The 72,089-nt window shown below is 37.4% G+C and overlaps 3 protein-coding genes across 3 annotated transcripts; 2 read left to right on the forward strand and 1 right to left on the reverse strand.

The window, feature by feature from the left end:
* Nucleotides 1-20,166: 20,166 nt before the first annotated feature.
* Nucleotides 20,167-26,589, forward strand: LOC139144651 (VWFA and cache domain-containing protein 1-like). Its single transcript, XM_070715366.1, has 5 exons — nucleotides 20,167-20,172; nucleotides 20,637-20,699; nucleotides 21,236-21,391; nucleotides 21,688-21,896; nucleotides 26,435-26,589. Exons 1-5 carry the CDS (start codon nucleotides 20,167-20,169, stop codon nucleotides 26,571-26,573), a joined length of 573 nt encoding a protein of 190 aa, XP_070571467.1. The 3' UTR covers nucleotides 26,574-26,589.
* Nucleotides 26,590-33,039: 6,450 nt separating this feature from the next.
* LOC139136587 (VWFA and cache domain-containing protein 1-like) lies at nucleotides 33,040-48,532 on the forward strand. The gene is made up of 17 exons (XM_070704349.1): nucleotides 33,040-33,129; nucleotides 35,407-35,546; nucleotides 36,052-36,213; nucleotides 36,559-36,685; nucleotides 37,401-37,512; nucleotides 37,717-37,798; nucleotides 38,168-38,248; nucleotides 39,567-39,709; nucleotides 40,023-40,204; nucleotides 40,487-40,594; nucleotides 41,474-41,632; nucleotides 41,908-42,103; nucleotides 42,440-42,607; nucleotides 43,076-43,170; nucleotides 43,765-43,887; nucleotides 44,109-44,185; nucleotides 44,557-48,532. The coding sequence occupies exons 2-17, from the start codon at nucleotides 35,435-35,437 to the stop codon at nucleotides 44,826-44,828; spliced, it is 2,199 nt and encodes a 732-aa protein (XP_070560450.1). The 5' UTR covers nucleotides 33,040-33,129; nucleotides 35,407-35,434; the 3' UTR covers nucleotides 44,829-48,532.
* Nucleotides 48,533-51,142: 2,610 nt separating this feature from the next.
* Nucleotides 51,143-55,510, reverse strand: LOC139136596 (uncharacterized). The gene is made up of 2 exons (XM_070704358.1): nucleotides 54,464-55,510; nucleotides 51,143-53,817 (listed from the first exon to the last, which is right to left on the reverse strand). Exons 1-2 carry the CDS (start codon nucleotides 54,961-54,963, stop codon nucleotides 52,554-52,556), a joined length of 1,764 nt encoding a protein of 587 aa, XP_070560459.1. The 5' UTR covers nucleotides 54,964-55,510; the 3' UTR covers nucleotides 51,143-52,553.
* Between the last annotated feature and the right edge of the window lie 16,579 nt (nucleotides 55,511-72,089).

The following is a 72,089-nucleotide window of genomic DNA, read 5'->3' on the forward strand; positions in this document are numbered from 1 at the left end:
GTAGTAGATGGTTATGGTAGAACGTACCTCGGGGACAGACATTCGGACTCTCAAACTTTTACAATTCTCTTCTGATATACGACATGTGGGGTTCTAAAACTTTTCACCGGCTTAGTTTTTCGAAATTCGAAAATTTTTATTTTCTCAATAGAGTTAACACAGGGATGGCGGCCATTTGAATTCTAATATCGGTAAATCTTGGTTAATTGTTTCTCTAGTACCAAAATTTGCGTTGTGACCTCCTATTTTTATTCTTGATTTTGAAAGAGAATTATTGAAAGGTTCCTTGAGGAAAGTTAGAGCAAAAGTTAAGTCTTTCACTTTCGAGGTGCATACTACCTTAAGAGACAGACAACCGTAGTCCTTTGAACAAACTATTGTTGAATGGGTCAATAAAGGACACTTTGTATTTCTGGACAAAATACTTTTTCTATTTCAAAAGTGAAAGGGTTTGTTCAACTTGAGGAACAAACATCTGAGATTAAGCTGAATCATAACACTTAAAAAGGCGAAAGTTTGAAACGGTGTTAGTTACAAGGCAGAACGAGGAACCGATCAAAATAAAAATTACATTACATTTCCAATGGAATATTGTCATTATAGTGTGTAGACTCTAGTAATAACATGATTAGGACTTATTTGGAAGAATCGGATCGGATATTGTACAAATTATGGTTTAATCAGAAGATGTTTTCTCATCTATTTTTTTCAATACACTTGTTTTTGTGGGTAATTTGTAATATTGCAACTTTCGGCTATGGGACCTAACACTTGATAGATTTTAACAATTAAAAAGATTCCATTCTCCCAAATTAGGTCTAATCGCGTGTTTAATGAAGATAATTGACATTTAATTAGGCATTTAGCGATCATTATAGGAACGGTCTTTGAGAAAAACTCACTGGTTATCATAATTGGGCAATTATCGGTGAAAAATTATTTTCCCTTCACGTGTATTGATTTCCGTAATGTCTATTATCAAATATAAAACATAATATATACGACTATTACTAAAATTTGCGGGTTTTAACGGTTTTGGTTCAACCGTACCGACAATTCAGCCACTCTGCTCAAAAAACGAAAATCGACGATTTCTATAAACAGAGCCATTTTGTATCAGCATCTGTTAAATGACCCACACTCTTCTTTTGCTGCTTCAGAAAACTTGGATTGTTGCCGTGCCTATAGTGTTTTCTTTTCCTTAACATTTGTCTCCCCAAATATGAAGCTTTACTATTTCTAATAACACGACCACGTTGAAATAATTTGCCATGATCATATCGGACCATAGTCCCTCCACCCACCGGACCAATGTGTGGAGGGACTGTGATCAAACTAACATATGATTAAATTTTTTGGGCGTTGTATGCCCTTTTCGTGTTTTATGGATAAAGTCAGTTGCATTTACGTTAACGTTTTTCTTTTCCTCTATGAAAACTCAACTTTTGCGAACCATAAACAAGTTGTTTAAGGTTAGCAGGAGTTGTTAGATATTATCACGGAAACGGTCGTTTTTCGGTGTTCAGAAAATTATGAATTTCGATTTTATAGACCTCGTGTTTACGTAGAAATGACAAGTGAAGCTAAAGAGCATTCTGCAGGATACATGTAATTCAACCATCGGGAGATTGAGCGTATGAGCTGTCTTTGAACCGTCAATGCAGCGCACAGCTGATATCTTAAAAGACTGACGTGTAAGGTGGGGATTAATATTTTAGATATGTGCTTGTAAATGGCTTTTTTCGGTGGAAAATATCTCATTGCAGGATAGTGGAACCTTTTACTTACAATCGTACATTAAATATAAAAACCATCATCCCAAGCCATCATGTGATCGTTAATTCATGCTGGCTCTTTTTCGATGAAAAAATAACTCCAAAACTTCCTCGATAGATCAGACAAGCAGATCAGAACAATCAAACTACGTTGACCTTATTGTAGCTATGCACCAGTATATTTGTAAAATTTGATAAATATTTTAAGATTTATGAAATCAAAGGGTGTTTCATATAGATTTTCTTTATCAAAATGTCATTCTGAAAACCCACCACTTCAACGCCAACAATATGAACTTTTATCACTAATGTGGCGCTGAGTAAGAAATACATACAATATTAATCGACTATAAAAATCAAAGGGTCACAAAGGGTGAGGTCCCATTTCATTATAAGGATTAAACAAAATACTTTTGAAAAGTGAATAATTATGTGAATTGACTTCCTACCTGTTAGCCAAGAACACAATGTAAAATCTGTGCTGTATTCTTCAATTCAAATCATCTGTACTCCACCAGGACAACACTGAGCGATGCATCTGGCAAATAATGTAAATGATACAATATATGTAAATGATGATTGGATTCTATTGAAAAAATGCGCGGTGCTCTACAAACGATGTGGCATTTGTAAATTGATTTTCATTCCATTAAAATCCATTGGTCAATATTGAAGGTACAAAATGTAAATATTTTACGGATAATCTTTGTAAATGACAAACAACTCAAAGATTTATAGGTTAGGTTGCACATTGAATCTTTGTATTATGTATGTATGTATGTATGTATGTATGTATGTATGTATGTATGTATGTATGTATGTATGTATGTATGTATGTATGTATGTATGTATGTATGTATGTATGTATGTATGTATGTATGTATGTATGTATGTATGTATGTATGTATGTATGTATGTATGTGTGTGTGTGTGTGTGTGTGTGTGTGTGTGGTAGGTGTGTGTGTGTGTATGTATGTATGTATGTATGTATGTATGTATGTATGTATGTATGTATGTATGTATGTATGTATGTATGTATGTATGTATGTATGTATGTATGTATGTATGTATGTATGTATGTATGTATGTATGTATGTATGTATGTATGTATGTATGTATGTATGTATGTATGTATGTATGTATGTATGTATGTATGTATGTATGTATGTATGTATGTATGTATGTATGCATGCATGCATGCATGCATGCATGTATGTATGTATGTATGTATGCATGCATGTATGTATGTATGTATGTGTCTGGGTGCACATATGTGCTAACACGTATTGCATACTTACGGATAGTAGCCAGTATGAGGCGTCTTCGTCAGTTTTTCTGTTTATATGTATTTACAGATACGTCTCCATAGAATTCGATAGTACATATTATTTTGAAGATATTTGGTCAAAATCTAATGGTTTTTGCAGTATCTAAAATTTGGCCTTTGACACAGTGAGAGAGAAAAAAACACTTCAATTGTAATGGTATGATTATGTAAAAATCTGAGCTCGTCATCCGGTTTGAGACGATCGTATTTCGGCAATTATTAAGTTGTTGTCCCTGAAAGGTATACACCTAGCGCAATGTTACCATTCATTAGTTGGTCTACGTTGATGATGTCATTTAGAAAGCTTATATACACGCAGAATGTCTTTTTTCAAATTACTGCCCGATAATGCGCACAAATGTCAAAATTAACATTTTTTGCGGAATATCCAATTAACTGAGGTGAGGTTTAGAATTCATTTTTGTCAGTGTTACTTTTCAAGCTTTAGCAGAAAGGCTTTTTTAACCTTTTTAGAGAAAACCTGTCTCTCTGCCCAGTCTGAGAATTGAATATCCGGTATTTTAGGGGATGTAGAAACAGCCTGCAAAGGAGCAATATCATTTTGTTGTTTTTAATCTTCTGTTGGATGTGATTTGATCTCCCTAAAATGCACTTTAGTAGGAGCGTTGTCAGTTTTGAACAGGAACTCCTGGTAAATGAATTACTTTTCCTTGGAGCCATTCAATGATAAAGCCAACGATTACTTCCAAAAGTGGTGGGATCCGGCATTAAAGAACAAGTTAAAATTAACGGAATCAGTCTAACTTTACTTAAACGTAGTCGATTATCATTACCAACTATTCTGTTGACGGTGAGCAGAGTGGTTGACCAACTATAAGTTTAGCTGATACAGATTACAAACTGCTCGACTAAATCTATACCTTGCTGGTGCGTTCGTTGTTGACTTTGACAAAGGTAATCCGATGATAATCTGGTGACAGCGTCCACAGATTATTAATTTACCCTTGCTTGCTTTAGTGCATTAGGCAATCAAACGCATAATATAATAGAGGCAGCACAGTGACAAAACATCGTGTAAGATTGTCAAAGGACAATACTCGACACAGCGACGGAGAAAAAGAAATCGTTACAAAACCAGTGCTGACATAAGACCATAGACCCTGGTGCGAGACCAAGGCACAAAAGTTTGAAAGGTTGGCAGTATCTTTATTGTAATACATATCATAGTCAAACGTATTAAATTAAAATAAACCATGCACAAAGAAACCCGTGCTGAGACCAAGACACTTCTCCCCGCCCCTCCCCCGGGGGACGAACATTTTTCTACGACCCCTATGGTATTAATTACATCACATAAACGGTTCACAGTGACGCAGAATTAAGCTAATGCGGGTCAATTTACAGAATTTTCTAATTCAGCGCAAACAGGAACAACTTAATAAAAGGTTAGAACTTGCCTCGAAAGCAAATTTTACTATGATGAATTACACACGCGACCCCACCTAGAAAATTGAACCGACTACAACATACCAACAACATATCACACCTCTGCCACCTTGGTGTCACCGAATCTGTATAACGGAGCCAGGGTTCCCCAGTCCGCAATCGCATAGATCAGAGCCACTTTGTCCAGTAAATTGCCAGTTGCGGAGGTTCTTCCATTAAAAAAAGCACACCGAAAAAATGAAATAGAACGCATTACCAGAGAAACAGAGCATAAAAACAGAAAAAGACAACTTGAACTAAAAAATGACACCACCAACAATACTGTAGTCTTCAGAACAACATCAAACTGGAATGAACTTGAAAAGACGAAACGCTAATAAATCTGTTCCAAAAACAACCATAATCGTTAAGGAACTGAAATATATGCCATACACTTATAAACAACAAAAGTCACAAAAGTTACAATAGCTCGAACTCAGATTCAAATAAACCTACACAAACTCACCAAGACCAAGCCGTAGACATTCTAGCTTCCCTACTTGAACAACAAACTTAAGTGGAACAATAAAGGCCTACTAACACATAAAATCAATCAACCACTAAACTCGTCTCACCAAAAAATGAATTTAAGCGACTGATGAAGAGATCTCTGTTTTCGAAACGTAGCGTCAAAGGATTGCAGTGTCTTATTAGTGTCTCCGCTCCAGTCAGTCCAGTGCGGGTTAACATCAAGACTACGGTTACGTCTCCCCATGGCTTATCAACACTTTACATATACACTTACATATACACTTACAATATACACAATATCGTACACAAAACTCAAACAACTCTGATATGGACGATGTGTGGAGTCGCCCTTTTTTTACTGACTAAAAACGGCCGAAACTGGCGGTTCGCTTCTGCACCGATTAAATTTATACACTGAAGGTGAAATCACTTGCGGACGGTAACATCGCCTACATTGTATCATATTGCCTTCACCACATCCATTGAAACGACAACTTTCGATGCGGTATTTTACAGTGACTGTCTCTGACTGCTAGGCAGATTTCTTCTGAGCATTTCATTTCCTCTTTCATTTACGCGTTTTCTTACTAGGATGCTTCACTTGAGTGTCGGAAGAGCCTGGACTAAGTTCAGCAGTTGTAAAATCGTTCTCAGATCGACCGTGTTCTCGGATGGCTAACACGTTTCATCAGTGACTGGATGGGTTGAAGTAACAAGGTTGAAGATGAAATTTGGGAATGTAGCTTGTTTTCTGTAACAGTCATTCATGCAAGCTTGAGGGCGGTTGTTGAAAGCATTACCAATGTAATGGCGAGCAGTTCTGATTTAATCGGCTGAAAGGTTCAGTAAAAGTCAGGTTATATCACCTACACCCCTTTTCTCGAAGGAGTATTCGCTTGTAATGGCATGCAGTTGTGATTTTATCGGCTGAAAGGTTTGGTAACAGTTCGGTCATATCAGCCACGCCCCTTTTCTCAAAGGAGTATTCTCTTTTTAGTTTATAACGCTTTGTTCTTGTTTGTAATTGACTGCCGTTGTATTGTTTGGGATTGTACATCTACTAGACTAATTTCCAAAGATTGTACAAACTCCAAACAGGCCTTGAAGGGTAATTCTTGGAGTGGACACATTTTTTCCTTCTCGAACAGTCATCGTCAATTTGAACTGGTTGCCCATTGATTTACGCATTCTTTACTTTACTGCTATTATATATGACTTTCAAAGCTTTGAATGACCTCGCATCAAGCTACATAAGTGAACTATTCCGACCTCTCTCAGAAATGGATCGTTTAAATACTCGTAGTTCTAGTAATGGTAACCTTTACCCACCAATGTTTAGGACAGGCATGGGTCAAGATCATTTGTGTATCGAGCTGTTTGGAATTCCATTCCCCCATCTATCCGTAACTGTGAAGCCTTATTGACGTTAAAATAAGAATTACATGCTTATCTTGTCATGAAATATTGTAATGCAGGCTCTGACTTAAACTAGACTGTTTTTCTCTTGTCTTCGACATCTTTTGTTCGCCCATTCCATTTCTTTTTATTTGACGATTTGTTTGTGTATTTTTACTCAGGAGGGCTCTGACGGAAATTACAATTACGGTATTGTTATCAGATTACCCTCTTTAAATAACGCGTATAACAATCATACAAGAGAAATAAGATATAGTCCACCGCTTTTCGCAAGTTGTGTCCACTACCTCTATGTGACAGGTTGTTTGATGGCAGTTTCTGGACTTCTTCATTCGTTAAGAGCAATAATCAACTAAATTAGATTAACTGAATCTATTAGAAAAATCTAAATAAAGCGAGAGCAGTGGAGGGTACTAACAAAAGCGAAATATAATCTAAACTGTTGACTGAACAAAAGCGCTCAAGGTCAACATCAGCTTATCCTCTTGACTGTTTTTAAAGCAATTGAGATGGGTTCTTGATAGTGTATTAACCAAAGCAAAGTATTTTTCCCTCTTAATATGATAACCTAACGTTAACGAAAAATTTGCCAGAACCATTCTCTTTCAAAACTAAGGGTATAAATTCTAAATTTGGGATTAAAGTTCAATTTTTGGAACCGTAGAGAAGTAAATTATCCTATATTTAAAAACTTAATGGCTGTCATCATTGTGTTATCTCTAGGGGGAATGAAATTCCTGATTTTCACCAAACCAAGCCTTTGAAAAGTTGATTTACTCCATAAGATTCAATGCTGCCACAAGTGTGTTAGGCCAAAAGAATATATAATAAAAGATTTTTAGAGTCTGAATGCCTGTCCCCCGAAGTGCGTTTAACCTAAGGGTAGTGGAATGTATCGACCTTCAAAGAGAAATGGTCCGCTGAATAAAAAATGCTCTCACTTCAAACTTATTTCTGTAAAAACAATCCAGATTTTTTTCACTTTTAGATGACGTTACGTTATGTTAACATTTGCGCATTTTGTGGCTGTACTCGTAAACACCTCCATGACATTTAATATTGTTCAGCCTTGTTTGCGCCAGCATAGATATATTGAGATTTCAGGGGAAAAGGAGAAGGAGGAGCCGAGACGTCTCGCTGTCGTAACTTTTGCGAGAATAAATGAATAACTGACGGTGATCAAACACTAAGGTCACGACACTAAGATGGCACATTCTATGAAAGCGACACCCAGAGTTGAGCGCTTACGTAGGGGGCCATTGTTATTACGCTCAATTCAATGTGTCGGTAGTCTCTATATTCTCGAATACCGTCGATCTGACGACTCGTCGTTGTTAAATCTCGAAGGCATCCTCGCATTGTTGGCGTTGAGCTCGACCCCATGTTTGCCTATTCATTCGCAATCACGTTACAATGGTGTCATGAAGACATTTGACCGATCGAGCTGTTCGAAGTTTTGCATGCATTGCTTAAGTATGAACACATCAATTGTGTGCTGAATGATTTCAATGTTCTTCCCACAACATATGAAAATTTCAAACAAAGAATTATCAGGGATAAGACATAGCACGGTAGTCTTCGTTACCCACAATGCAATGGGGGCTGTCATCTGGCAAACCAAGTCTTAGAAATGCAAGCAAGATGCACAAACGCTACCAAGAGTGTATACCTGGCTGAAAAGTTACTCATCATCGATGGAGATAAGTCAAACCTTCTCAATAACCTTTCGGAGCTAATCTCAAATGCAGACACGAAAATTAACACTGCAAATGCATTTGAAATCCAAATAAACGCTTGACAAACATCTTCTTGAAAACGATACATAAGAATAAAAAATTAGAGATAGAGACATTTAACTAACAATGGCTCTGACTTTCAAATTAAATGATTAATAAGGAGAAATCTGTGTGTTGTCGAGTGTACAACACTACCATAAATTTAGTCTACTCTCGGTCACGTTTTTAGGTTTGAAACCAGATCAATAATCACTTCAGTCATGATTACAATCAAGTATGTTTTTCTGGTTTAACAATAATTCATTCACGGTGGATTCATGTTCTTCATGCTGCTCTGATTGTCTAACACTGCACAGCTATGTCATGATGTACCCAGCTATTGTACTTCTTTCACATGTAAACATGGCCCTCAATCAGAAGTCTTTTGTTGGGAAAAAACTTGCTGCTTCCCTACATATGTACGGCTTGAGAGTGATAAAATTTAATTACTAGTGCTAAAATGTACAAGTTTACCGATTGACATGGCAATGTAACCGATTTAATTTCGTCACAGCTAAATAATCAGCTAATCGAATCGCATTAAAAAAATCAATTTTTTGCAGTCGGAAGGTCAGGGGTTGCAAGTCAAATGCCAATGTGTGAATTCATAGCTTTAAGTAAGTGTCTCAGAAGTATCTGATGTATGTAAAGCCTATCTAAAGCGGTTGAAGGAGCTTTTGGCCCTAATTTTTGATACATAATCCCCTGTTGTAGGTGTTTAAGTCTGACATTACATGTCGAAGGCATTTCGTAATCGATCGAAGATATTCGATCCAACTAATTTAATTTTATGGAATCGTCTTCTAAATGGCAAAACTCGTGTCATACTTCCCTTCAACAACTACAACCATCACAACGTTGTAAGCGTCTGCGACTCACAGGTGTGTCCATGACACCATTCCTGCCAGGTCTTCTATTATAATGCCGCCTCCAACTCTTCTCAAAGGTTTAACATGTATTTGTTCCACGCTGACTGAACCATAACAGTTTATCAGTGTGACCTCTCCACAAAAAGTTTATCTTTTGTGTTGCAAAACGCAGTGGCTGAAAAGGTGTCCTGAGTTATAATGCCTTAGCTGTGCTTCGAAAGCAGCCGCCAATGGGAAAAAGTTTAGAAATACGGTTTTTTAATTTGTAATTGCCCAACAGCAACAAAGTAATTTCAATGATCAGAAGCAAAGTATTAATTGAGAATAGGTGAAGAAAATTGATAATCAAGGGATTTTCACCTTGTCTATATTAGATTGGTTTTTCCCATTGTTTCCTATTTTCGCCTGCATTGTTTATAAAATATGCCACCAGGAAGCACGATAGGAATCTTGTAAGTCACGTGATTGGTATATTACCAAATACTTACTTCGACACATACACTCATGTCCATCAGCTACTAGGCTTGTGTACAAGGTGGGTTTCTACGTTCCAAATCAAGTTTCTACGAATACGCTTACGTATTGATTTTCAATCGATTCGGTGTATATGTATGAAGAACCTGTATTCTAATCTGAATCGTCTTTTACATGCTGGCTTATGCAAACGCCAAGCTTTTGATCTGACAAGGAAGCGCGCATACCTTAGAAGTTTATGCAGGTGAGGCATAACAATATACTGTGCTGTCTTCCTCTGTCACTTTATGTAGACTCTCTGGCAGCTGTTGGTCCCAGTTGAGGCTCATATATGCGATTTGACTATGGCCAATAATGTGATTCTTGTCATCCGACTATGGCCAAAAATCGGCCACAGACCCTCGATAATTTCTATTCATACACATGTATTTGCCATTTCGTTTCCTCCACAGTGTTAATCTAATAACGGCTCAGTGTTACACGTGCACACTCGCAATATTTTAATAAAGTAGCCATTTGAAGAACATTTTACTGAAAGCTAGTAGTTCCACTAACAGCGATTATAAGGCGACGGTGACAAATTGTCGCCGTCATCCAGACAGCCATGGGGGCTTTCGGCCCCACACAGTCCTGGGAAATCCCATTTAGAGTTGGAGCAATACCTACAAGATCGATGCATCTTTTGAGCCACTGGTCAATGATGTCGTTGGCAGGGTTCGAAATTAACTTTTTTCCCTGGTAGTCCACTTGGGCTACCATTTTCTGAAGTTGGTAGCCAGTAACAATGGCTAGTAGCCCATGCATATTCAGTTCAGGGATATCTTTTTTCATTTTCCAGACAAAAAAACGCTATTTTTCTCGATTTTGCCCATAAAGTAAATTTTCTAACCATTTGGTGTGAACATTGCACAAGGAAACATGTATAATGGACGATAGTGACACTCAAAAGTTTGGTGACCTATTGACAACCCGTTTTACTCTCAGAGTTGTATGCAAATTTTGATGGTCGTCATGACAACAACACGACCTTCTCAGCACTGAGACATACTGTGGCAGGGCTTAAAATGGACCATTGGTTTTCCCAAGGTCCCTGTGGCTTTCTTTAGGGAGGAGGCATAATTTCCGTGTCATTGTGATTGATACATTACGATCAAAATGCAACGAAAATGCGTTTTCATTGGCCATCATTTCCTGTGCCTGTCATTCAAGTACATCAGTTCAGATATTGAAACTTTGTTGTGAAGTTCCACCGCACGACCGGTTGTCTTAGTAATTTGCATAACAAAGTCATAGTCTGGCCTTTCTGTGTCCAGCTGGGTTTGACTGCATTTTAATAGCTCGTCCCAAAGTGATGGACCGGGCATGGCATGCAAAGTACTGACTGAATTTCAGGTCTCAGGCTTTGGTAGTCCGTGTGGGCTACCATTTCACGGATTTCCGTAGCCCCAGATATGGTAGTCTGTGGACGCGGGAATACCACTAATTTCAAGCTCTGATATTATGGATCGAGACAAAGTCACGGAAAATACAGCCGAAGTCCATCCTGTAATGAGTGAGAACTTTTACTTCTATGTCGTGAATCAGTGGCGTAGTCAAATACGATGTAACTAACACAAGACATGTGTTACGTGTGCCCATATTTTGGACAGCTTAGCCGGCATAAACAAAATCCGGCAATATCATAAGAGAACTTCTGACTACGATGCCCGGATATAATATTTTTTTACGATTACAAGTTTTATACACGGGATCGGCGCAGCCCCTGTGGTGCGACCTTGTGTTAGCTCGAGTGTACCTAGTATAACATTCATACATATGAAACCTCGCTGCCCCACTCTCTGTCTGTCTATCTGTCTGTCTGTCTGTCTGTCTGTCTGTCTGTCTGTTTGTCTGTCTGTCTTCCTGCTCTCCCTCCCCCCTCTCTCCCCTGTATCTCTCTCTCCAGTTATTATACAAAGCCTACGCCCGCGGTTTACGCGATTGGTGTTAAAAACAAGGGCTGTAGAATGGCTGAACAGGCAGCCGCGTAAAATTGGTATAATAGGACGATTATCTGTATAACAGTGAAATCTGATAACTGTCTTAAGCATTTTGCATGTCATAATTTACATATATGGTATTTTTTAGGTATCCGAATACTCCCTCTATTTTACATTTCGTTACACTTGACAGGGTATCGATGAATAAGACTAGTTCTGCCTTTAAGCCCACTTGGGAGAATTTATAGGTCAACTTTGACCTCTCCGTGTATTCAACGGGATGTTTCTTCTATGACACAAAAGCTTGTATATAAGGAAAGAAACCTCATACTTCCAAAACAGCTACGGTCGAATTAGACTGACCGTTTGTTCAACCGTTTAAAGAAGTTTCAAAATTACCCCTTCTTTCGTATGAGCACGGTAAACGATCGCACATTATTTTCTTTAGCGGTGGTAGTTGAAAGATGATAAAGCTAATGAACACACACATTGCACTGTGGGTAACGTTACATGTTGTCTTAATAGCCGTACGGGTCCTGGCTAGAGAAGAGAGGTTTTCCTGCAAGGATTCTGCGCTGAATCCTTGCCATGCAGATATCCAAGCCTGACATTAAATGTAGGAATAATTTATCGATCGATGGATGTCAGGTGTTTGATTGGCAATTTGTTTTTTCGTTATCTAACACTTGGCAAACATCAGACACGCGATTGTTCTGTCTGACAATCGAAATCATGGCATAGTTCCAGCCAGGTAGCTTGTTGTCATGTCGAATCCGACAACCCAGAAACATTGTCGCACCTGTTTGTTCGGCTGAACTGAACCGTAAGTGATTACCAGCCCCTTACAGATTGTCTGCCATATTGTAAAAGTTGTATTAGGCAGAGTAAGTATAGTTCTGCTCACAAATTAAAGACACACACAAACTTAAAGGTTGCATGGCAACTTCCATCGGTCGTGTCTACCAGGATATGATATTCGTCTCGCTGCTACCATGACTACGGTTACCTGTGTTCAGCATAAGAAGAAGCTTGGCTCTGAGACATGGATCATGAGTCAGAGCATACGAATAACGTTTGATCTTTGAAGAGGAAAAGCATATTTTGTCGAAGTTTATTCCGTTGATTCTTTATCACAGTTCATAGCCTTCAGGCTTGTACATATGACTATGGCCATAATAATCTTTGTTGTAGTCACCTAAGGCAAAAAATAGATTCGTTTCTGGTCAGCGCGCGCGTCATTTCTTGACCTGCGCGGTTTTTTTTACGTAAAAACTCTGGTTCTGGGTGAGTCAGCATTTCAAAGTTTTTCAAAGTTGCCATAATGCATGTGCAAAAATGCTTAAGGAAAATGAAAGTATTATGCAGCCGATAATAAAAGACAATAACTGTTGCATCAATATTTCCAAACCGGCATTGTTAGGACTAAAACAAATAATAATAATAATAATAATATTTATTTCTTTAAAGCGCACTACACATACGTCTCAGTGCGCTTTACACATTTAAAATTGATAAAATACCAGCAAAGCATAACAAACTAAAATGTAAAAAACAATCAAATTAGGCTAAAAACGTACATGGTTAAAAATGGTGAAAATTTCAGCGGAGTAAAAACAGTCAAACTACAAAAAACCCCACAAAAACAAACAAACAAACAAAAAAACATTATTAAAATTCTACAGAGTAAGTAGCAGAAAACGTTAAAATAAATCAAGCATCAGCGGTTACGGTAAAATGGTGACCCTTCCAAAACATTAGTAATAGTGCTTTACAAAAAGGTGAGTCTTTAAAACGCGCTTAAAACAGTCAACGGACTTGGCATTACGAATTTCAGGAGGCAATGAGTTCCATAGAGAAGGTGCGTAGACAGAGAAAGCTCTCTGCCCATATGCCTTGTTGAACGTTCCACGCGGTGGCACTACGCGTAAGGAATCACTCGATCTGAGATCTCTGGCAGGGGTGTATATCTCGATCAGATCCATGAGATAAAGTGGAGCAAAAAAGAAAAAAAAGAAAACAAAATCGCATCATCGTATCGCGTTTGCTGAATATCAATGATCAGAAAAAAATCTTTCGCCGAGTCCCGTGCATGTATCGACTAAATTGTGTTCAATTTGCAAGAGTGGATTTCCCGCCCTCTACTACTTGGCTGTATTTTTAAAGACAAATTTTCAAACGTTTGCTGTAAAGATAGTCACAGAAGGAGGGGGAGATAAAGAGGACAAGTTTCTGTAGGTTAGACCTTGCTAATCTCAATTAACAATGTGTTCAAACCGTACGAACATATTGCTAATGAAACCTTTGGCAAACCACACACTTAGTCTATTATGTAGTCTAAATTTAACTGTGGCGATAAACATGACGTAGCACCAACATAAACGTAAACTTAATTTTGTCTCAAGTGGAGATATTATCATAAGTTGAAACGGTTTGCTTATTCATGTAAAATTGTACCTTTTAGATAAACTGAAATTTTCTTTATCGGATCAGATTGATGAAACAAAAATAGGAGAAACTGGTTAACTGTCCGAGGTCGGTAATTCTTAACCGCACGAACAAATAATATTGTGATGTTGCATGATTAAGATACAGTCATTCGTTTTACTTGTTTGATAGGGTGGAATCACAAACCAGGGCTCAAAAATAGCGGTAGTCCCGCATCCACAGACTACGACTTTTCTCTTGGGCTACCAAAATCCATGAAATGGTAGCCCACACGGACTACCAAAGCCTGATATCTAAAATTCAGTCAGTACTCGGCATGCCATCATACCCGGTCCGTCACTTTGGGACGAGCTGTTGTAATGCAGTCAAACCCAGCAAATTACGAAGACCACCGGCCATGCGGTGGAACTTAGCAACAAAGTTTCATTATTTGAACTGACGTACTTGAATGACAGGCACAGGAAACGATGGCCAATGAAAAAGCATTTTTGCATTTTGATGATGATACTGTGTCAATCACAATTACACGGAAATTATGCCTCCTCCGTATAAAAAGCCCATGGTCTATTTTTAGCCCTGCTACAGAATATCTCAGTGCTGGGAAGGTCGTGTCGTAAATATATATTTCTTTAACCTGAGTGTACAGATTCCGCTGGTGGATATTTACTTGTCCCCAAGTCTGTCTGATAGCTCAGTAAAAAGCTTCGTGCTTTTCCGATTACTATATGTGTGTTGTACTGTGTCTGCATGTCGTCTGCTCCACGCACACTGTGTTGCTCGGTTGCCCACAGGACTGTAACATCTAAGTCGGTTACTGTGACAACTCTTTTGGGTTGGAACGGTTGCCGACTGGTTTTGTGTGAGGCCTAGCAGCTTGGCGATGTTGCCGTGAGTGTGTGGGGTTCGAATCCTGTTTGGGTTATAGTAAAAAATATATTACAGACAACTATGAGAGTAAAACGGGTTGTCGATTGGTCACCAAACTTTTGAGTATCACTATCGTCCATTATACCCGTTTCCTTGGGTATTAAAAGGTGTGCGATACCAATATTCACATCAAATGACAAGAAAATTCACTTTATGGACAAAATCCAGAAAAAAAACCTTTTCTTGTCTGGTAAAAAAGATATCCCTGAATAAAACATGCACGGGCTACCAGCCATTGTCACTGGGCTACCAACTTCAGAAAATGGTAATTGAAATGGTATTGATTATCAAAATTTAGAGCTAATAGATTGACCAACACCGACTCATTTTCGCTCTAAAGGGCTCTACATCTTAGATTTGCAGATATTAAAATATACGTGTGCACAAGTTACTTAACATCTGGTTTGACAAAGATGTTACCCTGTCTTTCCCACATTTCCATGCACAAAAGTTTGTCACGTCCACGACATTCAGAGAATGACCGAACACATACTTAAACACTTACATAAATCAGACCTATGTGTGGACCTAGTGTTACGATGCTACAAAATACTCACCTTAAATTTCTTGTCGAATATTTTTACATGCGTAGCTGATAACCTTTGACCCTTAATAAAACGGATTTTCAAATGAACTACTTGCACCGGGAAACTCAAGGTATTGGGAAATCTGTGAGCATGATAGCTGGCTTTCACTGTTAGGTGTCAAAATGTACACGGCAGCGGGTTCCGATTTAATGTAGTTGTAAGAACAATGCATTAGACACTTATGGACCGTCTCAGATTGTCGCAGAATTTCAAAAAGCGAAATTTATTCATTTAGGGGGGGGAGGGGGTTTGACCTCCATTCAATTAGTGAACTTCACTTTCGCACTTTTATTTTGTGATCAAAGGTTTTCACGTGTTTATTTTAAATTAAAGAAAAATTGCACTTTCGTGCCAACAAATTTGTAACTGTTTCCATCTCGTTTGTGCCACAAACACAATTTACCGATAGTAACATTGTGTTCTAAATCTATTATTCATCAAATTATACAAAGACAAAAGTATCATTTTTTAAAATGTGCTATTTATAAGCGTCTGTTCTAACCACTAGATGTCTTTATTCTTACTTGTTATGCACCTGGTCATTGTCGTTTTAATATGATTGAACATGCCTGGGCCCCCTTGTCAAAGTTTCTCGCTTACTTACCGCCCCTACCAAGTACAAATTGCGTGTTCACAAAGACAAAGAGCAGCACAAGAGATTCAAAAAGGGAAAGTAAAATAAAATGAAATGAAATTTTTATGCCGTAAAATGCCCTGTTAGTACTCAAATCTGATCGATTACTTTAATTGTAATGTGGCAAGGGGAATACGTCTTTAGTAGCTATAGCAAAATGCAACATTGTACAATCAGGCAGACATGAACATTTCGCACTTTTTAAGTTTCGTTTAGGGGGAGGGGGAGGGGGTTTTGATCTAAACGAAGGAATATCGTTTCTTGAACTTCTGCTACAATCTGAGACGGTCCCTAATCGAACGCAAGTGTAAACTTATGTAGCAGTGTGTATCGATGATGGGGCAATGGCTATTTGTTTCAGGCCGTGTGGACAGAAGATTGTCAAAACAGGGGAATTGAAATCTAGTAGAAAACATAACATTACAAAGAAAACATTAACACTTTACGTCTCTATAGAATGTGTCAATTGTATTTTATTAAGGCAAAGCATTTTTTTAGGAAATACAACGTTGAACAATTTAAAATTTATGCCTGCGTGGCTTTCCTCCATCTTTTCGTTTGATTTTAAGGGAATCACAGTATGAGTTTATTTATTGAGTATGTTTTCCGTGAGCCTAATCGGAACAAAAACACTTTTGAATGTCAAATTTGCTGTACTTGAACGAAGCGTTGTTGATGACCGAATCGACCACCTTTTTGAGACACTGATTGCCGAGATCCAGCGACTAGGGATGCTCGCACAAGTTTCTCAATGCTGATGCTTCACGTATTGAAAGTCGTTGTAAGTACGATTCGATCGATGCAAGTTGCACGAAAATCGGACTCGATTTGATAAAGTTACGCATAACTCTAGGCCAACGTCTGAGCTGAGGACGGGTCATTTTACGAGCATGATTACTCGGCAGTGTAAGTGATTTGTTATTCACAGAACTGATCACCGCTTTGTTTTCGAGCTTTACTTCGCGTTGAAAGGAACTCTGAGCATTATCGACAAACTGATTTCCCAGTTGAACTCATATGTAGCGAATCACGTTAATGCGATGGGTTATCACCGAGACATGTTTTTCCAACTTTATACCCATGAAACAGGCTACTCAGATGGACGATACTTTCTAGATTGATGCAGAATCGTTGCGAACACTCTGATAGTTATTCTCATTGATGTTTGAAACTCATCTTGTTTGATTTTGGAAGCAACTCAACGTGACTGTTGTTTGTTAGACAACGCCCTCGTCGTTCAAAGTCGATATTGTTTCTCACGTTTGTTTATAACCTGAATATTGTTGTTCACGCTGTCCTCATATAAATACTCCTTCAACGTTGTGTACTAACTTTTGAACTACGCCTGGAGTGACTTTTGGCAGGCGAAGCGACACCCGTTTTCTCCAGAAACGTATACCCTGTATGGAATGCTAAAGTATCAGTGTCATTTGTCCCTACACTCATCTTGGTATACCTCTACCCTCAACGCAACAGCCTTTGCCACAAATTCCACGACCCAACTCACACGAACCATTTTGGTGATTGACCTTGTTGAGTTTGCTCCTACACAGCCAGCCTGTCAACCTCACCGAAAGAAAGCAAGGGTAACACAAGGAATTAAAAGCCGGCAAGTAAAATTGAGCTGTGAATGAATAATGTGTCGATCGAACGCTGTATACATGGACAGCTACTCTACAAACTTCTTTTAAGACTAAATTCGAAATTTCCATGGAAATGAAAAGATAAATTGTCTGAGAATTTGCAATGATTTTGTTAGAAGACTCCTTTGCACGTTAGAACATGTACACATTCACCCTCCTCATCAACAGGGGGTAAGGTGTGCTCATCAGTGTACTTGACATCTGTCCTGTTTAATTTTCACCATATTTTCACAAACCATTGCCATTCAAAATTGTGTACCTATGAAATGTACGCATGTAAATGGAAAATAAGAGCGAAAACGACCACTTTACTGTTCTAAGTATAGGATAAAGCCCAAGTACGACAGCTCTTCTGTTATATTTATTTATTTACCTTTTTATTTAAAGCAGATCAACGGGCAAGCCCACTAACAGATCTGCGAAACCGAAAAATAACAGCATCAAAGACAAATATACAGGACAACCACAAAAAATAACACGTCATATGAGATTGACGAAAACACAAATCAAAAAACAGTACTCTCAAAATGACTGAATAAAACAGTTTTAAAACTACACAGTGTGGAAAAAATGTCTATATTACATTTGAAGAGGTGTCGTTGAAAAAAGACATGCATCTGGGCACTGTAGAGAATTTTCTGCAATTAACAGAACACAAGTCTGGTTTTAAAAGGGGTTTCTTTCGTAAATCTCTGCCGGGAGCGTAAAACAGATTTGATTTAAAATATTTGGTGAATCATAATGTGAAAGGATTATTTTGTATAAAAAGCACATATCAAGGGTAAGTCTTCTATTGTATAACTTAGGGATGTTCAGAATTCTACAACAAATTGGGTATCTGGATTTGCTGCAGTGAACATCGAGTACTAGACAAATGTACTTAACAAACTTAATTTGCACTCGCTCAATTTTGCCTGAAGGGCACTGCTGGTGGGGTGACCACACAACAGAGCCGTACTCTAAAATAGATCTAACATAAACAAAATACAAAGAAGTAGTTGTTGATATGGCATTGAATGGCTGGCAAAAAGCTTAATAAATACAAGAGATGTGAAGGCTCTTGAAACAATGTTATTGACGTGAAAGGCATAATTAAGATTGGGAGAAAGGTAAATGCTGAGATCCTTGATAACAAAGACCCCTTGAAGAGGAAGTACCATAATATTGATGGAGTAATCAAAAGAGGAAATGGTGCTCTTCTTAGTGTAAAACTGAAAAATCTACATTTACTGATATTAGGTGACAGCTTCCAGTTGTTACACCATTGAACAAATTTGTCAAGGTCTTGCTGTAATATGACACAGTCAGGGAAGGATATGATGGTACGATAAGTCTTTGCATCATCGGCAAACAAGCTCAGCTTGGCAGTAATGTCTAACAGTGAAATATCGTTGATAAACATCACAAAGAGTAGTGGCCCTAAGGGTGAACCTTGGGGCACACCTGACGTATCAGTGAACCAGTTTGACGAGTAACTGCCAACACTACCCTCTGTCGTCCAAGATGGAGATAAGGTTCGATGAAATGTTTTTTGGATCAACCATCTCCTTTTTTGTCAAGGTCACGTTTTCACGATATCTTGCAACTTTCCATAATTAAAATGGACCTCAAGAGATCGAACACCTTATTGTCGTACAGAAGCAATTGATTTGACACTTTGTCCAGGTAGTTCACCGGTCAAAGCCACATTTTCAATTAGGTTCATGATTTTCTCGATAATAAAACTTGTGGAAAGCCTTCGAACTAAACGGTTCTAACAATAGTGTTATCGTAAGTGAAAACCACTAGATTTAGTGTTTTTATGCCACATAATAGTTTAACACGTATATTAAGAGACAGAATTGTCAAAAGTACCTTCGATAGATTATTAAAAGCCTTTAATCAATCAATCAATCAATCAATCAATCAATCAATCAATCAATCAATCAATACTTTATTCATCCCAACACTGGGCAATTAAAGTGGTGAATGAGAAAACTTACACGCACGAACGAGAAATCTATAAAAGAAAAATGAATAAAAATAAACAACAGACAGTTAGTGGATAAAAAGCTTGACATCATTTCTTTTCATTTTAATGTAAATCGTATGATATCCTTCTGACTTCAAAATGGCTAAATTCTATCATTTTATTACATATTTGATTTAGTTTTTATCATAAGAGTCTTCATAAACCAATTATATGCTGTAATTTTTTTACCTATAGATACTCTGGACGTCTCCCATGAAAATAGTTAACAATTGAATTAGTAAATACCACTATGAGAGGTTTTCAGTCATTCTTGCAGTTATGCCTTTTGGTAACCATGGTTACTTGTGGAACTTCCATTACTCTTGATACAAATATGATCTTTGAAGAATTGTCAAAGTTGCCAATAGAGGGCTCGGTGTACAAGCGATGCAGGTAAGAAAAATAATACTTAGTCTAGCTATTCAAAGTGGTCTGTAATGAAACGGAAATGCCAATGGTTAGATAGTCAGCACAGATAAGATCACTGTTATGTTGTTTGCCATAGAATATATTTATCGGAATTATTTGAGAATTTGCGCGATCTCTCGCTGGACATTGTCTCAGTAATAGACGGAAGAATGTGAGGGTAACATCATGCAAAAACCCCACACATTTGATAACAAATAGTTTTGAAGATGAGAACCCTTTCAGAACGCTTACTCAGTGTGAGAGTCCTTTCAGCAAACGTTCAAATCTTAACACCACTTTTGGGGCGGAGGCAATGCAGAAATTACGTCTTCATTGGAGAACAGGTATAGATTATTAACGAAGAGTTCATTTATTCCAGTATCTGCGTTTAATTAGATTTGTATTCACTTTCAAAGTTTGTCCTGTTTCAATATATGTTATTCTTTTAGGAATACTTTGAATCTTTGATTTTTGAGAAGAGCCCTATAGACGGCAAGGCAGTCGTGGAAAGGGTAAGCGTCATCTTCTTATTTCTGCGATTGATATGAATTACAACTCGTAAAATACTTGAATTATTCAATGTGGCAAAAATTACTAGATCAATGAAACGGGAAATAGGAAATGCACCAACAGACCGCCTTGAGCCTGACAAGCGGTCACGGGTGGTCCACCTGATCGAAATGGATAACTATGCCCTCCACTATAATTGCTGACACGTGACAAATCGAATTAAACCAGCAACTCTATCAAAATCACCGTGACTGCCACGATTACAAGCTAAGAATGCAGTCACTCATCATTTCAATGATGGACGTGTCATGCCTGAAGATCAAATGACATCGTCGATCAAATCTGAGAGCACCTCTTCAATGCTAAGATGAGTGTCCAGAGCTATCATATATACCCAACTAAACCTTCTTGTACACGTTTCTTCCTTATAGAGAAGTAAATATGTAAATAAGAATCCTCAGCTGGTCCGCTGACAGACCATAACTACATTTCCGTAGATGATTCCTTGTTATTTTTATATCATTGTTTGTAATTTTAGCTGCAAAACTCATTGAATATCAAGTTCAAGTCGCTTGAAGCTGCTTTAAGGGATCTTAAACAAGCCGTTGAAAGTTCCATAGATAACACGGAAGCAACCTTTGACCCCTGCTGTGAATTGTCTGATGTCGAGTACAATAGCAGGTTTAGAACAGAGGTGAGCGAAATATGCTGTTCAGGTCGCTGTTTTAGTCTCTGTCTGAAAAAGTAATTTGCGGATATGACTAATGGTTGAAATCATAGAACTCGATCTGGCAAAATCGATTTGTCACCAATGTCTTACGGCTAACCACGATACACTTTCTCAGATAGTAGTAGTCTGTATAAAATATTCTTAATTTGGTAGATTATCATTTCATTCAAATCATGTACAATTCAACGAATCCTTTTGTAAGGTTAAATATAATATGTTTCGAATATTTCTAATAAAAATTCACTTTTCATACCGTAAAGCTCAATTTAGATAAAGCCTGTATTAGGGTTGGAAAATTCGCCGATGAAAAACCGATACATCTATCGCTCTCTGTCCTTGAAGTCATGAAACGGAATTACGAAACTACACCCTATATTAAATGGCAATACTTTGGCAGCGAGCAAGGAATTTTCACAGTGTACCCATCGACATCAGTATCAACGTGTACAGAGTATGATCACAGATACAGGTAAGACATCATACATTTTACACCACGCACTCTGTTTCAATATTGTGGAACTGTTTGTGCCTCTTTGAGACGGTTTTATTGTTTGCAATGAAAATTAGCTGGCAAGCTGACTGTAAAACATAATCTTTAAGAACTGCAAACATTTCTTTTCCTTCCTCGCGGAAGCGTTACGTAATTCCAAGTGACCTAGGTGAGCGGAAACGCTGCCCTTCAAAATACCACTGACACCGGACGGTGAAAAGGGAATCAGTTTAATGAATATTTTCTTCTCTTTGCGTATACCGGTAACTCAAAAGATGTTGATATATTTTCTAATCAATAAAGGTTAGAGGGGAAAGTTACCAAGCCTTTCTTAGGTAATTGAGTAATTATTACTTAAAAATAAGCAAAATAGCGTCGGTTTCACTCACTTTTACTCGCGGATTAAAACCCGACCGGGTTTTCCTGTAACCATTGCATGACGGTAATATCGGCAAAAATGGCGTCTTTCTGTGGCGTCATTAAAGTAAACAAAAGCCAAAAATATTGCCAAAATAAAGACGTGGTTTTCTCATAAACTATATATATTATATATATATATATATATATATATATATATATATATATATATTTTATTTTTTTTTTCACTGTTTTTCAGATCGTAAGTGTCGACTTTAGTCTGAAGAATATTGTCGAATAATTTCTTGGCAATATACATATTTTATATAATTTTATCACTTGTCGATCAGGTAGCTAAAATACTTGATTTGACACAAACTCATATTTCAAAACTTGTAATTTTTGGTCTAAAGAGATTGTTGCCAAACTATGCAAGTTAAACGTACCCCATTGTCTATATAAGCCCAAATAAGGTCAACCGTGTCACTAGGCACGCGATCGTCTACAGAAATGGAGCGAATTTCCGTGTGTGAATAAAGGGCAAAATATGAAATTTTGTCAATTTTGAGGCATACTACTGCTGTTGGGGATGACCCTGATTGAAAAACGCTGCAAATTAGCAAGGCTTGCACATCAGGTAAACGGGTACTAAGTCCCGCCCGATCGGCTGGTGACCTCACTGCGAGAAGAAATGGAGGGTACATTTTCTATGGGGTTGACCGTACAGGACCTCTCTTTGAAACTTTGTAATTTTTGGTCTAAAGCTCATGTAGACAATTAAGTACGAAAAATATGGCCTTAAGGTATTATTAATCATTTAAAAATTATAAATAGTTACTTTTGTTCATTTAACTTGAATGTGTTCTCAGCACTGTAAAATTTTGAGTGAAACAATGAAAAATGTTATAATCTTCAAGCCGATTATGTTCCGACGTAAGTACCATCAGAGGAATGCAAACCTCTCCTCCAATCGGCAATGGTTTACTCCTGGCAACATACAGCTTTAGGCCATTTAAAGAAAATTCTTTGTTTGCCGTCCATGGATTTTTGAAAGTCTACCAGCCAGCCAGCTAGCGAAAATAAAACAAACAGAAAAAACACATCATAGGTCAATCCCATAAATTTTGACTTTCCATTCGTCACAAGTATAAAAACTCAACTATTATATTTACAATGTAGTGCAGGTAGTATGAATCTTTATAGAAATACATATCATAGTCAAACTTATTAAATAAAATAAACCATAGCAAGAAGAATCTTGTGCTGAAACCAAGGGAAGATTTGTCTATGGCAGTCAGCAGGGCTGTGGTGGGAGACCGTATAACGCCGGGAACACATCTTACACAGGGCTACGTCTATGCGGGTCATCAAAAGGTCAACCCCGCCCCTAACTGAAGACTGTCCATGGCAGGTTGACCTTTGGATAACCCGCATAGACGTAGCTGACCCCACCACAGACAGTTGCGTTTCAACAGCTTAGCCAAGCTCTGCTACGTCAAGGACGCGGTGCGCAAATCTCAGCGCTCGACTGAAAATCATAATGACGAAGACCATAACTTCGAACCCGAATGAACAATCGACACTGAATCGACGATCCACATCGTCAGAAAGTGACAGCGACTCGAGTTCGGAAAGTGACTTTTCTTGCTCTGATGACGAAGTTCTAATTCTTTTCGCCGATCGATCATGCCTTTCAACCCTAGGTGTATAGCTCGGCATGATTTCACAGCGACTGGTGACGCACCATGCACGGGTTTGACAGTACTACAGTACTGCAGCTCGAGGTTTTGCCAGGGTATTTGGGTTGGACAGTTTTGCCATCCAACCCAAATACCCAGTAATCTTGGAACGTCGACGCCAAGTGCTTGACTCCTATGTTCTGTAGCCATTTTCAGCTAGTGGAAAAGCTTACATGCGTCGACTGCTTCAATGACGAAGTTTTCACGTCACTTCCGGTTTTTTAATACACTGCTGTTTATTATCCAGCGAGTGAAAGTAAGTGAAATCTACTCGAAAGCCTTTCAATGATCATATCACTAAATTTTAAAATTCAACATTAATTTCAAGGTAAGTTCCCCTTTAACCTTCCGTCTGAGAAAAAAAAAGTAGGGGCTCATCATTATGGTACAGACTGCATATCAAGTTAGGCTGCGTTCACAAATAACGATGGGGGGGGGGGGTTGAGAAATCTCGATTGAAATCTTATTTTTTTCAGATCCCCCTAAGTACCCTAAAACATTTTTAAATGCCCCCCTCTATATGGTCAACATTTTTCAAATCCCCCCCAACTATCACAGGCCTGCATACTTATTTGTAAAGGATGTCAGCGCAGAAAAAATAAACATGTATTGCGCCGTTCTGCTCACAGGTGTTCAACACTACCTGTATTAGCACTTTGTAAGTCATATTCCCAAGGCAAGTTCTTTAAATGCATCAGTGATTTTTTTAGATTTATTGGTCTTAAAGCCAACTTGAGTTAACCCAACTCCGGCCAGGTCAATTGCTTATGCCGAAGAGCACACAAAATGACAATCATGAGAGAGTAGGCAAACTGTGAATTCTGGCTAATTGCCATATTGCACAGTGGCCTACCAAAAATTTGTTTCAAAACTGCTAGACATACCAGTATATCAATTAGATGCTACTCAAAAATTGACAATACTGGAAGGTTAAAATATTCCATCAAATAAACGTTTTAATCTCTGAAATTTTGGGTGTAATAATTGCAAATTTGGTTAAAAAATAAATAATTCAATTTGTTTCAAAACTACTAGACATACCAGTATATCAATTAGATGCTACTCAAAAATTGACAATACTGGAAGGTTAAAATATTCCATCAAATAAACGTTTTAATCTCTGAAATTTTGGTGTGTAATAATTGCAAATTTGGTTAAAAAATAAATAATACAATTTGGTCACATATTTTTTCTTTTAGTCTTTACTGTTCCATGTTTTACTTCTGTATCATTTTATAATAAGAATATGAAAATTTAGAAAATCAAGCATGGTGACCCCATCTTTTTTCTTTAATGTTTGATTATTCTAATACGCCAGAATTCAAAAAATTCTATATGTTCTTCCATGTGTTGCTCTCTGGCCTGATCTTGTGAACAAGTATGTTTCACTGTCACGTGAGTCATTTGACCCAAACTCTTCTTCAACTACCATGTACAGCAGAGTCAGAGCTATCTCTGTCACTTTTAGGTATGCAACTGACAGTGACACTGCAGTAGCAGAGCATTAATGATAGTGACACTACCCATAGGCAGTAGCTGTATTAACTTTGATAATTTTGGCAATATTTTTGTTCAGTTTTACAACTGCGTTCTTGTTCTACTCCCAACAGCATGTTGAATTATCTAGTATTCAGCTTTCTATCACAGCTTATGTATGTGTACCATGCATTTGTATCACTGACAACTGATTGTCAGTCTGGCCTCCAATTAAATTATCACTAAATACATATTTATGTATTTACAGGCTTTGTCGACAAACTAAATATTGTGTGTTTGAGCATGCTGTAGGGAGATAGCAAGAAACTGTAGTTGTTATATTGCATGGAAATATTGCAGAAATCATTACAGTTGCAGCTTCTGCCCTGTTACTGGGCTCGGGTTTGTTTTTTTAGACAAATCACACGTTTAGATTTTTTCGATATAAAAGTCATGAAACGTGACAAAATGGTTCTAGATTTTGTTAATTATTACTAACATTACAAAATTTTGATGACATAAAAATGGTATTCATTTTTTCATTGAATTACCTACAAAAACTTGGAATTGGAAAATGAAAAGCACAAAAGGGAACCAAAAATTTTCAAGTCCCCCCTACAGGAAGAGCAAAATTTTCAAGTTCCTTCCTCTACTACCCCCAAAATTTTTGAATCCCCCCTGAATTTCTCCAGCCCCCCTAACCGTTTTTTGTGAATGCAGCCTTAATGAAACTATTTATTAAATCAAAGCATTTTCAGTACTTAGTATTCACTACATTTTGTATGACTGTAGTCGCTACAGCCAGGGGTCTACGATCGTTTTCAATAATGTTTAGAGTTTATCCCCGCCTTCATATCCTATGAAGGGAGGATACTGTCGTTAATTTTACAATCTTGGTCAATGTTAACACTTGGCAGGTTCTGTATTTTACTTTGCTTTTCATAGGCCATGGTACGTGGAGGCTGCTACGCCAGAACCCAAGAGTTTAGTCATCGTAATCGATAAAAGTGGATCGATGAATGAACATTATGGAAGCAAGACGTTAATGCAAGTTGCAATTGATGCAAGCGATAACAGTCCTTGATACTACGAACCCTGTTGACAAGGTAACAAACACGAATCCCAGAAATGACAGCAAAAATGGAGAATTCTTAACGTACTTAATCAAACTGATGCAAAAAACGTACGACATATTGATGCCATTACGATATGTATACCCTTTCATCTTCCCAACAAATGTTTTATTTCCATGAGAGGAAAAGTTCATAGTTTCATGATGGAGTTATCCTTCTTCTGGGGTTTAAAAATGGAGAAGAATAATGCCTGAGTTATTATTTTTTTCAAAGAAAGTTTCAAAAATTATGAATTGAAAATAAATGCCCAAATTACACGTTGCAATAACAAGCCTCCTTATTATTAATTATATTAATTTAATTTTGGCTATTTTCACGCTAGGCACTTTTGATACCCTTATTATGATGCAATTTTACATTTGTAGTTTGACCGGACCTCGTGTACACGATATAAACGATTTTAATGTCAAATAAAATCTGAAATCGTGACCTATAATTCTACAACTTGCCTAGTAATCCTGGATAGTATGGTCATGCAGAGAATGCTAAGGAAACTCAAATGACACCATACAATCTACTTAGCATTGGCGCTCAGCTTAATGTATGCACTGTTTTTGTACTTGACATATAAAAAATTACAGCACCAGGTATACGTATTATTACATATGTACAACACTTTACTCGCATCGAAGCGCGCGCGTACTACCGGTATTTGCACTTCAGTGCAATACCCAAAACATTATGCCTATTCCTTTATGTTAATGAGTATATACCAATTTTGACCCGGAACTATTTTTGTTTGTAAACACAAAACATGTCTACACGATTTCATTTCACATTGGTTCGATGCTAGTCATAGTAAAATGCATGATATTACCGATTAAAAACTACGACAAAGAAAATTGCACGCACTTATTATTGTGTGAGGATGATTTTTATTACCCGCAAGAGCAGTTTGTTTATCAGCGAAGCAAAAATGACAACGGGCGACGTCAGTTTCTAGCTCCATGGATACACGGACCTACCACGGCGGCCATCATACATCGAAACACACGTAACTGCGGGCGCAGCGGAGCCAATTAAACACTTAACATTTTCAGAGACGTTTTTGCCAGTAGTTTTTGTCACTTTACATTCCCTGTTTACAATAGAAAGTCACTTTCACATGCAGTTTATTCTGTGCTTGTGTGTCCTACACCCTATTGATAACAGAGACTGACTGAGCGCTTGTGTGCCCCGCCCAGTGAACACTGAAATTTGATCGTTCGGCAAGTTACGTTTGCCGTATCTTACTCTAAAATTTCCCGTAAAAATCTTCGAACTGTTATTTATATCGATCATTTAGAAGAATTTCAACCTCAAAATGTGAACAAATCATGTTCAAAGTTGTCTTCGTTTGGCTATCTATGGCATGTTGCTACGTATGTGAGAGCGATCGCAAGCAGAGTTCGTGCCCTCCGGCGTTCCTCTTACGTCACCGTTGATAAACAAGTAAACAATAGTTTAGCTAATCAAAATAGAGGGTGTGGCGGTATTGACCAATGAAAAGTGAAAGCTGATTCGATACCTCATTACAGTGATGTCAATGTTATATAACTCCGCAGGGTTACCCCGAAGCTTTGACAGACAAGTAGTACGCACGACTAATCGTCGATTCTCTCGATAAATGATGCAAATAAAAGATAGAACATATGTAATAATATAACCCCATGGCCTGTGAGTGCAAGCGCGCCGTACTAGTTAAATTTGCACGAGTGCTGCGGTGTATTCAGCGGCAGTCCAAAAAAGGACAGCCGAGTACACCGCAGCACGCGTGCAAATACCACTATACGGCGCGCTTGCACTCACAGGCCATGGGGGTTCTGTCATAATATCAGTCGAGAGCCTGTGCTATATCGTAGGCCTACATGTTTCTTAAACATATATCTTGAGTTTATTATTTACAGAACGTGGAAAAACAAAGTTATATGCGACGGCCCAATATTGAACATTCTCGACCTAAACTTTCATTATTTAAGTAATAAAGATTAGCGACATGGCATTCTGGTCCATGAAAAATCGGGAAAAAAATTACTCGACCTTGAAATGTATATTTATAAGGTGTGTCGCTATTGTTAATCACATCATAATTCTAAACATTAGGGCAAGTGTTACCTACGTTTGGACTTTGGTTGCCTCCATCAGTCACATATCTTTGTAATCTATATAAAATGGTACAAACTACGATCTTTTCTCAAAATCGAAAGCATGCATTCAAGTATGTAAACTATTGAAAAAAAGATTATAAAATACTTAGAGGTCAGTATGAAGTTTTATTTTAACACGGAAAATAGAGGTAATTTTGGTTATATTTGCACAGTTTTTGTAAAAGACAAGTACATTGTCTGATTTTTCGCTCAAAAGTTAAAATATATACTTACGTACACATGGCAATGTTAACAGTATGTACTGTTGTTGTTTTAGCAAGAAAGTCAATCTTGACTCAAATTCGTTTGAAAATAATAACTTTAAGTATTACAGTCATGAAGGATATGTCGATATATTGAAGATTATGCATTTCGAAGTGATATTGCACAAGAGTAAGCAAGAGCATTAAACGGGACAACCGACTATATGGGCATACAGGACAATCGCCTTGGAATAGGAAAACTGTGAACAAGTACCGTCAAATAGTTATTTTAAAATTTACCTTAGTGTATGGACGGTTTGAAGTTGAGACGTTGCTTTGCGGTAGGGAAAAGAAACATAATTTATGACACATGTTTATGTATCCCCTTGCACACGAATTCGGTACGATTGACATCATGCACGGCACTTCAATATGTTTAATATGTCCTCCAGATTGGCGTTGTGGCATTCTCTGACGAAGCTCAGACGCTCAGTGGCAGTCCAAGGGACGATGAAGATGATTACCTAAATTGCTTTAGCGATCAGCTGGCACAAGCCACGCCAATAAATATCGACCATCTTAGAGATTTCATAAGCTCATTGCAGTATGGGGGTAAGTCAACTATTTGTCATCTCAAGGTTGTCATAAAGGAGAGGTACATGTAGTTTCCCTTTTTTGCGTTGTGAAGCCCTGAAAACCAATCCTACTCCGTCTTATAGTAGCGGATACGGTTTTACTGTTATTGTTATCTATAGATATTAAATTCACAGCATCGATATCCCTTTCTATATTCAGCAAGAGTATTTCACGAAAAGAAAATTTTTACTTCATTACATGTTCAAATGATTATAACATTTCTAACATACTGATTTGTCTTCTAGGCGGTACGGAGTACATAAACGCTCTGGAAGCGGCTTTTGATTTGCTTTATGCTTCCATGGACAACGAAGATGGCATAGAGAGAGGTAACATAATTCATCATTCTGCATTCATCCAACTCTGAGTAATTGTAAGTTAGTCCATTCTTGACTTGCTTTCAAGTTATTCTGTTATCATATATAATTAAATATCGATACATAAACAATACCGTAAATATAAAGTTATGTTGACTGACATGTTAATAGATACAAGCACAAAAGAGGTAAAATATTTTTTAACAAAACATTTCGGCATATTCTTGTAAATCATTTTACCGAAAAACATTTTTGTATGTTATTTTTGTTATTTCAGACCAAGTAATCCTATTTCTCACCGATGGAAAACCAGGAGAAGAGTTAACTGATATCATGAGAACTGTAAGGACGCGGAATGAAGAAATGCAAAATAGGGTTGTTATTCTGACTGTTGGTTTGGGAAACGGTGAGCTAAATTTTTAACGTTAAGACATGATCGATGTATCTAGTGCTGTTTTTGATAAATATGGTGAAGTAGTCATAAAAAATGTAAAAGCATTGCGTTCGTTTAATTTTGTGTCAGTCTCAACGCATAATTCCGCTGACGACTATGGAAGTTTACCTTAAAATCGAAACTCGATTTGTGCGCATGTAGGACGACATAAATGCTTTTACCGAAAGCCATTTTGACAAAAGTACCTCCATGGCAATCTCTCACCGAAATCGGTAACACTACAGGCGATAACTGTGAACTTCCAAAGGCTATATATGTGAAAATTTCACATCTGACTCAGTTATATTAAAGAACAATATTTTTGGAAAGCTTTATGTTTTAGTTTCATGCCATTTTTTATATCGGGAATTTTCAATTTTTTAAAGTAGTACGTACGATCAATATGAACAATAATAATTTGCGATGTAATATTCTCGTAAGAACATTATTTAGCCTTTTAACTGTTAATTAACCAGGCACCTTCTAAAGTTAGGTGCCATTTTTTGCCCACATTTGGTATCTGTTAGTATATATTCCGAAGAGACCTTATATGGCAGGTCGGTGTCGTATTTACGTATGTATGTATGTGTGTATGCATGTATTCAGGTACGCACCTACGTACGTATACATACGTATGTATGTATGTATGTATGTATGTATGTATGTATGTATGTATGTATGTATGTATGTATGTATGTATGTATGTATGTATGTATGTATGTATGTATGTATGTATGTATGTATGTATGTATGTATGTATGTATGTATGTATGTATGTATGTATGTATGTATGTATGTATGTATGTATGTAACGTACGTACGTACGTACGTTTGTATGTATGTACGTATGTTTGTATGTATGTATTATGTATGTATGTATGTATGTATGTATGTATGTATGTATGTATGTATGTATGTATGTATGTATGTATGTAATGTATGTACGTACTCACGTATGTATGTATGTATGTATGTATGTATGTATGTATGTATGTATGTATGTATGTATGTATGTATGTATGTATGTATGTATGTATGTATCTATCTATGTATGTATCTATGTATCTATGTATCTATATACATGTTTGTATGTATGTGTGTGTGTATGTGTATGAACGTATGTATGGGTGTATGTACGTCCACTTCCAAAACTCCGAAAGTGCAGGATCTACCATCTTAATATTTGGTGTACAGGTGCACCCAGGGTGGAGACGTGTACAGGTGCACCCAGGGGTGGAGACGTGAATTTGTTCAAATGAACATGTCAGTGTAGAAAATATGCAAATGAAAAAAAGGGAAAATCCCTGAAATTGCTAAAACTCTGTAACCACTGGCCAGTTTGCTTAAAACTTTTAATGCAGCTTCTTTATTTAAATTAAGTTAGATTTGTTCAAATTGTGGTGGAATTTCGAAAATTGTATTTTGGGGCAATTTTCCTGTTTATGGTCAAATAATCCCTTGTCTTAAAGCGCTTGTCTCATTACCTTGAATTTGATATGCATCATCCAAGAATTGGCCTCTGTCAAATTAGCTCAAATTACGATGAAATTTCCATATTCGTATTTTATTTGGGGGGCAAATTCCCATTTTTGGTCAAAAGTTCATGTTCTCAAAAAGTGTTTGTTCGATTGCGTTGTAACTTGATACTCTAAATCCTTGGGTTGTCTTCTGTCGGATTTTTAAAACTTGTGGAGAAATCTTTTGCATTTGTGTTTTGGGGCAATTATTTTGCATTTTTGGTCAAAAATCATTATCTCAGAATTAACTATTCTGATTGCATTGACACTTAGTATGCATGTACCTACAGGGATACTTGCTTGTGTATCTTCAAATTTGGTGAAATCGTCATATTTTTTGTTGGCAATTTTCGCCATTTTTAGTCAAAAACCATTTTCTCTGTAATCTCTCGTCCCATTGCTTTGAAACTTCGTGCGCCTTTCCCCGAAGGTAAACTTAGTTAAGTATACTCACTCTGGTCTGCCACACAGAAACAAATGTGAGCCAGTGTCATTGACAGTATTTTTTTCAAATGTCCCGCAGTATTACTGACTCAATAATAAGTCGAACAGTTCGTTTGTAACTCGTTAATAGACAGGTTTTGCTATACGTTTTACGTGAACGTGAACGCGTAGAAACCGCGTTGGCGTACACGTTCTCATGCAAAAATCCGTTTGGCTACGCGTTACGCCACCCGTTCTTGTGGCACGCGCAAGAAATGATTTAGCTCGGTTTCGGTTCGCGTACTCTGATTCAGCATCACAGGGATAGCTCAATGGTTACCAGGTATGCCGCGAATCGACGAAGAAATTTCACATAAAAAATAACGAAAATACAGGAACACTTTGAGGATGTCACTATCATATATCCAACTAACAATGTGCATGAGTGATTCACAGTTTATATCATGTTTTGATACCTAAAGATGAGAATAAATTTACACGTTTACAAATTACGTGGAAACGGCTGTTTCCACGTAAATACGCGACGCCGGCTCCGAGAACGTACGCACAAGTCGGTGACATCATCGCAGGAATTCGTGACGTTTCGCGTTCACGTTCACCTAAAACGTGTAGCCAAACCTGTCTATTAACTCGAACTGTTCATACAACGGACAAAGCCGCTCGAGCCGCTAATCGTTTATCCTACAGCTTGCTAACCTTTGTCGCCACTCTCCTGTAATTCATTATCCCATTTCAGGTAAGGGACTAGAATTCCTCGAGGTTTTAGCGAAGCAGAACTTCGCAGATTATGGTCTTGAAGATGCCAATTCCACGACTGGAGAAAACATAAAAGTATGTTTCATTATTGTTCAATGACTAACAAATACGACAATTTGTAATGTGTCACTACTTACAACATAGTCACAAAAACATCGGTATTAGTGCTGAGAATGGTTAAGGTGATGTTGCTGGTCATATGGTGATGACTACAATAGTATTGAAGATGGCAACAAAACAAGCACGAAACAACAAGCACGATAATATAACAAAAAGAACAGCACGAACAACAACACCAACGCCGGAGCTGACAAAACTACAGTAGCAACAGAAACAACAACAACATTTATACAAATACTATTACAATAAAGAATTATGTAATTATCAGAATGCGAATAATACGTTCAAGAAAATTTCAGGACAGGGGTATTTGGGGCGAAACGGACAAAAATGATGTCCATTTTGATGCCCCGTGTTTTCATGGCAACTTTTTTGTGGGGTAAATTATCAATTTTTGTCAAATGCCGTTTAAATGGCATAAAATGCTGCACAACGTTTGAAAATTTATATGTAGGTTTAATGAACAAAAAAGATCTTTATACTCTCAAGCCTGTTCCCATGGCACCATTTAGCGGCCAGAAATATCACTTTTTCGTAAAAACCACCAATAAGACATTTAATTACTCAAACAATTTAAGAACAAGAGCATCTTGGCCTGAAACAATAAAAATTAATGTCAACTATAATGTCACTTGTTTCCATAGCAACCATCATGGGTTGCAATAAAAATTGTGACCTTTGTGCTCATGCAGAACGTTCCGTGGAACCATTTTGAGGCCAGAAATATTAGTTTTTCAAAATGCCCATCAAAAGGTTTGATCACTCCAAAACCTTAACAATCAGAGCATATAAGGTTGAAAAATCAAACTTTAAGCAATCTTTACTACTATGTCACTTGTTTCCAAGCCAACCATTTTAAAGTTCAGAATAGTTGCCATAGAAAAAAGTGCTCTCATTGCTAGGTTTCTGGAGCTTCCACTTAAATTTCACAAATCAGTAAAGATCATGAAATGTGCAAATTAGTAATTAGCTGATGTTGACATGGCAAACAGCTGAAATGGCTGAGTTCTAAAATGTGTTAAAAATCTGAAGAAAAACTGCTGACATTGCAAGATGTGAAGACCTATTATTAAGTTAACAATTACATATGCACATAATTAGTGTTGTTCATTACTCATCTATATAATATTTTATAAATAATAATTAAAATAAGTATTATATAGAAATAATAACGCGAATAATAATAATTAAAATAAGTATTATATAGAAATAATAACGCGAATAATAATAATATAATAATAATAATAATAATAATAATAATAATAATATTTTATAAATAATAATTAAAATAAGTATTATATAGAAATATAACGCGAAAATAATAATAATAATAATAATAATAATAATAATAATAATAATAATAATAATAATAATAATAATAATAATAATAATATAATAAAGAATAATATAATTGTCATAATCCTAATAATGATAGGATCACAAAGGTTAAGCAAAATATTATTGTGGGTTTGAACGAACAAAGATGTTGCCCGATTTTATGCACCATGTTCAATGACAACCAACTTGTTGTTTAAAACTATCTATTATTTCCACGTGCTATTGGAAATGGCATAGAATACAAGAGAAATGTCACAATGTGGGTTTGGTTGGTCGCTGTAAAAATAATCTTTATGTTTACTATGTGCACATACAATGTTTCAACGACAACCATGTGGTCATCAGAAATCACAGTTTTTTCCAGCCTTTCACTACAATAAGCTTTGATTGCTCTGAGAATTCAATTGTAACTATTTTATTGTTATCATTATCAATTGTTGACAATGCCCATTGAAAAATCGCATGAACTTCGGCAAAAATTTCACATTATGTTTTTTTGCAATGAACAGAATTGGTCTCTGTTTTTATGCCAAGTGCATGGGTTTCTTCCATGTTCGTCTAATGTCATTCTTCTTGTGGACTGTGGATGTAAATAAAATACTTCTGTAACTTAGACGGCGCCCGTGAAATAGAGTACAACTACTACTACTACTACTACTACTACTACTACTACTACTACTACTACTACTAACTACTACTACTACTACTACTACTACTACTACTACTACTACTACTGGCCTTAAAATCAATATATTATCAATTTTATTGTTGTTGTTATACAGAAATTCCGTACTGAAAAAAATGTCAATGTTAATGTCGGCAAAAAATAGTGTTGTGACAGGTACGTTTCTATCTTAGTCACCGTGTGCTTCTTTACTTACTTACCGTTGACAGGAAGGCACATTCACCCGAGTAACAGATTATGGGTTTTTTACGCAACACAATGGCGAGGTACTATGACTTCTTCTCCCGTACAACAACAGCCAGAGATGAGCCAATCTTCTCAGTGCCCTACATTGATGGTTTGGGTTTGGGTATGTTGCTGAACTGTACACCATCCCTCAGGCACCATAAAAGTGTATGAAATACTACAAAAGTAAAATGTGTTTCTCAAAGTTTTTGAACTACTGTTTCTGTACGAAATTCAACAAAGCAATTTTATCAGGTATTTCAGTTTATAATTCTTCCTGTCGATTAAAGCGAAGCGAAAGAGTTATTGTCTTACACTCAAAAGAAGAAGGAATTGAGTTTTGAATATTTTGTCAGAACCGTTTTGTCGTAAATGCCAGTATTTGCTACTTAATACTTTACAATAAAAATCAGCTTACTTTTCAGTGGTTAAATAAATACTTTGATGATTTGAAGAACTGTCCCGTGCACCCTTTTGCATGCACATAATATAAAATATATTGTATACAAATATATGTGACTTTGGAAAAAAAAACATTACTGGATAAATCGATTGGAGATGTGTTAACTCTTTGTCATGTCAGAAAGGGGAGAGATAGTATTCATCATGTTATTTACTGCCTAACGCAGGTTTAATGACAACGGCTATGTTGCCGATAAAACAAGGTGGGGAGTTAAAAGGTGTCGTTAGCATCGATATAACTTTGGACGATCTCCTTGGCGATATATCTTATTTCAAAGAAGGCGAACGGACTTACTCATTTCTTTATGAAGTAAACAGCAAAGCTGAAGGTAATTATTGTATGTTATTGTCATGTGATGTGGTGTGTTAATGTTTATTTCAACCTTTCGATTGCCCATGCAGTGTGTGAATTATTGGTTGACTTAGTCAACTTTGTATGGCTTTGAATGGCTCGACCACATGTCTAGACATAGCTTACAAAGTAGCTTTGTGCAATTCGTTGTCAGTCTAGCGTTGTGTGTATCGACTTTCGAAAGAGTCTTTCTTAGTTAGAGAAAGAGAATTAAGTTTAAATATACAAGTGCTACAAATGCATTTCTATTTCTATTCCATTTCATGTAGTCACAATGCAATTGACAAATTCTTGTGAATATTTGAAATCTGTTTATTTCAAGGTCGGACGTTATTACATCCATTGTTGCCAGCGCCAGTGAACATTGAAGATGACCCTGTCTATGTCCATGTAACGACGTTAGAACGCGATGATGATTTTGTTAACCTCGTATTGGATAATTCATCAAGGTCAGTTATTTAAAAGAAAGATACCGATGTAATACTTGAGAGAGTAAAGTCATTACTGTGACTTTGTTATTTTAGCAGAACGTAATAAAAAGATGTGTGCATGCAGTTTGTTCTGGCAAACGCGGGCAAGGACATATATATATATATATATATATATATATATATATTATATATATATATATATATATATATATATATATATACTCTCAGTTGCTCCACAAACCATTATTACAAGATGGACACTCATACGACAAGCAACGTGTAAGAGTAGGGCTTATCGGCCAGGAGGTTTCATTTTAAAGGAGGAAACCACGTAGGCATTTGAGGATTTTTAAATTGTAACGTCAGTGTTTGAACGAAATCGTGCATTTTTTCTGCAACTTGACACACGGCAGTTTTGCCGTGTTGTCAATATACAATATGACCAATGCTTTGGGAGCACTCCATGATCAACTAAATAGTACCGGAGCATAAGTTTTCAAATACGTGTAGTCTCCTTCATCTGATGTAGGACTACACGTCTTTGAAAGCTTATACCACAGTAACATTCAGTCGATCAAGCGTGCTACCAAACCCTAGGTTATTCTGCAAATTATAATTATCTAAAACATCAGGGTATCGTACATGATAAGGAGTGTATAATTTACCTCACGATTGGTTACTTCAGTAGTTGAAGTCCTAAAATTAATCATTTTTGTTTGTCATTTTCTTGTAGACAAGATTCAGGACAAGCAACGTTCATATCGAAACGAACACTACCCCGTGGGAATTCGATCACAGAAGGTGTCCTAACCACATCTATTAATTCAACTTATCATTGGCGAAAAGTAAGTTCTTTGTACATGAAACCATGGATGTAACTGCATGATTGTGAAGCTATGAGTCAAACCATATTCCTGAGTGCAAATTTGTTCGTTGATGCATCGTCATGCCACTGCACTGTCTCCTGTTTTTTGCGGTTGTGTATGATTCATGTGTGTATTAGAACGACGATGTGATGAAAACTTCACTTCCCCGTTCTCTTTTTTAAGGTCAGTGGATCTCCATACGTCGTATGCTTTGTCATTGCTGTGAATGACTATCAGCTTTCTCTGGGACGACTGCCAACATCAAGTAAAGTAACACATTTTATAATTATGGTTCTTTCAGACTCGTGTCAAATATAGCCCTTGTGTAGTAAAGCATGTTGTCATAATAGGACCATGTGATCTGTTATGAAAACGGGTTTCCTCAACTTCATATGAATGATTTTGAATTCGTAAGAGGGTTACAAAAAGGGGAAGCGAGGGTATCAAAGATGTTGTCAAATATGAGACATAAATAATATCATCACAGATAAATTTATCCATATCATGAAGGTAATATGAAGACATGTTAATAAATGAGGAGGAATCACTAAATTTCCCATAAATTTTATTTCCAAATGAATACAACCATCCCGGTTTCCAGGTATTTACTGGACAAATATCTGTGTAATTTCAGGCAAAGATTTCTTATACCACAGGATAGACCTCGTACAACCTCCATCTTCGTGTAGGCACTTCAACAGACATGCAACAACAGGTATATTACATTATATTACATTTGGGAATGCAGCATTGTAACTCGTTTATGTTAAATGGGTCTACCGCGGTATTAAATCCTGCCTTAGAAATTAAAGTGGCACTCCCACTAGGTAACATTTTTAAAACACATTTTTTTAATGCCAACAGTCGATATTTGAAGTGGCGACTGCGAGTGGATCGCGAGATATCGATAAAAACATGTCCTCAAAAAAGTAAAAGTTTGAATTCCGGTGGCCCACCTAAATTCAGCTTCCGAACATCGAACTTTCGGCACTGGGGCTATTTTCAACTAAACTATGGGGTATGAATCTTCACTGACGCTGCTGTACGCCACAGTACCACTCGTGTCGGTGATGGTCATGCCCCGTGGGAGAAAGCCGAGTCTTACTGACTCGGCAAAAAAACGAAAAACAAAGTTTGCTGATTCCACCAGAATTCGCATAGGTGACCAGCACAGTTACGTTTGGTTGATACATAGCGGCCGCCGCGTGGTATGCAGACGCATACCACGTGGCGGCCGCTATGTATCGAACCACGCGTAACTGTGTGGCAGACGACAAAATGTAGTCATCAGAGGCGGCTAATATTTTACACGTAAAAACTGATATCTATGTGGTATTGGTTTAAGATCGAATACAAATGATTGAGAATAATGAAAAGGACAAAAACTAAGGAGAAGTTTTAAAAAATACCTGAGGTAAAGGCATAATGATGTATATAAAGTCTTCGCAGTTGGAGGTAAATTAATTGCGTCATTCGAACGTTTTTGGACTCCCCTAGAATATCGTCCATCAGCATAACAACAAACCTTAGGGGGATTTCGGGTCATAATCAGAAACTTCGAATTCGGGATGTGAAAAATACGCTCGGGAAATGACATGTTTTTATCGATATCTCGCGATCCGTGCGCAGTCGCCACGTCAAATATCGACCGTTGGCATTAAAAAAATGTGTTTTAAAAATGTTACCAAGTGGGAGTGCCTCTTTAACGTCGGTAGCAAGAAACAAGTTAACAAGATGTAATCTTAGTTACCGCCTTATAGCATTCGATGTCGTATCTTTATAGTCTTATAGGCCTTTTGTTCAATTACATCTCATGGTTGCTGTAAAGGTGTTGATAAAATATACCTATTTCTTGACTCAGGAACGTCTAAATTTGCTATTCTCAGTGCACAGGGGAAATGCAAAAATGTATAATCATTCGCTGTGATGTAAATACGATGTACAAAACGTGTATGATGAGAACGTTGAGATGTCACTGTTTTTTATTCAAAGTTCTTTGACAGTAGAAGGCTTCTTTAATATTTCTCTTAAAGTCCGTTCTGCTGTCAAATTTGCTCCAAATGCGTTTTCTGATCCGTTGAACTACCTTGAATCGGAAGAAAACGCCGACATCGTTCAATCATATGCGGATTACATCAATGATGCAAGTGGCATTGTTCCAAATCATCGTTTCAAGGTCAGAATTACGATTCTTAGATGGAGATTTTGTTCCTTTTAAAACTCAATAACGCCGATTATTTACTTACGTTCTAAAGAATTTTAACGGACAATACAGGATTACTAATTAAAATACGTTTTCCATGTGCCAAAGTCTGTAATCAATTAACTATTCATTCGTTGAATTCTTCCGTATTTGAAAATGTGGCAATATATACATTGTGCAAGCTTTACACGAACGTTTATCGTAGTCAACTTTTTGACATAAAGATGCAAAAAGTCTTATTATAAAAGCCACGGTGACGTATACAATAACATGACTGGTCCCACAGGATCCATACGGCATCAAATCAATGGTGAGAGCAACCGCAAAGGTCGACGAACTCTGGCAAAAAGATGACACTGGGTACGAAGACTACACAGTGTTCCGTTACATTGGCACGGAAAACGGCGTGTTCCGTGAATTTCCAGGCGTCCGTATGAATAAGTTGTACGACCCCACCACGCGACCTTGGTAAGCATATAAATTGTTCACTTTATATGGTCAGTTAACATGCAAGATAAATTCTCACGTTTTTTAAACACATGTATCTGGATGATTCACAGTTTTAGTTATTTATAAGCATATCAGTGGCAATCTTTCAAAGTTTGAGTGTCGGTCGTTTAATATATTTAAGATGGTTAGTTTTGCAGATGGCGATTTATTATTGGTATAAATATATTTCATGGAAAAGTGTACGTAGAATCTTAATGATACCTTCGTGCATGCCATTGAGACTTTCAATTGTCATTGCAGGTACGCCAGATCAAAAGTCAACCAGGGTATGTTTACTCTTTCGGCGCCCTACACAGCTGCAAGTGGAGTCGGCTACGTCATTACTCTCAGCAAGGCACTTGTTCATAGGTCAGTCTAGCCATGATACTCTTGGATTACCCAACTAACGAAAGACAACAATGTCCTGCGAACGCATGATCAGCTAATTAGTAAGAAATAGTTACATCAGAGAAGATACCTGTATGAGAACACCTTTGCATTCGAGGTTACTGTTTGTGTTTCAAATCATCGAATAAGAACAAGTTCCAATTTTATTAAGAAAAATCAATAAGCATCCCATATCGGGTTTTCTAAGCTTTCATATATCATAACACTGCGGCAGAAACTTTTCACGGGCGCTACTTTTTCTTATAATATATTCCTTTAGTTCATTCTGCCAGTAGTAGAACTACTACGGACAATATCAGAACTGAAATATAATAGTTGTGGAGACCTTCTATAGCCATTAAGTTTGTAGAATGTTTGTGGATGTAACTTATGGAAAATCAATACAAAATCAAATATGAGTAAATATTATTCAGTATCCTGTTTCTCCGCCATTGCTATGTAGTTCGTTCAAAATCTACAACAGTAGTTTTCTGTTATTATGATCGAAGTGTCCAGATGTCTTCGTGGGAAATTACAGTGCTCGATGCTAAAAGAATTATTAATAACGCAAATTTCTTCATATATATATATATATATATATATATATATATATATATATATATATATATATATATATATATATATATATATATATATATATAGTATATATATTGCAATTGGGCGGCAGATCAGCGTCCTTCTTTAACAACCTTCGTCACACGATATATTCCCATCAATTGGCCCAGGAATGTTCTTCCCACCAATCGTTTGTAAAAACAATGAAACAAACAAACAAACAAAAATGCAGTCATTTTTGAAATGGCATTTAACACTCATCATCCTGTTCTTCAACACCTGAAGAACCACCAACACAGAAGAATCTACCACATCTTATGACGTCACACAAGTTTCTTCCACAACTGATGATGTCATAGCTGTCATGGGTATGGACTTCACACTGGCGTACTTTTACAATTTGCTCGGACAGGAATATCAGGAGTGCAATGAAGCTAGATACACGTGAGTTTCTCAATATTTCCTGAACTCTTCGCCTGCGTTCATACTAATACGCAAAGAAGGTCCCGACCTTTTATCAGTCAGGTAGGCCATTGTAAAGTGTCTAAAGTTCCTCGTGCCGGAGAAGTCTTGATAGATTTGATAGACTTTCGAGAAACTGTTCGTTATCTGTTGATGTGGTCTACTCAACTCATAACTTACTTTCACAGACGCATAAGTGTGAAAACTATACGGCCAATCCATATACATCGAAATAGTTACGAAAGTTTTCATAACAGGTGCTTCGTAATGGACATCAGTGGTTACCTGGTGGTGCACAAAGACTTCTTGAATTCTGATGGGGATTTTGATATAGAAGCACTTCACATCACCCAGAAAGAACCAAGTGTCGCTAAAGATCTCATGATGGAAGGATTGTTGACAAAAGAAATGTGTGTCAACTTTCAGAAAATAAAAGATCAAAAGTATTACACGGTATGGTATACTAATGCGATTAACAGGATTTGCTAACGAGGCTTCGCCCATTTAGGTCCGACTTGGGTGAACATTAGATAATTAACAAGTGCACCGTTTCAACAATTGATCAATAGCGCGACCTTGTGTTTGTCTATCACTTTGTTACGGTTCGAATCTTTTGATTTTTCTCACCTTCTCTTTTTTACGACCTGGCTATGATTTTTAAGCTTTTAAGCTATCGGTATGCTATTAAAGCACTTAGTAAATCATCAGTGCAACTTATTGAAAAAAATATAATTAACTATCCTACATATGACCGTACTCATTTTCATAATTCGTTTCATTTATTTCCAGGCGCAGTCGTCTGCATGGTCAAATAGCGTGAACAAACTGACCAATGAAGATGTGTGCAAACGTTATCAGCTGACGCATATCCCAGAAACCAATGCGTTCCTCGGAATTATTGATATCTCTGGCAGCTCGTCATATTGCCGAGACAGTGTGATATGCCCATGTTACTATGTATGTCTGCAATCACGAAATAAACGAACGACAATCATTGTTCGCTCGTATTTTTTAATTGTAACATCGCTTTAAGAATTTAAACACGGCTGACGGGAGACCGGCTAGACACTTATAATATACTCTTCCACACAAACAATACAACTTATGAATGATTTGTCTGACAGTATAAAATAAGTCTTGACCGTGCAGTAAGTTTTTTCGTGGTTATTATGTTGACGATCAGGATTGTAATCTCATAATATTTTATGATAAGATCATGAAGCTTTGCCGAAGAGAACAATTCTTAATCAGAAGACTAACCATTGAGGTTAAAGCCCTGCCTTCCAGTCATACCAAATAGCTTAACGTCTAACATTGCGTGAGATTTTATTGAAATTTGGTAAGTAACCCAAGAATGTGTAGAGAAATAAAAATACTGTCATTCAAACAAAACTACTTAACAATTTTGTTATCCGGTCACCACAGAGAAACTGTCTGACCACTGGTATCGATGACTGTGAGTGTCCCTGTCTATCACAAGCTGACTACGACTACTGTAATGATAAGTTTACTTTGACAAGGTTGGTATTTCTGTTCACTTAACAGTCTATTATACTGAACTCATTTTTGTACACACACAAGTAAAACGTGGTAATATGGCGAAGTTAGTAACTCCACTTTCAATTAAGGTAGTATGCACCTCGAAGTGAAAGACTTAAACTTTTACTCTAACTTTCCTCAAGGGATCTTTCAATCATTCTCTTTCAAAATCAAGAATAAAAATAGGGGGTCACCGTGCAAATTTGTACTATAGAAGCAGATTACCTAAGATTTACCGATATTAGAAATTCAAAATGGCCGCCATCCCTGTGTTAACTCTATGAAGAAAAATAAAAATTTTCGAATTTCGAAAAACTATGCCTATGAAAATTTTTCTTTCACCAAGAGCATTAAAATGAACCCCACATGTGGTATATCAGAAGAGAAGTGTAAAAGTTTGAGAGTCCGAATGTGTGTCCCCGAGGTGCGTTCTACCTTAAGTTAACAGTAGTGGCAGGAATGTCATGCTGTTGGTACACTGTAGGAAGGTAAAACTCCACTTCAAAATACTCGGAACAGGAAAACCAGTACGATGACGTGAAACATTCACGTATTTCCTTCTTACCTTTTTATAGTGATGATGACCCACCATGCACCCCAGAGAGCCCTTCACTCTCACCAGTTATAGAAGAACCTGATGCGTATGGTGGATTGAAACCATGTCACGTGACAGACTGCAGTGGGAAAACATCTCCGACGTAAGCGAAGTTTTATAATGACGTGGCCTCATTGCTTGCTGTTCCTTAAATGTTGGTCTGACACATTCAGTGGCTTCATACTTCGACTTTTGTCTTTCAGCGCACTTTCCCCATATGCCTTTCCCACGAATGCTTGTCTGTCTTCTGCTCAATCTAATTGCCTTACATCGTGGCTATTGGCAATCATTTTAGTAATAAACATTTAACTATTTTACATTTAGTGAATGTCAAGCTTTCACCAGCTGCGTATGGACTGCCGATGGCACATGTGATGATGCCTTTGTGTCATCTGAGGCCGGTAAGTATCGCATTTTTCTATTATTCGACGAAAGTGTGCTTACCGTCTGACGATCTTTACAAGGCAGCATTTTCCTCTTTAAAGCACAAAGTTAAAGGAGATAGCATGTGAAAGAACACAGTTCACTGCAAATCTCGACTGATTATGTCAAGTACAAAAATTTCTATGTCGACTCAAATCGCCTCTGAAAACGACACTGTGACCGAGTAAAACTTGCTTTAAAACTAGGTATCTGGAAATGGTGCTATACAGGACTGTTTACGCTCGTAACATGATGAGGAATTGTAAATATATCAATATGGTGGAAATATTTATATGCATTTTTTTTCTTACATCATCCGACAACCAATGAATATAATTTTTGTCGACAGAATCTTTTCCATACGAGAAAATCGCCATAATTTCTTCAGCCGTGCTTGGAACTACTTTGCTGCTGATGGTGGCTTTCGTAATCATCAGAAGGGCTCGGAAGCGAGCTTTTATGAATCGACGTGAACCTGTCGAAATCACTGGACAACTTAACAGAAAGAACTCTGGCACAATCAATTTATCGTACGCCACTGGCGATGCTGAGGGCATGCCGAGTGCTCCTGTGAAATCAGACCCGCTTTACGCAGATTGCGAGGACGAAAGATACGAATAAAAAGTGGAGGTAACGGCAAACACAATGAATTGTAATAAGACGACTATAGTATGTACTTCAGACAGTGGGGCAAAATAAGCAAAAATATTTGTATACAGCAAATTTCCTGTCCCTAAAATATCACCTTATGTTAGTGACATAAAAATTACATTGATATTTTGTAAGATGTACCTATTACCCCATTACGTCTTATACATTGATATTTTGTAAGATGTACCTATTACCCCATTACGTCTTATACAAAATCATATGTGATTAAATTGAAAAAAATGCCTTTGTTTATAGGGTATCGCCAAGTTTGCCGCGAATATAAAATAATGTTTGTATTATAATGACATGAAGCATTGAAGTTAATCTTGGTTCAGAATGTTGATTCGGCACAAAACATAAGCTTTGTTATTGTAGATATGTTTACCATCTCTGTTCACGTCTTAGAAATTTACAGCACTTTACATATGATGTAATTTCGTTGGTAGCGTATATTGGCAACGAACGAAACCATCCTTTATTCGTGATTTTGAAGCATGTCTTTATTTAACTGTAATTGTAAACACACTGCAAGCACTTCTTTCTGTTTCGTGTATCTGACATTAATTGTTTGGGAGTAAGAAGAAAATAAGTCTATAAAGTGAAATATTGTGTTATGTATTTTGAAGATTTTTATGCATTCCGTCATTTCTGAATGACCCGAAGGAATAGTATCCGAGGCCCGATATGAATGGGTAATTAAAGTTCATATGCGAGATCGGAAGGTCCGCCTTTTTAGTTATAAAATGCACAGTATATTCATGTGGAGAAACGTAAGAATAATAATGATATGTGTATCGACCTACCCGATCTCAATGGCAATGTATGTATACGAGAGACGTGCTGAAGTCTTGTTTTATTGTTTAGTACTTTGCATTGTTTAGTATTTTGCATGTTGAATGATAAGAAGGAAATGCCTGAGTGTTGTTTATTCTTTTCCGTAAGGTTTTGCCAATCAAGCGGTATTTGCAGGAACTGCTGGTCGATTTCTTTAAAATTTACATGTATTTGCTTTCTGATTAATAGTGGGCACGTCATACCAATTGATGATATGGTCCGGACCGCTTTAATGCGCGGAGCACGTTTGGCTACGCAAGTGTGTTACTTTTGATGTAGAGAGTCGAATATTCTTATATTGCAAATTGTCGTATCTTAGGGTTGAAATAATTATAAATATAAAATATGCTATCAGTCCCACAATATGAAGGTCTTACATCCTATCACAGCGAAAGTTTACAACACTAACGATCAATATATATGATATAATGAGTTTTGGCCATTTTCTATACACTGCACTATTCATTGATGGCTTTGTTGTTTGTAACTGTCATATTATCTACTGATTAATGTTCATTTTCAAAGTTGTTCAAAGGGCTGAAACATAAATTTGTTGCGAGGATGGTTTCTAGTGAGAAAAGCTTAAAAAGCAGTGTCATTGTTTAGTTTCCTATGTAAAGGAATAAGTGAGTGTGCCAGTAACTTCATGGGCGCTGGAGTAAGTGTGCGGTGTGTTCCAGTTCGTTCACTCCGTTTTAATGACTTGACTTATTTCATCTCTCTGAGCTACCTGTTAATTTGACATTTCTACGACGACACCATGGCCAGAAATAGCCATTAGTTATGTATACATTTGGGTCGTCGTGTATACATTTTGCTATTATAGTGACAATATTGGTGTTAGCGGTGTAGACTCTGTGTTAATTATGGTACCCCTCCATGAAGAAAATAAGAGAGAGTGTTTTATTTGTATATTTGTTCATCTTTTTGGGAGTTTTATAGGTAGGTTTGCACTTTTACCATTCCAAAATTTTTACAATTTTTGAATTTTTCAGATTTTGAAGGGTTATATAGGTATAATCATTTAAGGAAAAAATCCAATGTATTTTGGTAATAGTAAAGTTAAGAATTTTGCATACTTTGACATTTTACATCTACTTTATTGTATTTTACATTTAGTATGAGCTTTTACGTTTTTTATTCTATTTTTTTTTTATTTTAAGGAAGAATGTTACGATTAAGAGAAAAAATTGGAATCGTTTATTTTAAAATCGGAAAGATTTCTTTGAAGAAGGGGAGTGTTACGATTGTAATTTTCAGGTAAAAGTCTTACACGATATATGTATAATTCTGTTAATTCCATGACGAACATTCTACCTGATGGGTGGGAATACAAACAATTGTAGTCGGTCAAACGTGGAAGCTCTTTCTTCGATGAACTCAAGTATCATTACCGGTGTTTCTTTTATTAACTCAAGTATCATGGCCAATGTGCTAATTAACATACAATGCAGCTACTGGTCGGCCAATTAAAAGAAACTGGAAAACAATCAACAACTGTACTTTTCATTAAGGTTCCAAGACAATTAATTGAACTTTTTTATCTGACAATTCTATGGTGGTTAATAAGCTCAGAACCCCCGTAAATTATACATATTCTGAACGCCTAGATATAGGGAAACATTGTTGTAAACATATTGTCACAGTTGTTTACACAGCTAGCACGTGAAAGGTAATTTGCCTAACCTTCAAAATTCGGGTTTCCCTGCTTTTTGTCTCAATACGTCAAAATATCTGACTCAAACTTGCTGGAATGCAAGCTGTCACAACACACTTCAAAATATGTCTCAGAGTTTTTATATCTTGCTTAGTTTTTTTGGAGCATAACTTTAAAGAAATCAGCTCGGGTTAAATTCATCGCTCAGAAGTTTTTCTGGCATAAAAGTTGATTTAGAAGATTTAAACAAATTCTGAGTCGCACTTTGGAAGATCCATAGTAGGACAGCTTGCACTCACACAAATTTCAGCCATATATCTCAAAGCATTGAAACAAAATATAGGAAAAACCGATTTTTAAATAATTATGCAAAGTACTTGTCACGTGACAGTAATGTAAACAATGGTGACACTATGGGAATCAAAATGTTCCCCTACATCTAGGCTTTCCGAAAATATATTTTTACGGGGGTTCTGAGCTTATTAACCACTGGAGAATTGTTAGCTTAAAAGATAAATTACTTGTCTTGAAACCCTAAGTACGGACAAAGATGTTTGTTGACATTAACCGTAACACTTGTAATCGAATGAACACTGACAATGATATGGCTACGTCAATTTAGTTAATACATGATTAACTCTGAAATGAAACAATAGCTCATACATATACAGTCGGATTCTGGCTTTACAGATCTCGACCATGTAACTTTAGTGACTACTATTTTAGAAGTCCGCATTTCTTCACAAGGATATCATAAATACTAAAAACATCGATGGCTATGTCGAGTCATCAGAATAATTATCTATATCTTTAAAACATTCTTACAATCAAATATTTTGGATTTCAATTTTTTTTCCAATCAAGTAGTGTCATATTCTTTTTAGCCAATGTACGATTACTTCCTGTGATGTGTTTTTTACGCCTTTAAAATTGTTTATTTAATGTGAAGTTTTGATGTGTATACAGAGACTTTCGTAGATTTTCCGGGACTTCAGGGGACTTTCAAAGACTTTTGGATACTTTCGGAGTTTTTTTGGAGACTTTTGGAGGCTGTTGGACTATAGACTTAAGACTTTGTAGGGGAGGCTTAAACTCTTGTTAGCCGGGGAGTCCCCTGGCCTCGGCAGACTTTTCGTTGGTCCGACCCAGTAAAACTGCGTGTCAATAAACTTCATTTACTTCACTTAACGTCGTTCCTGTGTTGTAGTATCCTGTTGGTTCCTCTCGTGAAGCTAATTCCCTGAGAGTAGTCGTCAACCACAAAAGAAAGCGGGCAACCGTATTTCTCGATGACAGCATTAGAATTCAAATTCTATCAGAATGTGTTTGTTCGTGTTTTCTATCTACGTTTTCCTTCTTCATAAGTGGTCATATGTGTTTCTTGAGCTGATTGTTCCGAAATTTTCAAAGACATCTGTTGCCAAAATGAGAGACTAGTCATGTGACTAGTTTGCTGTAAAGCTGTCAGTTTTCACGTGATTGTTTCATACCACACACGAAGAAATTGTCACTCCATCAATGATTATTTCATTTCATGTCCTCGTGCAATGTACCCGCTAAGGTACTCATGCTGTTTGTGAAGACAAAAACTGGGGCAAGTTGCTTGTAATTTATCACTTATTTTAATAAAGCGATCTTAGGAGTAATTTGTGTCTAATTCCGCCTCTTTGAATTTTCGGACTTTTGAACGTATCTTGTATCGAAGGGTGGTCTTTGCACTTTCGGATATCATTGAAAAAGCCCAGCCTTAGTGTCTTGGAATTTGAACTAAAATGTTACTAAACAAATTCATCTAGGGAAGACATCAAACGATCAGAACTACTCACGTAAATCCCAAATTCTGAAAAGGGTTGTTCAATGACCGCGCTGGGTTATTACATTCTTTATCTCGACCCCTGAACCCGTGCTTAAGTTCATGAAGTATACTCTCAAATAAGATTTCTCATTTTCGTATATCTCACAACAACGCAAATATGTAAATCAATCCGTTTCTCCATAAGTGTTTGAATTGGTTATTTATTATGTGTTTTAACCGCAAACCATAATAATTGAAGGGAATACGGTTTGAACTCTAGCTTCTCGCAAACGAGAGGAAACACGACATTGATAACACAGCGTTGTGGTTTATCAGTTCTTCCTGGCTTGTTACGATGAACTGTGTGTGAACCTGAAATGCGAGGCAATCCTTCACAGTTTCCAGGCGTCGTCGAGAGCGGATGTCAAAACATAGATTCGTACACAATTGTAATGGAATACATCACTCTGGTTTATATTTCTAATCGAAAAACTATGCAACTATGAAACTGATAATGACAAAATATCTTTTGGTCAGATCCCCTTACTTGTTTGCCCCTTTTAGAGCCCAATGCGAATGTGTGTGTTTTACCCCTTTGCTATGAATATTTTCCTGGCCAACACAAATGGTAAATATCAGTAAAGTAAGACTAAACTTGTAAATTGAAACAACCTTTAGCCTCTTTTCTCTTGACCCAATCACATAAAATTCACACAAGAAGTTTAAATTATGGATTGGGTAAATGATGCTTGCAATCTGACAAGCTCGGTCAAAAGTAAGAGACCTCTTCCGTCTAATTGTAATAATTGGTGAACTCTGAACTTCGTGAATCAGACGCAATGTAACGAATATGAAGCTAATCTAACTTTTCCACAGTATGCAGGAAGTAAAACGTTCTATATATTATTGAGACATGCATTCCTAAAGCTCCTGCATCATTCATCCTATGAATGTGAAAGGTCATCCGTCAGTTTCGCCAACGACAAGCTGGCTTAAATAGCCATTAGGAAACCAAAAATTGGAAAATGTGAATAAGCTGAACAACGATGAGCCATGTAAACGTTATCATCTCCAACCTGTCCCGGATACTACTGTTTCTCTCGGCATGCCCCTGCTTCCCCGTAAGTATGCCAATAATTGTCAAGGGTCTACATGGGCCATTTCATATATACCATACCATACTCAGGCTGTAACACTACAGACTGTGTTACTTTCTCCAAATGGGTATACATATCCCGGTTCTTTACATTGTTATTCAATTTTCAGCCATCGAGGGAATCCTTGTTGTAGAAATGGAGTTTTGATTAACTATGACTAAATCTAAATTCGTACTTCTTTATCCAGGAAAAATGCCTGATAACGGGGGTGGTGACAATGAATGCAAGTGTCTGTGTTTGTCTCAGACGGATTATGACCACTGCAATGATAAGTTTACTTTTGAGGGGGTGAAAGAAAACCACAAATGTTTAATTTAACTGAGCTTGCCTAAATTAAGGTAGATAAATGCCTTTTTAGAGACTTTCAGATTTTTATTTTTATCTCAATTGAAGACGTCCCAAACCCTAATAAAGTATATATTTTCTGAAAGCCCTGATATAGAGCTTTCCGACAAAGCACAGTACACGGTCATTATTTGCATAAGAGTCCCGTGACAAGCGTTTTGCTGAACCTTCCACAAAACGGTTTTCCCTCCCTTCAGCGAGCACGCTGCAAGATTTCCGGTTGAAATTTCTTCATTGACAATATTCTTCGAATCTGTGTCTGCGATTTTTTCTCAGCGTCTCCATTCAAACTATATGGCGTGACAATAGACGATTTCCGCTGATTGCGAGATCTCGCGAGACTTTATTACATGCCCGTAGAAACAGGTTTCCAGCTTAGTAATACACTAGACAGATACCCGTGCTTTGCACGGGTCAAATATTGAATCGAATCATCATTAGACAACATGGGGATATCTATCTATAGAAACAATGCCATATGGCAGGAATGACTATGTAATTTTTTTAATCATTACTTTATTTCATAGAAAACAATACTTACTTATAAACAACATTCTCAGTAAAGCAATCCTCACCCTCAAAACTATCAGACATGACTCGTATATTAGAAAATGACAAACTCTCGAAAGTGATAAAGTCCAATGTTTGTCCCCGAGACTTATTAATTGTAATAGCAAAGGCTGGACGAATCGGAAATTGTTGCCTCCTTAAATCAAATGGCAAGCCAGAATCTGAAGGCGTAATTGTAATTCCAGGTAAAATACTGACTGTCCCGCATGTTTTCCTGTGGTAATAATGGCTTCAATAATGCGCTTACCAAGATTAGCAATTTTTAGCCTTGTTCAATTTAGAAGGCCTTGTGAAGGACTCAAATTTCTTATAAGCATAGTGGGACAGTTAATCATTATTTCATAGAAAATAATACTTGCTTATAAACAACATTCTCAGTAAAGCAATCCTCACCCTCAAAACTATCAGACATGACTCGTATATTAGAAAATGACAAACTCTCGAAAGTGCAACATATAGTTGTCCATGAGTGAATACCGGTTCTCTTATGTCAAGTCCAATAAAGTCCAATGTTTGTCCCTGAGACTTATTAATTGTAATAGCAAAGGCTGGACGAATCGGAAATTGTCGCCTCCTTAAATCAAATGGCAAGCCAGAATCTGAAGGCGTAATTGTAATTCTAGGTAAAAATACTGACTGTCGTGCATGTTTTCCTGTGGTAATAATGGCTTCAATAATGCGCTTACCAAGATTAGCAATTTTTAGCCTTGTTCCATTTAGAAGGCCTTGTGAAGGACTCAAATTTCGTATAAGCATAATGGGACAGTTTTTTTTTCAAACATAACTTATGAGGGGGAGTCCAGATGGTGTACGTGAATTAAGAAATTCTACTGGGTAAAGTCTGGCATGATTGGTATCAGATACTGAGTCTGCACTATAATAAGTTTTACAGATAGTTGAAGGAAATATATCCATGACTTTGAATTTATACTGTCCACAGTTGCATTAGTTGGTCCTAAAATAGCTCGGTTAATGGCACTATGACCCAAATCTGTTGAATCTCTCAAGTTTGGAAAGACGTTATGTATCAAAGTGCAAACAGTATCATTTACATCTTGTTTTTTCTCTATGCAAATATTTTTGGGTAACTTAATTTTTGGTTTGTCATCATGAAGATATTCAGTCTCAGTACCATCTCCAACACAAAGAAGAAACTCTTCAAAATCTCGTTCAGAATCATGTGATTGACTACGAATACGCATATTAATTTGCAAATTAAAGATGCGGAAATGGGTCCACAGAAATGACTTTTGGATACAACTATCAACAATGTTTGCTTGGGATCCATTGCGAACGACAGGCAGAACCTGCCTAAAGTCCCCCCCCCCCCATCAGAACTACTTTTCCACCAAATGGCATATCTGAATGCATGATGTCACAAAATGTTTGTGGACACACTCCATCACATATTTGTGGATCATCGGTGCTTCATCCCAGATGACAATAGATGTATGAGAAATTAACTTAGCAAGATTACTTTGTCTTGAAATGTTGCATGTGCTGTTTTGAAGTATTGGTATTGGAATTTTAAATCTAAAGTGAGCTGTTCTTCCACCGTCAAGCAGTTCAGCTGCTATACCTGATGATGCTACAGCTAATGCAATGCGCTGTTTTGAGCGAACACGGGCTAATATAGTGTTATACAAAAATGTTTTCCCTGTTCCACCAGGTCCATCAAGAAAGAACAGAGATGATGCATCAGGGGATTCGATGGCTTGTAAGACAGCATTGTAAACATTAAGTTGATCTTGATTAAGCATCTTTTCATTTTTGTCTGCTTTTAATGATTGTTCTTCAACAGAATAGCAAGTTTCATCTTCGATAAGACAGCTAGTACCTTTCAGTTGCTGTTTTGCTTCAGGCATCCCTGGAAAGTCTTTCAATGATTTCCCATGCTTGTTGAGTAAATCTTCAATATGACGAAGTGTACAATTTATGATGTCATCTGTAGTCAAGTTACTCCTACTATTTCTCATTGTGAACTGTATATCCTCAGACATCTCCCTTGTGAATTTATTCCAAATATTAAGAGGTTCTGCAGGTTCACAAAAAAGTAAAATTGTTACAAATAACTGACGAATTTGATTTGGACTTGCATAAACAGAAGCTTCTCTGAGGCATTCAATCCATTCTTCATCATCCTGTAATAGCCCTCTCTTCAGTGCTGCTTCTTTAAAGGTTGAACAAATTGTACCATCTGGTAATGTTCGAATGTCTTCAAATGATATGCTTCCTGGTACATGATGCAGTAAAAGTCTAAGATAGAACCTTTCTCCTTCTACAGGGTTAGCTTGATATAGTCTCCCAATAGCAAGTCCTTTCTTTCTTGGTTTCCACTCACATGTAGTTGCATTCCAGGTAAAGTGCTCTGGAAAATTATGATAAGGAATGAGTCTTGCATCGGATATTTCACTGTTGGCTTTGAACCAAGCTGTCAATGTTGTAACTTTAGAATGCTGGATAGCTTCTGCAGCACGGCCTTCACGATAAAACACTTTCTCTTTACCAGGAAGATGAACAGCTAGTCTTTGTATTGCTGGAGATCTGTCATGTAAATCATAGTGAAATATCCGCCAACATGCTTCTGTTGCAGATACATACCTAGTGAAAGTAGTAAAGAGACACTATATTAGCTTCTGATCACAGTTATAAATATTATTTGATATTTCATTTGCAAACATAAGGCAAAGTTATACTATTAAGAAAATTGTTGGCTATGGACTTCAAAGTTTTTGTTTCATATCATGCATACACATGTTATTACAATCAGACGTGCGCATCTCTCAGATCAAATACAAAATTTGGAATAACCTTAAATTACAAAAAATGCCAAAATTAAATAGTAGTGTGCTTTTAGTGTATAACTTGTTTGTTTACTGTGCTGTTCATATCTTGTTCTGTTTTTTTTTAGTTTGTCAATTCGAATTTTGACAATGATGTAGATTACGGCTTGGTACTTATGTTTGAATTTTGTATTGTTATCACATTCATTTTGCTTAGGAACATCAATAGTGGTTTTGGCAGTAAAGGTACCCAAGTCCTTAAGAAATTGGACAGACAGACAGACACACACACACACACACACACACACACACACCAAATAGTAAGCTGACAGATGCTGCCATTTCTGAGGAAACTGATAAACGTACAGACATGCATACATACAGACAGGTGACTGACTATCTACTATTACCCTTTATCTTCATACATCATATCAACATATATCAACTACATGTTTAAAACTTACCTTGCGTCAATGAAGCGTTGGATTTCATTGATACTCTGCTGTGTCTGTTGTTGAAGTCCAGCTATTATTCTGTCATGGCCTTTGTACACGTACTTGTAGAGGTACTTCACTGCAGTCACAGAAGAACATATTTCAACATTGATATGGGCTTGGTATTTAGCACTCAGATATGGATTGTACGGAACTACCCAACGGTTGTCTAATATTGCACCACGCTTCTCTATCTGTATATTTTGATCACATCTTCTGTATACTGGATATCCATCCAGATTTGCTACAGTACATTGGAAGAATTCTTTAGGAAATTTCTTGGTACACTGGCCATTATTCATGCATGGACTGCTTTTATTTATTTGTCCACAGGGTCCATGAATCATATGACTTGTCACAACTTGGTGTAATACTGGAAGCGAGTCAGGATCTGGTATTTCAGCTGACACAAACTTATCATAATCTGATGGTGATTTTGGTTTTGATGATGGATGAAGTATTATTAGCATGTGTAAATGAGGTAGACCTCTCTTTTGGAACTCAATAACGTCTACATATGCTAAAACTTTTCCAAATATTTCCTGATGAATAATTTCCTTTATAAATTCTTTAGACTTAAGATGGAACACTCTCACTATGACATCTGGGCGATCAGTGGCTTGCTGTCCAGGTAAAATATTGTCTGTTATCTCTGGCCATTTTGGATTACAGGTAAAGGTTATGAACACCTCAAGTCAAAGTAAACGTTACTGTACTCATGGTTTTAGAGGAACCACGCTGTGTAGTGTTTTAATGTCGTCGGCTTTTTAATCCATAGAACTGACACGATATCAAACCCCTCTGTCACTCGTTCTCTCATAGTTCTCGCAGTCGCTGCTGCGCATACCATGACTTACATGACTGGGAATTTGTCGATAAATTTCACGATAAATATTACAAATTATGTGTGAGGCGTCAAAAACTGTTAAATTTAAAAACGAAACTTTCCTTTTCTTGAAGTTGAGTCTCCGTTCAAAAATGTCATTCAATAGAGAATGCAAAGCAGGTGCGGGTCGATGGAATTGGCAAGGCCGCTTTTGTACAGGTGTGCAAGTTGACGGTTGAAATGAATGACCTCATGTCATGCTGCATGGCTGCAAAAGTAAACTTTAAAATGATTCAAAAGTCGGCAAATCAAACAAACTCAAAATTGTAGTCACCGCATAGAGTGTTGTTGTGAAAAGAAGAATAAGGATAGGCGTTACTTAGTCAAAAACAAAATTCAACACCCGAGTCACTGTGAAGTCTTAGTCAAAAACGAAATATAAAACCACAGACACAGTGAAGTCACATGCCATGGTGCACGCAGAAATTACACGTTGCAATGGTTGGCTTACCTGATAGTTTTGCTCACAATAAACGAAATCTTCTCCATTAAACTAAACAACATAACTTATCGCCGTAGCAAATCCCCCCCATTCCCCGTCAATGAGTTCCGCGAAAACTGCTCGCTGTATGAACGGCCGTACCGGGACCACTATCTTGACACGTTGCATATTCCTCCGAGGAGTCTGGAAATACTGTCCGGTCAAATGCAGTGCGGCAGGCTTTATAGTTCAGAAATACAGTCTGCGCATGCGTACTATGTCGGTAACTTTCGGATGTTGGCCGAACGATGGCCGATCATCGCTTTGTTTCGGCCGTGAGTGGTACGTTTGTATGTATTGTTTGCGTATTGTTTACACTCACAGCCGCCATTTTCAAAAGCGAGCAGTGTTCGGCGACGGCGAATGTGAAAACTTATCTATGTGTAGCGGTCGATCCACGCAATAAACGATGATGATTTGGGAGATGTCAGACAAAGCTGGTAGGTGAGCATAACTATGCCATCAGATTGGTGCTCCATTGCCTCAATTCGGAGAAAAATTGGTACGCAAAACGAAGTCTCCTTATTAGTATTATAGAAGTCAAACTTAGTATGGAACTAGAAAAAGTGCAGAACTGAGCAAATGTTGCAACTTCATATATTTTATGCAGTGTTTAACGTAATAAGCGACTTGTCCTGTTTTACGCAGTTTGTCCTGTGTTGCGAGAACGCGTCCACTGCGAACCACATATTCTCGCGATATCTCGGAATGTCACGCGCGGTTCGGAACATGGTCTATTACAATTCCTTGAAAAGCACCTTAGTCTAACACCTCCAAGAGCCCATAACCATGGCACAGTGAGTGAGCCTACCACAATCCTCCATGATCTGTACACACGAGATCACTCACTGAACTGAAGCAAATTCCTTCTGTACGCAGAACTACGGTGGCCCAAAACTACCTGTTCTCCGCATTCAAAGTCTGCGTCGCAATCAAATGTTTTTCTCTCACATATGTCTCCGCATTCAAAGTCTGCGTCGCAATCAAATGTTTTTCTCTCACATAAGCTTATGTCTCCGCATTCAAAGTCTGCGTCGCAATCAAATGTTTTTCTCTCACATATGTCTCCGCATTCAAAGTCTGCGTCGCAAGCAAATGTTTTCTCTCACATATGTCTCCGCATTCAAAGTCTGCGTCGCAATCAAATGTTTTTCTCTCACATGTGTCTCCGCATTCAAAGTCTGCGTCGCAATCAAATGTTTTTCTCTCACATATGTCTCCGCATTCAAAGTCTGCGTCGCAATCAAATGTTTTTCTCTCACATGTGTCTCCGCATTCAAAGTCTGCGTCGCAATCAAATGTTTTTCTCTCACATATGTCTCCGCATTCAAAGTCTGCGTCGCAATCAAATGTTTTTCTCTCACATATGTCTCCGCATTCAAAGTCTGCGTCGCAATCAAATGTTTTTCTCTCACATAAGCTTATGTCTCCGCATTCAAAGTCTGCGTCGCAATCAAATGTTTTTCTCTCACATATGTCTCCGCATTCAAAGTCTGCGTCGCAATCTAATGTTTTTCTCTCACATATGTCTCCGCATTCAAAGTCTGCGTCGCAATCAAATGTTTTTCTCTCACATATGTCTCCGCATTCAAAGTCTGCGTCGCAATCAAATGTTTTTCTCTCACATATGTCTCCGCATTCAAAGTCTGCGTCGCATTCAATGTTTTTCTCTCACATATGTCTCCGCATTCAAAGTCTGCGTCGCATTCAATTGTTTCTCTCCTAGATGGGCGTCGCAGTCAGTGATTTTGTCACCTACACATGAGGCGCTTGCAAGTTTTTGTGAGCGTGACCCTCGCTCCATGACCCATGATTGCATCCGGAAAAAGTATCACTCTTTCAGTGTTCGTGATCGCGAAAAGCTCATTGATTTCGAAGGTAAGTGACAAAGTTATTCATTGTATTGTAAGCTTATGGGGTTAATGATCTAGCCACCGTCTAGCCCTGGATGTATTGGCAGTTGTGGGACGGGCTGCCGTTTTACATTCGGACGCTCATGTGGGACCCATGATGCGCCCATACTGGTGAGCAGCGTACCCCCTTGGCAAGATCATTAACCCCATAAGCTTACAATACAATAAATTACTTTGTCACTTACCTTCAAAAATGAGCTTTTCGCGATCACGAACACTAAAAGAGTGATACTTTTTCCGGATGCAATCATGGGTCATGGAGCGAGGGTCACGCTCACCAAAACTTGCCGACGCCTTCATGTGTTGGTGACAAAATCATTGACTGCGACGACCATCCACAGGCGGCCCAATCACTATTAATAAAGCTTATTATTGAGTTTTTCTCAGTTTTCTCTGTAACTATCAGTCCCTCTCCTTTTCTTCATGCTCTGACTGATTGTAGTAAATAAAATAAATGACTATATAGCCTAACCTAGCCTCTTGACTCTTTATTTATTTTACACCCCATTACAAAGATGTTTATCTCTCATATACACATCGTGTAATTAATTAGTCAACACAAGTAATTATGCTAATCCGTGGACTTATCAAGGGTTGGTCAACATTGGAAAGATAGAGATGTAAATGAAAAAGGAGTTTTAGTAACCTTTCCTATCTTTCGCGATGTTGACTAACCTATAAAATCCCTGATAAGTCCACGGATTAGCATAATTAGTCATGTTGACTAATTAAAGGCGGAGCCTCCCTTTAAAAGGACGCCAAGGTATGGCGGCGTTCATTGTGTAAGTGGACACCAAACAGGCAACACGCGGGCACTCGCTCCAGAAAAGGCAACTTTTTAGTTTTCCCCGGCCGCAAATACACAGACAGACTGCTAAGCTGTCAGCGTGAAGTTGCTGCCCATCGAACTCTGTGGTGATATTCAAAGGTTAACGCGACTGGAAGACGATTTTTTAGGAAATTCAAGCGTTTGTGGTGGGGAATCAATGACCGTTGACAATTTGAACTGGCCGTCAATCAAAAGCTTGCATAAACTCTGTTTGCAGGATTAGCAACATGTGACAAAAGGTTGAGAAGAGTTTGTGTAATTAATGTTATAGAAATCAAACATCATACTGGCCATGTGTTTGACTGGGAGGAGAACTCCACTAATGCGAGAACCAGGGATTGAAAAGTGCCGCTTTAATTACAAGATGTGTGTATATGAGAGATAACGTCCTTGTAATGGGGTGTAAAATAAATAAAGAGTCAAGAGGCTAGGTTAGGCTATAAAGTAATTTCTTTTTATTTCCTACGATCAGTCAGAGCGTGAAGAAAGGGAGAAGAACTGATAGAGAAAACTGAGAAAAACTCAATAATAAGCTTATTAATAGTGTTTGGGCCGCCTGTGGCCCATCTAGGAGAGGAACAATTAACTGCGACGCAGACTTTGAATGCGGACACATGTGAGAGAGAAACAATTGAATGCGACGCAGACTTTGAATGCGGAGACATATGTGAGAGAAAAACAATTGAATGCGACGCAGACTTTGAATGCGGAGACATAAGCTTATGTGAGAGAAAAACATTTGATTGCGACGCAGACTTTGAATGCGGAGACATATGTGAGAGAAAAACATTTGATTGCGACGCAGACTTTGAATGCGGAGACATATGTGAGAGAAAAACATTTGATTGCGACGCAGACTTTGAATGCGGAGACATAAGCTTATGTGAGAGAAAAACATTTGATTGCGACGCAGACTTTGAATGCGGAGACATATGTGAGAGAAAAACAATTGAATGCGACGCAGACTTTGAATGCGGAGACATAAGTGAGAGAAAAACAATTGAATGCGACGCAGACTTTGAATGCGGAGAACAGGTAGTTTTTGGCCACGGTACAGAACAACTCGGTCCATATTTCAAAATTCTGGCAACATAGTTCTGATCATCATAATTTTCTGATTTCTCACTGTGAATAATGAGAAGATCAACCCCTTTTCCGCGGAGGAGATAGCAATTTTGTAATTTTGTCGACATAGATTTTTGACAGCCATACACAATATTTTCAAGGAAACTAAGGCAATAAGTTTCATCTGTGTTGGCAAAAGAAGGGTATCGATTTTTTTTAATGGTCGTAACAAAAGGAAATTTGCATGTCTGACAGGTGGTATGATCAGACCATCTTAGTTGCTGATAACTTTATCTTGACAAGTGTGCAATTTTTAGCACCTCCAAACATCAACTTCTCATTCACTTTACTCTTGAATTTTAGACATAATCAATGATTTTGGAACATAGTCTTAACAAATAATTCTGAACTTGCATTGTAACTTAAAATTGTAAAGAAACTGATAAAATTGAAAAAGCCTTTAGCAAAAAATGTCTGAGTGAACAAATAAAGGGGAATTGTGGGTAGCCTCACTTACTGTGCATGGAGGTAGGATTTTGAGTTCATTATGTTTCCAATGGACTATGTGAATTTCAAGCAACTGGCGTTTGTGAGCGCGAATTGACGAGGTGCCAAAGAAGGCCACTTCCTTCACACATTGAATTTGAGAAAAACACAAAAAAACTGTTTTGTTACTTCGACGCCACGGCATTTGATAATTGAACGTGCTTTAACCTAAACGCAGGCATATTATAGGTAAGCGGACGAGTAGGAGGCGGTTTACGGAATTTAACGGTACAGTTTGCCAGTAAAACTCCGAGGCCCGCAGGGCCGAGGAGTTTTATGGCAAACTGTACCGTTAAATTCCGTAAACCGCCGACTACGAGTTCGCTTACCGTGTTATACCACGAATTTGCCGAGTTTTTGAGCCTTGTTTGCACGCCGAAAGTTTTTATTTGTAATTTTAGTGCAGTGCACGTGAAACTTTGGCAGGAAAACATTGACGCGTTTTGACACCTTGTTGAACGAAAGTATAAAAAAAACAACCCATGATTGGATAAAACAAAGTTGACATGTGTTGCTATTGTAGTGCGATGACGTTGAGCACCTGGTTTTATTGAATTGTATGAATTTGCTTGATTGATTGATTGGTTGGTTGAATGAAGTGAAAAGGTGTTTGCAGATCGACGTTAGAGTCACGCTTTGCTCATTTGGGTCGAAAACTTTGAGCAGCATACATGCAATTGCCGAGTCGCTCTACGTAGTTCGATATGGCGGATGAAGTACAAATGAAAGCTGTATCCGGTGCACTTCAACTACCAAAGCCAAAGATGGAAAAGAAAAGTCCCCTGTCACGCCAGTGCTAACGGCCACAATCGGAAGACCAAGCTACACAGCCACGTCAGAGAAAGGCGCAACAGAAACTGCAAGTACAAAAAAAAAACCAATATGTCTAGATCCACAATGACTGTGGTACTGTGTGTTTGCTTGTAGCTAGATTTAACTTTACCAAAGGCGACTAAAATCTCCACATTCAGTGTTTGACAACTGACTTTGAAGTCTTAAATTTCAGCTTCGAATGATCGTGATAACAATAACCCTAACACAGAAGTGATATTTGCAATCAATACCGTTATTTCACGGTGACCTGTAATTGATTTTGAGATGTACAGTCACGCAAAATTAATTCAGTCCGGTGATTCTTTTAAAGTGTCTTTACTCTGTACTTGATGGTGAAATAAATTCCTTCTGGTTAATGTCTCGCATGTTTTTTTTACTCGTCGCCACGTGATTTCTTTTGTTTAAAAAGTGTCCATCTTACAAGTTCTTTTGTTTAAAAGTGTCCGATTTACTAGTAAATCGGACAGTTTTTAACAAAAGAACTGTCCGATTTACTAGTAAATCGGACACTTTTAAACAAAAGAACTTGTAAATCTGACACTTTTTAAACAAAAGAAAGCCAGGTGGTAATAATAAAATATTCGGTTATGGAAATTAGTAAGCATGGTTAGAACAATGGACACGAGGCGGAGAGTGGTATAACTAGTGATAATATCGATCGGGAATGACAGTTGTTCCAAGAAAACTTCCGAGGAAAATAAAATAAATCGCGGAAAACTACCGATTTCTGGAGCCTTCGTTTCGGCACGTCGCCACAGCGAATGGCTTCACCGGGCAAAAACAAGCAGTCATTTCTGATATCGGGCGTGTCCTAGATTCATATGTAAATAAGCTTGCCTGCGTTCCCCCGATAAAGACTGCAACGCTACTTAGACATGATACTATCGGACTACTTGTTTATTGTGCACAAGTTGTGAGAAGTAATCTAATAAATGACTAAAAAGACGTCAAGCATCGCAAAGCGGCTAGTTCATCCTCCAACCATAACTATGGGTATTTTCGAGAAATAGCTTATGCTTACTTGTATAATTAGGGTTATCATACGAAGTTTGGTGGGTACCAACTGATGTTTCCATATTTTGACAAGTAGCGCAGCAACTTTATCGTGCCTTCAACCAACCGCTCATTATAAATCTCCATTAACATGTATATTTAAGTTATGTAGCGATAACTGTCCCAGCCACACGACCTAACTTTTAGCCATGTAATTTCCAGGCTGTAGACTGGCCAAAATTTGTCTCACAAGAGGTGTCATTTATTCATGCATGTAAATCTACGCACCTTCGCATCAAAGGAAAGCTTGTGACCCACTTTGTTGAAGGGTCACATCTCCGAACCACTTTGTAGCAAACAGTCTGAACTTAACGGTGCCGTTAAAAAACGAGTCAGTAATTACTCTCCGATTTTTCTGGCTTTGTAAGTGTGTTCTGAGCCAGACAACGATCACTGACCGTGGCCTTGTCTGGAGCGGCAGGATGAAAGCCATTTTGTTGTGTGGCTTGCGTAAATTTATTTATCTGTCTGTTTTTGGCTCGTAAAATGTATTCGCCGACATTTCACATTTGGTCAAACAACAATTTGATCGCGGGTCTCGGAGAGTTACGAAGGCAACTTGTTCTGAAAGTTGATTGCGAATCCGTGACCACGGGGATATTAACAGAATGCGTTATTCTTAAAAACCCACAACGTAGTTTCTGTAAATAATGAAATACGGTCGTGTACTTCGGTTCAACACTAAATACCGAAAATGTCATCGTTCGTTCGTGACTGCTGCCAGTTGCATTGATGTACGGAATAACGAGAGCAGTGGATAGGCCAGCGTCACTTCTCAGCGTGGTTGAGATCATCTACGCGCGCGATAAACCAGTTGTCGATTCGAAATGGCAAGTTCGACGATGATGTAATAAATATGTAAAATTTCCGAGTTATCGTAATTATTTTTGTATTTTTGTTGTGGTTTATGTTACTATAAAAGTCTTGCCAAAATTTAAAATTGCGCCAAACAAAATTTTGAAATATTTAAAAAGGTCATATGGACACGAATTTGGACTGTAAATTATTGCATAGTTTAGAGATGGCCTTTGACCCATCATCTGATCAGTGCTTCATGCATATGCCGCGAATGTCTGCTCAAAGAGGGACCGTGGTCTGGTTTTTGAATTGCTCTGAGCTCCGGTCAGTGGGTGGAGATTCCAAACCAAAGCAAGGTCATTCGAACGTAATGTAGAAAAAAATCGACGTGTGTTACCCGGGCAACGTTTGCCGATCGGGTCCGAGGAGAGGTCGGCATATTTTTTCGCGCACAATTCGGGGAATTCAAAAGAGTTCGTGGGGGATGTCGCCCGATATACTGTCAAATTGTATGACATCGCAACCATTTCCAAAATAAAACGACACTTAAACCCTTGGTGCACGTGAGGTACGTGGACGTAATCTTTATTCACTGTGATTTACGTTCAGATGCATTGAGGAAGGTGCATAATAAGCTTACAACGCGAACTTTACCGAGTTTGACCATGGTTGACCGATGTGTTAAACACAATCACTGCATCAGAAAAAAAAATTCGCTTTTTTCGGCTCCAATTAGCCTTGTTCGGAGCAGTTAAATTTTGGATGTCGGACTTTAGCAGGTATGCAAAATATAATCAGAAACGGACATAATAATTTGATGATCGGCATTATAGGTTGGGATTCTGGGAATATTTGGTCGAAATCAGATGGTTTGTTTTGCCAGTATCTGAAATCTGGGCGTTTGACGCGCTGAGAAGGACAAAATAAAATGTAAAAATCTGAGCTCGTCATTCGCTTAGAGCCGATCGTATTTCGACATGATTACAGAATGTAGGTGCTGTCCCCTGAAAGGTATGCACCTAGCGCACTGTTACCTATCCATTAGTTTGTCTACGTTGATGTAATTATTTAGAAAGCTTATATACACGCAGAAATGTCAGCTTTTTTAATTACTGCCTGGAAGGATGCGCACAAATGTCAAATGTACATTTGTTTGCGAAGTATCAATTTCACTGAGAATTAGAATTCCGTTTTGTCAGTGTTGCCTTTAAAGTTTGAGCAGAAAGGCTTTTTTTAACCTTTTCTGAGCAAACCTGTCTCTCTGCCTAGTCTGAGAATTCGATATCCGGTATTTTGGAGATGTAAAAACGGTCTACAAAAAAGCAATATTATTTTTTGTTATTTTTCGTTCTCTTCATATTTCACCGCCTTGTCTACCGTAGTATGTAATTTGGTTTCCCAAAATTATTCTTTGGTAGGGGTCAGTCAGTTTTGAAGAGAAACCTATGTAAATGGCTTACTTTTCTCTTGAAGCCATTCAATGTCAAAGCTTATTCCAAAGCTGATTAATTGACATTGAAGAATAACTTAACATTGAACGGATTCACTTGAACTTAACTTAAAAGTAGCCGATAATCATCACCGAGTATTCTGTTGACGGTGAGCAGAGTGGTTGACAAACCATGAGCTTAACCGATGCTGATTACGAACTGTTCTACCAATTGTAAACAGAATATTTGACTAAATATGAGCTGTTTTGCGCGGAAAGTGCTATAATCGAAGGATACACTTAAAAAATAGATTGTTTTAAGTGAATTGAATGTCGGCTTGCCCCCTCAAAATTTCCTGCCGTGTTGGCCCTTCTCGGAATTTACTGAAGTTCAAGTTTAATTGACACCATTTTAATGAGCTGAATTTCACCTACTACCACTTTAAGCTTGTCGGTGATAAGTTCATCACGTATAGAGTTGATGATGTAGAAATACGCACATTTAAATTCAACCGGCCGATTGAACAGCGCCCTCATTACAAGACACCAAAACTAAATTACTACTTTTTTTCACAGAATATCTTTCTGTAACGATAATTTTTTGTACGATATTCTTAAATCAACACAAATCGACCGGTTAACCATATTAATTTTTGTGTTATTCTAACTTTGTTGTACATATGAAGCTTTACATTGACAGCCGTAGTTTTGGAAGATCGATCCCTTCATTTGATTTTAACTGTACATCTGATTCCATTTTGAACTTCGTACATTATGTGTGTGTGTGTAGTAACAGGTAGACACACATCTTACGGGGAGTACAGAAACGCCAGTGGGGGTTTATATTGAAGCTCTTAGAATAAGAACACGTTTTACAGTCTTGGTTTTCGAAAATCGAAAGTTTAATTTTTCCCATAAAGTTGACAAAGGGATCGCGGCAATTTCAAATAAACCGGCAACAGTTAGATGTTTTGATTATCTTGTAGTAGACTTTTAACGTTGACCCCTGTTTTTTTATTTTTGATTTGGTGTGAGAATAGTTCAAAATTTCATTTAGGAAATGTTGAGCAAATGTTTAAGTCTTTCTCTTTCGAGGCGCATTCTCACCCTTAAGTTTGAAGGTAAAGTCATGGGAACAACGTGCAGTGGCGCAGGCATTTGTGTTTTAAGAGTCGAACGAGGTTTACATGATGAGCGAATCGGAGCGAGGTTCCAGTCGCAGTGCTATAACATTGACGTGTGAGTTTTCAAAATCGAAATCGATATCAAAGTTGTTCCACATCTGCAATTCCGTGCGGTTAATTATGATAATTATAGTAATATAATTTCCAGTCGCTAGCTTTACTCAATTGTCGAGACAACGCAATTCCCCAACGTGTTAAACCTATTTTCCAGTAAAATTAGTGACTTTTCTGAACTGATCAGCGTTATTGCTGAAATATCATTCCATACTGCAGCACTCTTTGAATTTTCCTTCGGGGCATCCGGTATCGGATGGCGCATATGTACGTTTTCGACGATCTCTCAGCACCACAAATCCCGAATCCGAGTTTGTGTCCTGTGCTTGAAAGCTGAACAAATTATTTTCGAAATATCACAGGGAAATTGAACAGATAAAAAACAAAGGATGAGAAGGAAGACACCATATCCTAGCTGCCGTATTACAAAAATGTATGCCAAAATTTCATTTCGCTTGCTTTTTTTAAATCAATATCTTTCCGATATTAAGGAAATGGCTGTGATACTCGAGTTACTGTAAAATTTAATACACTTAGAGGTATGACATTAATACAAGCCATTTGATTTCCATTGTATACTGAAAAAAAATCTAAAATTGATAACTTGCTCCCGTCAATTTTTTTATCTATAGGCAGAATCTTCTTCTTAATGTTTTCATAATTTCACTTAATGGGGTCTGTTTTAATATATTATCGTCGTGAAAGGTGAACTGAAGCATATATTTAACTTATCTGCCATGAATATTTTGCACGGCGAATGTTTTGTACTCAATGTCAAATATGATAAATTTGGGAACAATTAACAACAGAGCCTGGTGTCGGTAGACTGTGAAGGATGGGACGGCGGTTGCCACTCTATGACGAGATCGATATTGTGTTGCCGGGGCTCGCATCAGGTTGCCATAACGCGATAGGGATCGCCGTCTTTTGATGCTGATGGGACGACACAGATTGAAGAAATCGTCCAGCAGTCATAGTCGAGAGCAAGCTTGTTTTGGGTAACGCCTCGGAAACAGATGAACGTGGATGTAATTTGAGGTTTGTACGGAAATTACTTATTTCAGCGACAATATAAGTATCGCTTATACCTAGGAAGGAAATAACGTTCAATAAGTGAGCAAAAGGACGGCAAATTCCACGATTCAAGAATTTATCGAGAGGGTTATGCAAATGAGTTAATGAACGTCAAAAAGGGCGATTGTTTGTCAACATTTCCTACTAAAATCAGCACGAAACCAAATCTCAATATCATATTGAATTCACAAATATATGTGCTTTGAAATACACGTACTTCTTTTTTTAGCGAATGATTGATCATGTTATTGTACACCATATGTTCGGCTCGGTGAACAGATGGGAATTTGTGAAAATAATAGCTAATAGCTGTATGAAACGAGGTGCTGGCACTGTTAACATGCATGGCGTTCGAAACAGCGGAACTAAATGAAGTGTAGTCCTGAATTGATACCATGGGACTTTGTAAGGAGTGATGTGAGGTAGGTGCATCAGAATGAAACCCATCGCCAGCGATGAAAATAATTCCCTGATTAATCAATGATAATTACTTATCGAATGAGAAATCTAATTCTACAAGAGGCGGATAAATAAGGATTCTGAACTTAAATATTAAAAACAATATTCGCTAAAAGATATGATACTGATTTGAGAAAATTGGTTTTGACTCAAACGTACTCTTATTCGTTACTTCGCATCGACACCAGTAAAAAGTCTTAGTCACCAAGACAATCTAGTATTCTGTTTCAAGGTATTGGAATCAATACGAACATCGCTTTTCTTTTTCAAACTGTATCTCTCATCAAGTCAGTTGACAAAATCATTCGGCTGACCAAAGTTTCTTCGAGCAGGGTTGAAAGTTTAAAAATAAAAAGGCCGATTCGTCACAACACCAATATAGTACGATCCGCAAAGCAGGTGCCATATGGAGTGCATAATCGGTTGAGTTACATTACTTCAACAGTTGTGTTTATGGTGTCAAAAGTTTGTTCCCCCATAGATTTAATATGGAGAAAAATTCGTAGAAAGCAGAATTAAGCAAACACCGAGGGATCTTCGTCGAGGAGAAAATTAGGACCGGGCATTGTTGAAAGGAAAGATGCACAGCCCGCGTCCTCGGCTATGTTTGTGGAAATGACGCACTACTGATATTTGTGCTTTGGTTCGAGGTTGTGATTCAAGCGAAAGAACCTACTGTTGATGTATGTACAATGCATTCTGTCTCCTTTATGAAGGCTTCCGAAGTTAGAAAAGACCGTGCACAGACTGACAAAAGAACACGCTTAACGTTATTGTATCCAGCATGAGCAAATTCCGTAAAAGGCTCCCCTGGCGCTCTCTTTTTCTGGCTCACCATTAATGCTAAAATGCATCCTCGAACCCTTCATTGAGTCTTGGAATAGTTTGTGTTACTGACTATACCTTTGTCGACGTCCATGTGATTGGTATCATTTAATAATTATGTATTTAGGTCTGTTTTAAGTGCATTGCTGTAAGTTTCATCTTAGAAGGGGCGACTGTCTATGGGATAGGATGTGGCCCGCCAAAGAAGTATCAACATTTCAGGGTTATAAAATCGCTACAATTGAGTAATGTAGATAAATTTGCTGATTGGTTTCGATCGGTTGCATCGCAAGACGTATCACGTCGGCATTGTTTATTTGCGCTTACTGTCAATGTTTATGTTCCATGCAGAATAAATGTTCAGCAATTTTGAAATCTTCCTGTAAAGTAATACACCTATTGGCCGAAAGAAGTATCCTTTCTGACCAAATATGGACGGGTACGCATCTTGAATATTGCTGTCGCTATGGCTACAATGACCAGTGTCTGCGCAGCGGAAGCCAATTAAAAGGTAGGTTAGTGAACGGAGGTACCATACCGACATAAAACGTCTGGTTTATCAGTTGTCGTGCAGACCGTGTCTTGCTCGCCGTAGTGATATGTTCAGAGAGGGAAATATTGTAAGTATAAATGCATTTCTTACAACAGTGTGCTTCTTGAAAAAACGACATTTGTCGAAACCAGGTTGTGATTAGCGTTTAAGATACGATGTACTTCCGTTTGATCAAATGGTTGTGTGTTATACTTATCAATTGTTAACCCCATGTCATTTCTAATGACTTTTATTAGACTCAATTACCCCATCAAACACTGAAAATCTACCCTAAAGAGTAATCTGCACAATATACTTTTAATCGTCTGATCAGGCAACCAATATTCGTTTTGATTGTATTGAATTTATCACACATAAACGTTGTGAAAGTACAATGCAAAAAATAAATCACCTTTTCTGATATGTTTCTGTTAAGAAATGACTCAGATTGCCTGAAATAGTGACCTTGAAGTATACATTTCACACGTTTATCGTCGTGATAGTTTTTGTTGTAGGTCTTTACTTTCCGTGACCAAAAACGTCGAGTAAAATATTACTCACAGCGTCCATCCTAATGAAATAATGTACTATTGTCTGTACACTTTATGCCTGTCGACTCACGTCGGCAAATGATTTCATTGTCTAAGACGTCTTAATCAAAGAAACAGAGATATTCTTTGGCATTGCTTTCATCCTTTATTTGTTATCGAAATCGGCAAGGAAGGCATACGCCTTTGTGGATCATCAAATCTGATGATCCACAGTATCCACAATTTTGTGTAAGCTAACACTGAGTGTTTAGATCAATTTCAATATGCAAAACTTTTTATTGTGCATGCTGTTCTAAACGTTTTGAATGAATGCCTTGCTGCTCACTCCTGTTCAAAATAAATTGTTATGATCAAAAGCTTTGCTATCATGTACGCCCGTCTGATGCATGAAGCTAAGAATGCAGTATGATTGTAAAATCTGTCTAGAAAATGCAATGGGTCCTGCAAAAAAGTCCTGTGTCGCCCATCTCAAGCAAAAATGAACTTTTGCCACGACAGTAGAAAAGCAGCCTACTGATTCTTCCCTCTAGGCTCGACCAAAAGAAGGTTAGACCTTTTAACCGACATTGTTATTCAAGAAATCATAAAGCAATTATATAATGTTTACTTCAACATTTGCAAACTCGTTGTTTGCTGACATTTTGTTCCTGAAATAATTGAGCTGCTGTTAAGGTTGCATGTTATTCATGTCAATCGATAGAGTTGTATTTGGTAAAAGGAAGATTGTATTAATATAACGACAAAAATAAATAAGGTCTGGATTAATCAGTTGTAAAAGTAAAATGTAAAAGCCAAAATGTTAACGCTTTAAACGTTTAATACAGAGTTCTATTTCTACTGTATTAGACGGTAACATATGGCCGTTGGAGGATAATGTTATGTCGTAATCACTTTCAAGATGACAAAAATTGGATTATGTCTGACAATATAATGAAAAGCACGACCGTCCTTGAATATTAATACTAAGATATGCTCAGGTTGTATTCAATCACGTGCGACATAAAGCCCATAGTGTTATCAGATGAATAAGAAAAAGGAAATATTGTAGCTGCTGTGTCCGTCTTTGAGATTGTACCATTTGTGTTTGTTGTGCGCATGGATACACGTACAATGGCAGTAGTAAAATTCTATTTGTAGCTGAAGTGTGATTGAAATTAAATTTGAAAAAAAAATGCTCTCAATTCCCATCCCGGTCATGACACAGCTTCGATAGAAGCACTGCAATATAAAGGAAAATTATCACGTTATCATACGTAATTGTCTTGATAAGATGAAATGAAATGGGAGTAATTTATCTGTAATGTAATGGCAATGAGATGTGAAACAGAGAATGAAATATACACACTCTGTTTTTCCATCAAAGTCTTTCCTGATTGAATGGAAATGATATAGTCAGTTTTAAGATCATGTCCGTTGAAAATATAATTCATAAAAATCACAGACTATATTTTTGCATTATGAAGTCAACCAGGACTTCTTCCAAATATGTTATGAGGTATTGTAATTTAAATGGAGGTCGATTTGTAAGGGTACTCTTTCTAGAGACAAAAGGGATTTTTGATGCTGCAATATAACCTATCACTCGGTTAGGGACAATTTACAAATGACATGAATGCAATAAAATTTCAATTTTTTTATAGCTTTGTGATTAACACGTGTCCATAAAAATGCTATAACGGGTCGTCAGTCATGTTACACCTGCAAAAAAATATGCAAGTCAAGTCTTATCGGAAAGTTCAAAGAATATTTGGGAAAACATCCACTAATAGCTGGTTTTAATGGATATCGTAGAGCAAATTCATCATTCATGAAAACCTCTATATGAAAAAACTACCTAGCCTTATTGGTAGGGTTATTGTAAGTATAACATCAAAGTGAAAAAATTACTTTGGCATTTTTGAAGTATGTTGCTTGTGCACATGAATTTAGTATTTACTCTGTCCATAATACAGCGGGTAGAAACACACTAGGAACAGTGGTACCCCTTACTCTCTGATCTGAGAGAAATCACGTGAAATACTCTGCTAAGGGGTACAGCAATATGATTTTGTAAAGTATGGAACAAGCGTCATCCTGTCAGATATCGAGTCCAATACCCTCGCCATGCCCCAAACTCTACTTCACCATCTTCCTCTGATCATTGATCCAGAACCCTAGCCATTGTACCATAATGTCCCAATTAATGCCACAATACGTCCATTGTTCCCATTATGGTGATCATATCGGTAGCTACCCTCGATAGTCTAATTAACAATGTCTTACCATGCACTAACCACATCTGCCTTTTAACAGACAATGTTATTTCACACGCAGAAAAATGTCACTTTGTGTGTGTAAACTGAGAGCAGTATAATATTCAACGTACATTTTAAGACTTGATGTCATTCATCTCAAATGTAGACATGTTGAATAAACGGACCAGCGTTTCTTTATTTCTTGTCGCTTAGTATTGCGTTAATACAAACGCTCCGATGGAAAATACACCAATGCATTTACCGAACGTCTCAGATTTTTGCACGAGTTCATAAAGCGGAATTTGTCCTTTTAGCGGGCAGGGCTCTGACCTCAACTCAATTAGTGGAGATTAATTTCGTACCTATTTTTGTGACCGCATGTCTTTTTAAACATGAAATGTAAATTAAGCAGAAAAGTGCACATTCGACTTAACCAATTAAAAAAATTCGTATGCATGATTTCTTTCTCGCTTGTGTTTTACGCAAGAACAGCATTATAAACTAAATTCCTTTTGCATTGGAAGACAGAATTAGGCCCTATTGCATTTTACTCTGTCGGCGATACCAACAAATTGCACTTACGAAAAGCAGAGGTACATGCAGTAGGTTTACGGCGCGCCAAATGTTTCATAAATATTTATCGATTCAGTGCAAAAATAAACTGTCTTTCTAGATTGAAATAAAATTCGGTGTCATTAAGGAAGGAAATAAGTAAGAAAAGTATAATTAAAAACAAAAGATAGAAATGTCATTTAATACTTCATTTTAACTTGAGAATATTCTTTAAAGCGTAATTAGGAAATAAACAATTGTCAACGATTTGAAAAAGTCATACATCAATACTTATCG

The sequence above is a fragment of the Ptychodera flava genome, chromosome 1 (assembly GCF_041260155.1).
Source record: "Ptychodera flava strain L36383 chromosome 1, AS_Pfla_20210202, whole genome shotgun sequence".
NCBI classification, from domain to species: Eukaryota; Metazoa; Hemichordata; class Enteropneusta; family Ptychoderidae; genus Ptychodera; species Ptychodera flava.

What these genes read in the sequence shown, in the direction of transcription:
- LOC139144651 (XM_070715366.1), top strand. An exon ending in GCAAGGCAGTCGTGGAAAGG is followed by an intron (nt 20,700 to 21,235) that starts GTAAGCGTCATC and finishes TTGTAATTTTAG; the next exon opens with CTGCAAAACTCATTGAATAT. An exon ending in GAGTATGATCACAGATACAG is followed by an intron (nt 21,897 to 26,434) that starts GTAAGACATCAT and finishes TGCTTTTCATAG; the next exon opens with GCCATGGTACGTGGAGGCTG.
- LOC139136587 (XM_070704349.1), top strand. Translation starts at nt 35,435, where the DNA reads ATGGGTTTTTTACGCAACACAATGGCGAGGTACTATGACTTCTTCTCC. An exon ending in AGTGGGAAAACATCTCCGAC is followed by an intron (nt 43,888 to 44,108) that starts GTAAGCGAAGTT and finishes TTTTACATTTAG; the next exon opens with TGAATGTCAAGCTTTCACCA. An exon ending in CTTTGTGTCATCTGAGGCCG is followed by an intron (nt 44,186 to 44,556) that starts GTAAGTATCGCA and finishes TTTTGTCGACAG; the next exon opens with AATCTTTTCCATACGAGAAA.
- LOC139136596 (XM_070704358.1), bottom strand. Translation starts at nt 54,963, where the DNA reads ATGCTAATAATACTTCATCCATCATCAAAACCAAAATCACCATCAGAT. An exon ending in CAACGCTTCATTGACGCAAG is followed by an intron (nt 53,818 to 54,463) that starts GTAAGTTTTAAA and finishes TACTTTCACTAG; the next exon opens with GTATGTATCTGCAACAGAAG.